At 33.4% G+C, this 57,927-nt stretch overlaps 1 protein-coding gene across 1 annotated transcript; it reads right to left on the bottom strand.

Moving 5' to 3' along the window:
- Positions 1 to 14,010: 14,010 nt before the first annotated feature.
- On the bottom strand, positions 14,011 to 40,472 carry LOC142333238 (G-protein coupled receptor Mth2-like). The gene is made up of 4 exons (XM_075380225.1): positions 40,397 to 40,472; positions 24,110 to 24,276; positions 22,605 to 22,770; positions 14,011 to 17,681 (listed from the first exon to the last, which is right to left on the bottom strand). Exons 2-4 carry the CDS (start codon positions 24,246 to 24,248, stop codon positions 17,351 to 17,353), a joined length of 636 nt encoding a protein of 211 aa, XP_075236340.1. The 5' UTR covers positions 24,249 to 24,276; positions 40,397 to 40,472; the 3' UTR covers positions 14,011 to 17,350.
- Positions 40,473 to 57,927: the final 17,455 nt, after the last annotated feature.

Here is a 57,927-nt window from a genome sequence, read left to right as displayed (position 1 = left end):
GACAAAATTTTTAAGTTTAAAAATCACTCAGTTTTAAGATTACCATACACCTTTCATCCAAAACTGAATCCGATTAAAATACAGGTAATGATATAAATTATTACTATTTTATTAATTGAGGTAGAAACTTACGGTTAACATTAAAATGAGGAATAGATTACTGTATTCAATATTGTACCAGTATTAAATAAATTACTCCCTCTGGCACTGATGCAGGAAGCTTCTTCTCTCTTGTCTACTACTAACATCGTTTAGTAATACCATTTACATATACATATATAAATGATCTTATTTTTAAATCAATAACTTTTGAATAGTGTATAAAATAATGTAAAAAAACTAACATTAAACTGTAAAAGCCATATAGCAAATAAACAAATTTTATGCTACCTTTGTTGAGCTAATTTGCATTCATACAGGTATAAAAAGAAACCAGCAAACATCTATGATTGATTTGAACATCAGTCATTATATAAGATTCTTCTTGTGTGTAATACTACTACTGAGATCTAGTTAAATGTTAACATATAGTTTATTTGCTGAAGCTATTCCTTGCACATGACCATCTCCATTTTTTCTATTCCCAGCCTAACTTTTTAAGATATGATAGCTGCCAATTCCTTTTAGATTATCTATATTTTTTACTCTTTTCCTCCTCTCATGATATGAAACAGCCAGTTAATTTTCCTGCTCTGAATTCTTCTGACCAAGCTTCTATTCTCTACCTCTTTTCACTTTTTTTAATCTTATTTGGTACCTTCTAAACCCCCCATGCCTTCCGTTTCTTAATACATGGATGTTTCATACCCATATGGAAGTACATTCCAATGTAACAAATTTTCAAGATGCTTCTTTAACTGCATCTTTTGAATAATTCTTTGTTTTATAACTCCTTTGCCGTAGTTATTATTTCATTTTCACTTTCCAATCTTCTGTTTAAAGTCATACCTAGGAATCTGTTGTTTTACTAGTCAATTCTCACTTCTTTTATATAGGTATTCATAGCCTAATTAATTGTTTCCTGTTCACTTTACTTTAGTTTTCGTAACATTCATTTTAATTTAATATCCCACCATTTCTTTTAATTTTTAATATCCTGTGGTTCCATTTTTAAAAGAAAAACTATGTCATTTTATAAGTTTAGTCTCTTTCCTCCTAGAGTGATTTCTTTTCTCTATTACACCTTCAACAAGGTCAGCGATGTGCAGCAGCTTTCTTTCATTACTTCTCTTTCTAAGTCAAACAAATCATTTCAAGTCTCCTGTATTTTCATGCCATTTTATGATTCAGGTACAAGTCTTTTTTAAATATCTATGTTTTCAATTCAATTTATCTCTGAAACATAGTTGAATGTTTTCAACCATAATATTTTCATCCATAAAAAAAAGGAAAAGTTCAGTTTGATATCCTCAATATATATTTATGTAGTTGAATCAGTTCAGTGGTGTAATCAAAACAGAGATTGTAAAAAAGATTGTTAAAAATTTTTAATAAAAGTTACTCTTTTTTAAATCAAGAACCACCACTGACCCACCAAAGCATATCTATTTATCAAAACTGATCATGTTTCAATAATCTACTGGTCTAGAGTTTCTCAAAATATGTATGAAAAAAATTTTCTCATAATGAATACGATTTATTTAAAATCTCTTGTCCAACTTCATAAACTAAATGGTGCAAATCACTATTCTTGATTTTCTCTAAAAAAAAAACCTGTGGTAGCGATAGACTTAAAAAGTTACTTTTATTACCTAACAAAAGTTTTGAGTTAAAGTAATTTTAAAAAAATAATTAGAATCGGAAGTGAAAGGGGAAACACATAACCAGTAATTTAATTATGTCACTGAGAATTATTATTGTGTTTTAATATACACTTGGTTAGTAAGAAAGGTCTCCCAAGAAATGCCTGAATGGGTTTTACTCCATAAAAAAAGAAAAATTCATTGAATTAAGATGAGAACACTTAAATGATGAAACTGATACATATGAGCAAGTAGGTTTACTAGAATGCAAACAATGAAAAACAAAAAAAAAAAAAAAACAAAAGTAACAGCAAATGAAATGGAATGTAATTTGCTAGTTAAAAGATGGTTTATAAAATAGATGCTAAATTATACATAGATCAGGATTGAATTGTGGAAGATGAAAATCTGGGATTTGCCACAAAACAAGGAAGGTGCTGTCCAGTTTTACAGAAAGCACAAACGTTTGTTTCCTGAATGTTTTTGTTGTAATAATTGCTTAATGACATTCAATTACACTGATGACATTTTGAAGTGTTACAAACATTTGTATCAGTTAAAAGGAGGAATGCATGTCAGAAATTTGGTAATAAATTCAACTATATATTTTACCACACTAGTTTAATTCATTTACATATTGGCTCATGAATCTTTTTCATGTGATCTTAATATACAAATATTCTATTTCAAGAAAATGAAGAGGAAAAAAAATAAGTAGACAAATCAGTACAATAGCTGAAATTAAGGGCTTATTTTCAAACAAAAATCCTCTGATCGCATTTAACCCAACGATGGGTATTCAATTGCATTTCTCATCAAACTGGATTTCTCTCAAAATTGAATTTCTTGTTCATTTATACACACCCTTGCAGTATTGAGGTAAAGCAGCAAATTTTCTCAAATAAAATAATAGTGATTGAAGCATACAGGTACTTCAATAGACAACCTTTTAACACAGGACAAGACAAGATGCCAAAATAATCAAATGTTCAAATACAGATAAAAGTACTTATTGTTATAAGCTAATAATGCAGCTATAAAAATTTTTCTCCCTAACTGTGAGGTTTACATGGGACAAAATACAAACTGCTTGAAATAATTCCCAACATAAGCAATTATAAAGTAAACTTTAATACTCCAATTCTTTAAATTGTGTCATATTTTAGAAGTCATCACCAAATCTAAAAAAAATTACCACCAATTATATAATACTGTTAATTTGGAGCTCATTTCAAATAGTGGAACTATAAAACTGTAAAAAAATATTTTAATTATAAAGCAGTTATTTTAAAAAGCCAGTTTTATGATTTTGGAAAGTTTATCTTAGTTTTATGTTTTTTAAAATTTTATTTTATTCTAAATTTAGATAGTTCTTTAAATCTGTTGCCTGCTAAAAATAAGCCTCTCACTAGAAATGGGGAGGCAGGCAGCTGTATCTTGATAAAAATAAGAATAGGAATTCACAGCAATGACGTAAAAAGACTGCTGCTAGCCTGACTTTGGAACACAAGTACATCTATAATTTTTTTTACACATTTTCTTAACTAATTTTTTTCATTTTACAAATGAAAATATTTAAACATGTGAATTCATCTTTCCCTCTCTTTCTCTCATACTCATAAATATAAATATTATAATAATAAAATACAATAATAAGATAATATAATCTTCAAATCGTCAATATAGACAATAAACTTTTCAGGTAGAAGATCTTACTGTAAATTTACAAGGACCTACCAAAAAAAATTTCACAAAACAGAAAAGTAAAATTGAAATAAGTTATGTGAATTACTAGGTTTGAACAAAAAAAAAAGAACGAAGAACACAGAGCTGAAACTGAGAACTCCCTTCATTTTATTACAATCCTTTTTTTACAGTCTTATTAGATGTAATACACTAAATAGCAGAATAACACCATAATTTTCTTCATATTGGATTTACTATAAACATATTATTTCAAAATAATTCAATTTTTATGGTAAACAAAAAACTGAATTAACAAAAATTGTTTGTGACTTTTAAAAAAAAAACTTCCAAGTTAGTCCTAAATTTTAGGGTACAAGCTTTTGACCTGAATGGGCAACATATGCAAACAAATATCATAAGTGTTAATATTTTGAACAAAATATCAAAGAAATTTTTTATTTTTTTATTAAAAATATATTTATAAAAATAGATGTAAATATATATATATATATATATATATAAAAGTTAAAGGTTTCATTTCATTACATCCCAACATTCTCAAATTAATGTTTTTGTTGTTTTATTGGCTTGTATTTAATAATAAATACTACGTATTTGCTGCATATTTAAAACTGCTTAGTTTCTATATGTTTCTTTTCAGTACACACTTAAAGATGATAACACTTCATTTCACTTATGCCAAGAGTCATTTAGTATTAAAAGATATTTTTATATATGATTGGTTATTTCTATTTCATTATGCATATGGAATGGGTGTGGTTTTATTTATTTGTTGTTATTTGTTTTTCTTGACAGTTCAATGCATTTTAACTGAGCAAGGCAGAACTTGTAACAACTTCATTGGTGTATATATGAATTCTCTAAAAATGAAAATATGATTTGCTGCTATTTCAAATGATTGCCATTACATCACATGAGAGTCTCTCCACAGTGGCCATAATATACTAATATTCTCAGATTGTAAACTCAGCTGAGATGTGTAAAGTGGCAGTATGGATGACAAAAACCTTCATTAGTCTTCTAGAATGCTATTCATTTACTGCCGGTTGGTGGAATTAATGTCCACTGTTTATTTTTTATCTTTTTTAACAAAATCTGGGAATTGATCACAAAATTACAGTGAACTATCATAATTACTAGAGAGTGGTGTGTGTGTTTATATTATTGAAGTAGTGTTGTCATTCGTAGTCTCATCTGATGGTGGAAATCGAAAGTCCCAATTTACTTTTCAAAATTATATGGTTGGACATCTACCACGTGACAGTGAGTGGGTGTTTGGTGTGTACATAGGGAGACAAAGGAAATTTTTTGTGGCAGTGGAAAAAATGATTGTTTGAAATTTTAATGCCAATAATTAATAAACATACTGTACTTATTATAGTACAGTAACTTATTATAGTACTTAATACTGTACTTATTATAGAATTACAGTCGATATGTAAGTCATTACCTGCTAAATTAATAAAAAAAAGTAAAGGACCAAAAATGAAAAAAAAAAATTATGTCAACAGCTATAACCTAATCATTAAATAAGGAAATTCCTCCCTGTAACAGAGTAATGGCATGCAAACAATGAGATTAGAAACTACATGCATGAGACTGTGACCGAACTGTAAAATTTCATTGTTCCTTGGACTTTGTGTTCTCACCTGGCAAATGTAAGGTCTGTGGTCAACTGTAAAACAATATTTCAGGAACCACCTATCATCAAAGTTTACCACTGTTGACAATGATTTATGCAAGTTGATGTGGTGTAAAACACGAATGAAAGAAGTGAATTCATTTGTCACAATATTAAATGACATTGCAACCTCAGTAGCAAAAGTTGTAAGCAATTGATAAAAAGATGCTACTTGTACAATGACTTATAAACGTGTAGAAATTAAGTAAGATAAGCCATTAATAGTGCATGACAGTCACTGACTGATTTGGCAGGACTAGGGGTAAAGCAGAATAGACCTAAATTAAATATCAATGATCCTAAATAGTAAAGTATAAAATCACACTTAATTTTATTTAATTATGTTAAATAATTATTTAATTAAATTAATAATTTTATCAAAAGCAAAAAAAAAAAAAAAACAAATTGTTAGGGATGTAGGATGTAGAGGGTACACTGAAATGGAACGACTAGCACTAGATAGGGAATCTTGGAGAGCTGCATCAAACCAGTCAAATGACTGAAGACCAAAAAAAAAAAATCAAAAGCAATTTTTTATGAAAAATGTACGAGGTTTTACTGCAAGTAATTTTTCTGTTCATATTAATATTTTTATAATTTTTTTTATTTTTACATTTTTATAAAATTGTTATTTACTCCGCAAAATATATACATATTTTAGTTTTTTGCAGTTCTACCATCCCCCATAGCTGCCCAACTCATACTTTTTATTTTTACAATATACATTTAAAATTAGGCTATTTTTTGTGATAAACTGTTTCAGTAAATTACATTGCAACCCACCGGGTTGGTCTAGTGGTGAATGCGTCTTCCCAGCTGATTTGGAAGACGAGAGTTCCAGCGTTCAATTACTAGTAAAAAGTCAGTTATTTTTACACGGATTTGAATACTAGATCGTGGATACTGGCGTTCTTTGGTGGTTGCGTATCATGTGTTTGTTGTATTTTATATAACATATAACATGTATTTTGAATAAAGTGGTAGGACTCTAATGAATCCTGTTTTATTATATCCTATTTAATGATATTAATATAAAATAATATTATATTAATATTAATATTTATACTATAAATAATATTACTTAAAATAAGTAAGAAAATGTAGCTCTCTGCATTTTCATGTAACAAAGATGCAGGCACCTTCCTTGATAAAATATTCAGGAGATAAACTAGTCCCCTGTTTGGATCTCTGGATGGGGACTACTAAGGAAGGGGTCACCAGAAAATTAAAAAATAGCATTCTATGAGTCAGAGCATGGAATATTAGAAGATCAGGAAAACATTTTTGAAAATATATGTTTGGAGTAGCTTTATATGGAAGTGAAACTTGGATGATCGAAGTACCTGAGGAGAAGATTAAAAGCTTCTGAAATATATTGCTATAGAAGAATGTTAAAAATCAGATGGGTAGATAAAGTGACAAATGAAGAGTTGAAAGGGCAAATTGATGAAGAAAGAAGCATTTGGAAAAATATAGTTAAAAGAAGAAACAGACTTTATAGGCCACATATTAAGGCATCCTGGAATAGTCGTTTTAATATTGGAGGAACAGAAGGAAAAAATTGTGCAGGCAGGTAACGTTTGGAATATGTAAAACAAATTTTTAGGGATGTAGGATGTAGGGGGTACACTGAACTGAAACGGCTGGCACCATAGGGACAGCTGCATCAAACCAGTCAAATGACTGAAGACAAAAAAAATTAATTTAAGTTAATTTATTCAATTTTAAACAAAACTCGTAAAGAATTTGATTCTGAGAAAAATTATATGAATAAAGTCCACTTAAGACTAAATACAACTGTAAGAAATTCAAAATTTAATAAAAACAAAACAGATCAAACAAAATGTGACAGATTTTAATTAGTTGTTAAACGAAACAAAATTTTCAATATTAAAAAATTAAAAATTAAAGGATTAAATATTTTAGAAAAATAAAATATAAAATTAGAAAAAGCTAATTAAAAATTAATTTATCAGTTTCTTCAATTGGTTTGTTAATTAAATACACTATTAAGATTTATTTTATAATGGCTACCAAAATAAATTAATGACTCTACTTTATAGTAATTTATTTTGTCTTTATAGTAAGTAAAATATCGTCTGTGTTTTGCTATGCTTATACATATATTTGTTTTGCATATATTTAACTTAATAAAGAAAGTGAATTAGAGAACTATTTCAGTCCTTCATTTTCTTTATAACCTAGTATTGGATGCTTATTATTCTTTAAATTACGTAATTTTTTTAGTGATGTATGACTCACTTTAATGATCCTAATTTTATACTTAAAAAAGATTAATTAAAAGTGGAAAAAAGAATGCAAGGTGATAAGAATGGAAAAAATTCAGAATGGGGATTGTCATGAAAAAGATAGATATCACCAAGCATGTTATTGGTTTGGTAGAAAGCAGAAAATTTAAGCAGTCTGGACATATGAGATATTTAAGTGAGGAGAGACTTCCAGTTAAATTTGTGAAATTTGATTCTTTCCATTGAATAGAACAAGAAGATATCCTAGATTAATGTAGAGAAATAAAGTTGAGAATTTCATGAGCAGGATCTCATGGATAGGAGCGTTTAGTAATTGTACCATTAGAAATGGCTGTCAAGCTGTACCAGCTTGTAAAGATAGAATTTAAGCGGACATATGACTAAACATATTACTTAATGCTTAGTATCACTTGCATTTTGGTGGCTTATCATGCTGATTTGCTATTATATATTTGGCTTGGTGAAAAAAGCAATAAAGAACAATTTCATTCTTAATTTTCTCTTGTAGATATGGTATAGGATGCTTAATATGCTTGAAAATGGTTATGTCATTTTTTAACAGTAGGTCACCTACAACTATTACGGCTGGCAGGAATGGTGAGTGTGTTATTTAATAGATGATAAAAAGGAACTATTTCAGCATTTTCCTGGAAGGACCAAGGGAAAATATGAAAAAAACCTTGATCAGAACAGCATTACAAAGTACAGAATTAATAAATTAAAAAAGAGAAAAAATTTTGCAATATGAATTAATGTATGATTAAAAAGTATATGAAATAATAATAGTTTTATATCTTTTTACAGATAGTAAATAAATTTAGCTCAATATAAAATAAACAATTTCAAAATTAATTAATGAGAATTTTAATTCCTGTTTAACAAAAATTAAATGAGTATGCATTTAATTGAGATTTATCAAATTATTCACAAAACAGAGTAAGATTTCTTTTCTAAAAGGAAATATTGTAATACTTTTCAGTATGTGTGTGATATGTGCATATATGTTTCACATATTCTCCTAAACCACAGAACTGATTTCAATCAAACTTGAGATAATTATTACTAACTGTCCAAAAATTCTGTGGATGTTAGACATTCCTACTTCAACTGCTGTGAGAGGAATGATGAGTGAGAATCTTAAAATAAAACATATTTATATTTATTATATATTAAATATATATATGTTAAATATATATATATATATATATATTTAACATATTTATATTTTGAAAATATCTTTGCTTGGTTATTTTTATACATACTTTCTAAAATGTTTCCATACTTCTATATCTTCATGACAGGCTAGATTTGATTATAATGGAGGATTAACTGATTAATTAATTAAAAAAAAAAATAAATAAATAAATTGTACATATTTGTTTAGCTGCATTAGCTATTGTATTGCATATAGTTGAACGTTTAAAATACATGTTCTTTCTTCATTCTCTTTTTCAATCAAACCATACTATTGTAGGATAATAAACAGGCTGGATTTGAAAGGTTAAATTCAACATGAAGAAATGCAAAGGAGATCTATGTTTGTTGTGAAAAGCTAGTCGCAATTTTTGTTAAAAAAGGAATGATGGACCTATGAAGAAATTATGATCCCGAGCAACAATGGATATATAACTAATAATGTTTTAAAAGTGTAATGAAAATGAGCAATCATGATATTGTTTTTTTTTTTGTCAGTGTAAGTAGAAGGCTTAAGTGCATAAGGAAGGAAGTAATTATGCCTAAACTGCAATTTATGATAATACAAGAAATGATAATTTAACTTGAGCAGGTTTTATATTTTACGGAAGGATGTGTAACTACAATGTTAACTACTAATGACAATAATGTAATTACCAAACAGAGAAATGAAACCTACATTTAAAACTTATATAATAACCTTTGATAACTGGAAATCATGATAATGAGAGGGAAGTGTTATTACCACAATTTGTCTGACGCTGATAAAATAAAAAAAAAGTAATGTAAAAGGATATTATTAATGTTTAAAATTTTATAACACTGTGCAACTTTGTGGTTTATGATTAATAAAAATATTTTATTTTCAATAACTCTGTCCTTGAAAGAAGTTCCAGTAATCATAAATACAAAACTACAACAACAAAAAACTAGCCTAATATATAAAAACTAAAATTAAATTAAATTGTAATATATTTCTTCTTATACTTTACTAATTTTTTTTTGTTCATGATGTATATTTAATTTTTTTTAGCACCATCAGCGTAATGGTTATCTGAAACGAATTATAAGCCAATCTGAAAAACAACATAGCTATTCTCAGAAGAAAAAAACAAGTAATCCATCACAAGCATATAAAAGAAAGTGAGGGGGTTAAATAATTTTCCATTTCTTTCTTTATACTTTCTGATTGGTTACCTATCCAGTATATTTTTAGGTGTTTGTATTATAAACCCATCAAATGTGAATGTTAAGTGATGCTACTGAATTAAATCTATAATATCTATCACAAAAACTGGAATAAAAAACAGTTTTGTTTCTGCTTATTATTATTTTTTCATTGCTAAAAGATATGTAGACAGTTCTTCACCTCATGTATTAATCACTTACTTCTCAGCTATCTCTTTGAGCTACCAATGCATACCATACGTTCAGGATTAGCCTGGACAGTTCTGGCTTTTTAGTGCTGTCTAGGATAATGTCTGGGGTTGCAAATATGAATTTTATGACTGGGGAGGATTTTTTTTAATTTTAGACCTATATGTTCGATATCGTGTTTTTATAACATTATCTTACAGCTGTGCATCTCTCAGCCGACCTTGGAGCAAGTGCTGACATCGATTTTGACAGAAGCGTGGCATTGTTTAGCAATGGGCAAAAGAAAATGTGTTTAATGTTAACCTGCAACAGGAATACAAATTTTTGAAATTGTATTATGACAGTAACAATGAAAGTGTTTATTGCACACTATGTATTGGAGAATTTTCTGTTGTACATAAAGGAAAGGGTGATATTGAAGACCAAGTGAAAACAGCTAAACATAGGAGTGCTATTAATGCTACTGCTTCAGCAAACATAAGAGACTTTTTTAAAGCCAGAGATGGGAATAACAATAACAGTGATCTGGAGTGTGCTGCTAAAGAAGCTACATTTTCATACCACATTGCTAGACACGAATTTAGTTTCAAAACATCAGACTGCACATCTAAACTGGTTAAAAGTTATATGACCCAACATTTTCATCTGCTAGAACCAAAACCGAGGCAGTTATTGTTAACATTATTTCGCCATTTATATTTGATAATTTGTTGCGTTCTTTGGAAAACATTAATTATATAATAGTAACGATGGCTAGCTCAAACAGAAGTGAAATAAAACTTGTTCCCCTTGTAAAATATTTCAATCTGAAGGAGGGAATTCAAGTTAAACTTTAAAATTTCAATGAAGCATCATGTGAGTGCTCAAATTTTGACTCTGTATCTTTACAACAGGTGAACTGTTGTAACTGCCCAAATTTTGACTCAGTACATTTTGCAATGTGTGAAAAAATACAAACTTGAAGAAAAGTTGGTTTATTATAAAGTTATAACACTAACAGTAATTTTGATGGTGTGAAAACAAAGGGGAATGAAAATGTGTTCAGAAAAGTTCAAAGTGATTTAGATAGACCTATTTTAGGAATTGGTTGTTTAGCCCACATTGTACACAATTCAGTACAAACAGCATGTAATTTTCTACACCTGGACATATAAGTTACTGTTATAAAAATTTATACATATTTTCACATATGTACAGTAAGAGTAACAAAACAGTAAGAGTAATGAAAGAAATCTGTGGAAACAGATTAAAAAATGTATTATCTCATAGCAGCACAAGAAAAACCCACAAATTTATAAATCTTCTGCCAAAGAATTTGTGCACTCTAAAAGAAAATGATGTCCAGGAATAAGCATAGACAATTTTTATAATTCTAGTATCCAATAGTTGGGGAGAACCACTTTTGATAAAGTTAGTAAGTTTCAATGGATAAATTTAAGAAGTGAAATTGCCTGGTCTGATTTAGAAGATAGTGCACAAGTTGTTAATGAAATTATAAAAGATTCCATAAATATTGATGACCTATTTGATGAACGTTCATTGTTGAACCAGGTAATTCAAAACCAAAGAGTAGGTTATAGTATCTGAAAAAGTACCAGATACTATTGAAGAGAAGTGAAAAGCAATTTTTAAGGTGTTTCAAAAGACTGGTATTTCATGTTGCAATATTTCTAAAATGGTTGAGTTTGTGATGTTTTTGCCTGGGACATCTGCTCTAGTTGAGAGAGTTCTTTCAGTTATGGGGAACATTTGGTCTGCAGGAAGGACTAGATTTTTAGTGTATACTGTTAAACATCTGCTAAATGATAATTAATTCACAACTTTCTTGTTATAAATTTTATTATGTAATTAAAACAAACAAACAAACCATTTATGAAAAAAAGATCATGTTTAGTGAAAAATAAAATTGAATAAATAAAGTTTAATATTTCAGTAAACTGTTAAGATTTTTAAGTAATTTCAAAAATATGTCCTGGGTTGGATCCAAAAAAATATGATAAGCCTACCGATGCACTCCAGGTCTTTTGTAATGAATCCATCATATCATCACTGATTTGGTTAATCTAATTAAATTACCAATTCAATTCAAATCTACTACTAAATTATTTATAAAATTTAATTATTTCTAATAAATACTTGAACCATTTTTAGTGCATTTGTAGAGATCTCCATTCAATCAGAACATATTTTTATAAAATTTAAATAAAATCATAATTTAAATCTCTAAAATTATAATGTTTTAGTTAAATTAAAAAAAAATTCAAAGAACAAGACTTTTTTTGTGGAAGTATTAAATAAGACCAAAAATAAAATTATGAAGTGGAAATAATTAACTTTTTTTATAAATGTTTTGCTAATAGGGTGCAATTTGCTAACCCACCTGGTTGGTGAACTCATATCGCAAATCAGCTGTTTTCGAAGTCAAGAGTTCTAAGGTTCAAATCCTAGTAAAGGCAGTTATCTAGATTTGAATACTAGATTGTGGATACTGGTGTTCTTTGTTGGTTGGGTTTCAATTAACCACACATCTCAGGGATAGTCGACCTGAAGCTGTACAAGACTCACTTCATTTACATTCATACATATCATCCTCGTTCATCCTCTGAAGTAATATCTTACAGTGGTTCTGGAGGCTAAACAGAAAAAGAAAGGGTGCAATCTTCTAATCTATTTTCTAAATACTTAGCTTATTTTATAGTTTGGCTAACTGAGGACTACATAGCAACATTTTGCATTCATTTCTCTTCCTTCTGGGCGTCTTATTTTCTGATTTTTTTGTAATTGTTCTTCATACTTTTGCTCTTTTTTGACTTCTCTTGGTCTGACCAAGAGTTTATTTTTTCTTCTTTTCTTGGAAACCCTTAAATCTTCTTGTACTATTTCTTCAGATATTTTCATTTCTTTTATTTATTTTCAAACTCCTAAGATCCAGTGATTTCTGTTCTTTTTGTTGTAAATGTGGTTGAATATTTGTTTTGTGACTGTTATCAGTCATTCTTATCAGGTAGTAGAAGAATTTAGCTATTCTTTTTCTGATAGAATGTGACGTTTTCTCAGTTTTATTGCATAATAAAGAAGATCTTTATTACTTTTGAATTTGTATTTGTTTTCAGCTATTTTATTGGTTCTAGGATTTTTCTCAAGGTTTTCCTTTCTCTTTTTTTCTATTAAATTTATTTCACCTGATTTCAAATTGAAGAAGATTCTGATGCGTGCAGGCCTTCTGGTTTAATTACCAAATTGTAATGTCTGATTTTGGTCTTAATTGAGATATATTTTGTTAGTCAGTAAGCCAATTGCATATTTCTTGTTTGATTGGCTTCTTAATCTAAACCATTAATTTAGATTATTTCTCCCAGATATTAAGATTTATTGATTCTGATAATTTTGCCATATTTTGTATGAGTATTTAGGGACTTGTGGGAGGAATTCTTGATGTTGATATGAACTTCGTCTTTTTGAAGGAAATTTTAAATTCTATTTTTTCTGGAACTTCTTTCTTATTCTGCTACGGTTTTGAGATTCTCTGAGAAAACTGAAGTATTTTCACCAAAGGATATGTAGTTAATTTCAATATCAGACCCTAATTTTATTTGATGGTGTAGTCCAATTTCTTTCATGTTTGATATTTCTCCTTTTGTAAGGACATGTCCCAACCATAACCTTATTTTTCCATTCTTTTATAGTATTATTTATTACAGATTAATTAAATTATCTAGCATCCTATTTTTCTAACTAGACGAAAAAATTTAATTATTTTCAAAAGATATCAATTTATCAAGATGAAATGATTATCTTGGCAAAGTTGTTATACAACTTTGTACAATAATTGTGTATAAATGTAGAGATGAAAATGAAAAAAAGCAGAATAAGACTTATGGTAGAAAAATCTTGAAGTTCTTATGTCTTATTAAAGACAAGATATTTCTATCATGAGTCTTATTCTTTTCAGATAAATACAATTTGAAAAAGATTAATTCCACAGGATATATTTTCACAATATTTTTTAATAAAAATAAAAAAATACAAAATTATTATATTACCTTATATCAATTAAAGTATATAATTTTAATTTCACAATATTTAATAATTGTTATCTTTATAAGTTGAGATTGTTTTTATTAAGAAATTATTGTTTTATTAAGTAAATGCATGCAACAAACAATACAGTCAAAAGCTATGATTTATGCAGTTAAATTAGAAAAATCAGTGGGTATCATTATACCCAATAATTTCTTAATAATATATACACAGCCTTCTTGAGCATACACATAAGTCTATCTTCAATAAGTACTTCTCTGTTAAAAAAAGCTTAAGTTACTAACTTCTTTATATAAATATTATTTTGATGGTTTGTTTGTTAATAATATTAATTTACAAACAATATATCTTGTTCGTGTGTGTGTGTGTGTGTGTGTGTGTGTGTGTGTGTGTGTGTGTGTGTGCGTGCGCGCGCGCGCGCGCGCGCGTGTGTGTGTGTGTGTGTGTGTGTGTGTGTGTTTATATATTTTATCTGTTTTTTATTTGTTAAAGTATTATAATTTTTTTTTACATTTATTCATATAATCTGTATTTTTTATTGTTATATTACCTGATTTTTGTTCTGCAAAAAGGCATGTTGGTTAATTTATAAGAATAGATATTTTTTTTCTGCAGTATCTTAATTTTGTTTCTTCCTTCTTCTGTTATTTTTTTATAGCATACACATTGATATTGTCATATACTACGATATATGACAAAAAATAAATAAAAATCATATATATATATATATATACAATAACAACAAAATAACTACCAAATACAGTAATAGAAAACCTGAAAAAGTAATTAAAGTCTGAAAAACTAAAACTAAACCAAAGTCAACATTTACAGGATCCTGCATCATCAGTTGGTACAAATATTTTACTGTTTTTTAGGTTTTCTGTTACTGCGTTTGGTGGTTATTTTGTTATTATTTGAGGTTAATTGGTACAGTGGTCCATATGTTGATGAATTATTTGAATTTTCACAAAGTTATATATACAGTAGTGTATATATGTCCCAATTAATTGGGACATAAATTTTTTTATTAAATTTTTATTTATTGGGTATTAAATGTTTATTTTATGGGTTGTTTTAAACTAATTTTAAATACCTCAGGCTGTATGGAAGATTGACCTTGACTTAGTAACTAGTTCAATTACTTCAACTACAACTGCTTTGTTTCAGTTCAATTGGTAAATTTTGTACAAGGTGTATGTGTTCATTAATCATTTAGTTAATGTTTGTGTTTAAACGAATGGATATTACTTTCTATTAAAAGTCAAAAATTGTTGCCTTAGTGAGCATATGTCTATAACTGTGAGAGGCATCGCTGCAGTTAGTACTGAAAAATCTGTCTCCAGAATAATTTTTTTGTCAAAAAAAAAAGACATTTATTTTTCTCGAATGAAAAAGAAAGTGTGGATTAAAATGTAAAATAACTCCTAGGATGGATATGCAGATTAGTAAAATTCATCCTTATTAGTCAAGTAAAGGATCCTTTTTGAGATTTGTCGGCTACTAGTATCAGTATTGATTCATCAATAATATGATGTAAGTATACTGAAACAGTACAAAAAGACAGAAAAACTGTTACTAACACATGAAATGAAGAAAAAATGTTTGGCTTTGCTGAAATTATAAATCTTGGAGTTGTGATGACTGAATAAAAGTAATATTCAGTGATGAATCACACTTTTTAGTCCAAGAGTTAAGAACAATTGTAGTTAAATGAATTAGTAGTAATGAACCAATGAGAGTTGAAGGTATTAAGCAGACTGTTATGTGCACTCCAAAAAGGTATTTTAAGATTTTTTTCAAAGCTATTGGTCCTGGAAACTTAGTGCTAGTGGAAAGAATGATGAATTCATTAAAGAAGATAGAAATTATGAAAAAGAAAATTGTATTTTTCATGCAAATATTTGCTGACTGCTGCAATACCTTTCTAATCATGTCTTTTTCCAAAAGTAATAAAAAAATTTATAAAGGAAATTTTATAAATAACCTTGATTGGTGTGGTAGTTCTCTAGATTTAAACTCAATCGAAAATTTATGGAGTGTATTGATGACAGACCTAGTTAAGAGCCCTGAAGGAAGGAATGAAAAAGTGTAGAATGGGAAAACTAAAGTAATATACGTAAACAACAAAGAAGATTTAACGGTAAGGACAAGTGAAGGAAGAATAGGAAATCTAAAAAAAATTGTAGATATTTGGGGGCTATGATGACAGAGAACTGAAAGAATGCAACAGAAATAAAAGGAAGGATAGCGATGGCAAAGGAAGCCTTTATTGAGAAGAGGAAATAAATATAATTCTAGACTAAAATTTAAGGAAGTGGTTAGCCAAATGCTGCATACGGAGTACCTTTTAGGGAAGTGAAGTATGGATGATGAAGAAGAGGGAGAAGGATTTTATTAAGGCTTTTGAGATGTGGATATGGAAAAGGTTGGAGAAAGTAAAATATACGGATAAAATAAGGAATGAAGAATTAATGAACAGGATTAAAGAAAAAAGAGAACTTACATGATAAGTACACAAAAGAAAAGGAAACTGGCAAAACGTGTGTTTAGAGGAAGTGGAATCTTGGTAATTACATTGGAAGGGTCAGTAGAAGAAGAAGAAGGATGATGATGATAGATGAGGTGAAAATTGAAAACTTACAAGGGGATGAAGGAGAAGACTTGGACAGAAATAGATTGAGATAATGGTGATAAAAGGGATAATGGAGAACATCAGATGATGAGAATGATGATATTGATGATATGGATGATATGCCTTGGTAAGTTTGATTGCTCAACCAAAATGCAGTTAATTGAAAACATTATGAAAATGTTGTATTATGATGAAGAAATGAAAAATATGTATTGTAATTCAGTGGATATTTATACTAGAATTAATAGCGCAAGTGTAATTACAATTATTTCAATAAAAATGTGTATTTAAAAAACCTTTTGTTGTCCAATTAATTTGCACAATACTATATTTATATATACTTAAATGAACAAAAATCCTCAGTTTAGAAGTTTAGATTTTTATCTATAAGGTTTAATGTAAAAAGTAAATAATTGTGGTACCTATTGACTGTGTGTGAGAAAATTCTATGTTTTCTAACTTTTGCTTGCGGATTAAAATAAATATAACTAAGTTTAAAATTATTTCCATTGTGATTGTTGCCATTCTGTACTTAATGTGATTTATTTTATTATAAAACTCATATTATTTCATAAATTTATTATTGTTATTTTAGTTTTTAGTATTCTGTATTAGTGTAGCTGTACAGCTACACTATTTTTTTTATTAGTACAGCTGATTTTCTTCAGCATTGTTACAGTTATAAATTACAAATGTAACCAGATATTCACATTTTATTTTCATTTTGATCACTATTAGATGCTCCTGAACAGTGGGTACTGGAAGTCGATGCGGTTGGCTTTAACAGTAAAACATCATTTGAATGATCTCTTTGATCAATATTTTTGAAAATTATTAACGATGGACACATTTTATTATTAACAGCATGTAGTATGCGACGCTTACAAATAAATATTACAAATGTCATTACACCTTCGATTATATGTAGTACATTAACGATCATATCTCTCATACGTACATCTTTGTAAACCGTTAACAATAATTCTGGTATTCGAATTACGCCCATAATCAAGAAAAATTTGAAATATAAAAACATCCTGAAATAACACAAAAATGATTTTTTATTCAAATTAGTAAAACTATTTATGAAAGAAAATCACATATAATTATTATTAAAAATTTAGTTATCTATCGAGGGATGTCGTAGTTCACCCTCTAGAAAGTATGACGACTTGGCAGAGAGGTGGCAATGCTACCTCTTTAAAATAAGATTTTTGACACCTTCCATACCTCCAAATTCATTTTATTAAATAAATATGAATGATGTGTTAAAGAATCCTGAATAAAAATGTAATCTTACGGGCAAAACAATTTTTCAATTAGTATTATTTTTTTTTTACTGGAGTGCATCAAAATCCCATAGTAACTACTCTAAAAATATTCAGACTTCAGAAGCTGTTCGGCCAAGATCCAGCTGATCCTGATCAGTCAAGAATGAAATGACCAATTTTCATCAAATTTTAACATTCATATCTAAATTTCAGTGAAACTGATGTAGTAATTTTATGGAGATCTTTGAGTATCAAAATTTTATACCTAGTCTTATACATCTCTTCAAGTATTTTTCATGATTTATTTAATACTAGCTGATCCGGCAATGCTTCGCCATTGCTATATATATATATATATATATATATATATATATATATTAAATGAACACAAATGAAAGTTTGATAAAACATTAAAAAACTGAACAATATGGAACTTCACAAAATTTAGCCTTTCCCTTTTTCCCTTCTTGCCACATTCCCTTTTTCCTTTTTTCCATCTTCCCTTCTTCTCTTTTCCCTCTCTTTCTACTAATCTATTTAACAAAAATATTTCTTTTCATGTAATTAATATATATTCCTGAATATGAGCCAGATTGGACCATAAATGCATTTTTTCCAAATATCTCAACCCCAGCGCCACCTAGCGACTCCATTTTTACCGCAAAAATATTTCTTTCACGTAACAAATATATATTCTGAATATTAACCAAATCGGACCATAAATGCAACTTTTCCAAATATCTCAATCCCAGCGCCATTTAGCGAGTCAATTTTTTGCAGAGGTATTTTTTTTTTTCATGTAACACATATTCTGAATATGAGCCAAATCAGACTATAAATAATTTTTTTCGAAATATCTCGACCACCTAGCGGGAACAAACTAATTCAGAAACCTTCACGGGTGTGAGCACAACTCACAAAGTTTCATCGCAATCGGATGAATGGTATAGGAACGCCTAGTAGATCTCAACGAAGTAGATGCGATGAACAAAATATATGACAAATTAGTTTTAAATAGTATTCTTAAACGTGTTTCATATCTTACTGAGTTCATCCTGTAGAATTCATTGTAGGTTAAAACAATACATCTCGTATTAAAATGGGATCCCTGTTGAAAAATGGAATCGACCAAGTAATCCAGATCATTACTCGATTTATTTTCAATCGAAAACACACTGGACTTTGACCGTACTTAACTGGTCTGCTGAATCACATTTTAATATGAGACATATTGTTTTTTTATCCTACAATAAATTCTACAGGATGAATTCAGTAAGACACGAAACACTATTAGTTATACTACTTTAAAAATAAGTTGTGATATATTTTGTTCATCACATTTCTTTTGTTGATTATCATATATATATGATTTGCAAAGAAAAAAACATTAGCTCAACATAAATATGTTTAGGCATAGAAGATGTGATCTTGTATTAAAATATAAAAGAAACTACATGTAGTAGGAAAAATATAGAATGAAAGTAAACTTGATAGAATGTGTTTTGATTTCATAGTTTTGCAGAGAGTTGAAATGGAATTGTCCATTGAGTTTCATGTAGTCATACTTGCTCCTAAATAATCGTTTTTGTAAAAAAAATGAGTGATCACTAATTTTGAAAATAAATTCGAAGAGAAATTTCTGTTTTGAGATAAAATAAAGAGTCAATTCATGTTGACTCTTTTTTTGTAGCTTACAAAATTTATTGTATATGTTTATCTGTGGATTTCAGATTTACATCACAGCATTAAACTGATCTGCCTCAAAACTATGAGACAATTTTAAGTTTTACAGATATCCTTAAAATTCCTACATAAATTAACAATTTGATTTATATTGAATACAATGCAAAGATAATGTAGATGTCTAACTAACTGTTTATTTAACATGTATCTAATCTTAGGAAAAAAATAATATATTTTAAATGACCTTAAAGACAGTTATAGAAATCTGCCAAGGACACTGTTTCATTAAATGAATAAATCTTTTATTCTGATCAGGAATATAGATCTAACCCACCGAATTGGTCTAGTGGTGAACGCGTCTTCCTAAACCAGCTGATTTGGAAGTCGAGAGTTCCAGCGTTCAAGTCCTAGTAAAGTCAGTTATTTTTGCACGGATTTGAATACTAGATCGTGGATACCGGTGTTCTTTGGTGGTTGGGTTTCAATTAACCACACATCTCAGGAACGGTCGAACTGAGACTGTACAAGACTACACTTCATTTACACTCATACATATCATTCTTTGAAGTATTATCTGAACGGTAATTACCGGAGGCTAAAGAGGAAAAAGAAAAAGTAATATATCTCATCAGGGATGGGTAAATATGCTGCTACTCTATGGTCAAAAAAAGGAACTGCTCTAAAATTTGTTTTGATGGTTCATGGCATACAACAGTATTAAAAAATTCATAACTGAATGTAAAAAAGAAACAAAAAATGTGATTCAAGTTCATATTAATTATTTAAAATATAAATAAATTAAATAATATTAAGATTCAAAAGGCATTGATGAAAATTATATGAGCATGTATTTACGTACTTGTTAAATGCAAAGAAGAAAATTGAAAATTAAAAAAAAATTATCGGTTAGTATTATTCAAAAATTCATCAACAGAGTATTATCGGTTTTATAAAACAGAACATTTTAATAATATTTTTAATTAATTGGTCGGAAAAGTTTTTAAAACGATTTGGTGATTAAATCATATGAAAGCTCCTTTTTTTTGTAACCTGAATGTGATGAATCGCATAAAAACAATTCTGTTGTCTGGTTTGATAGCATGTGTCTATACTACAAGCAGGAGGTCTTTCATTTTGAAGTCCAGCCGATTCACCGATGTGCAGCCGATGTCGGATCAGTAAACCGGTTGAAGTTTGAAGCATTGTCATGGCTGTTAATGTTACTGTTTACTGGTTACTGAGGTAGCCAAATGGAAGATTACTTCGACAATCAAATTAAATAGTCCCTTGCAACACTATAAATATTCCATATGAATCTTATTTTTCTCAAGTACCGGTTTAATAATGCATTTTTATTAAAAAGTACACTAAGAATACTATCAAAATTAGTGTGAAAAAGTATAGCTATGGAAATATACATATAAACATGAGAAGTTTTGGGTTGCCTGAAAGTATTTTCCATTTTTTTTGTCAAAGTGTGATGGTTGAAAAGTGAAAATTTTTTAGACAGGCCATTTGTAAAACTTTATTTTTCTAGTGTTTCATCATCAAATATTTTTTTAAGAAATAGCAAATGACAATTTTAAAACTAACTAAAAAAAAAATATTAAACTGCTACCATTTTGGGTAGGGTAATTATAACCCTTAATTTTTTATATAAATTATTTTGTTTTTTAATGTTATTTAAAACAATGTGTCACAATCAAACCCATTCCATTTAACATTTTTACGTTTCCCCCTTGGAATGGAGGTTTGAAGTATGAGGCCTCAAACCCCTATGGAGTTTGGGGGGTTGAGTAATGGTCTCATACCTAAAAAAGATGACAACATACATAAGTTGTAGAAAAGTCCTAGAACTCTGGGTTGTTTCTGATGCACGGCTTACACACAAAATAATTAAAAATATTTATTTTATTTAAATATAATATTTTTTCGTTTATTCAGTTCAATGATTCTAACTAAAGTGCGCGCGCATAACGTATTTAATTCGCGCGGGTGTAGCAATACTACCGGCGACGTTCGGCACTATCCATACTAATGTAATTTCACAACTTACATAAAACAAATTCGCTTGTACGGCCGGCACACTAGTATTGCCGCGAGGCTTAACGCAGCAGGTACCGAGTCAACCGGGCGATCAAGTTCGAGAGCCAGCCAGACCAGTTACTTTATTATACTTAAAAATATTATTAATTTATTTAATTTTACTGTTCACCTGTAACGTCACAACAGCATTTTTTGTGGTGAAGGTGCGATTTTGGAAATACTGTTATTTTTTAATCGTTAATAAATGTGCCAAAGAAAAATATAACCTTAAGGCGAAATCTCGAGATATTGATTGTGATCTTGCTCTACAGCCTCACCCCTTTGACATTTTTAAGTTGAAAATTTATTTAGAAGTAATCTGACTAAATTTGATCAAAATCAGTCCAGTAGTTCTGGAGATATGGTGATTTAAAGGCCAACACTGAACACACACACACACACACACACACACACACACACACACACACACACACACACACACACACACACACACACACACACGCACGCACGCACACACACACACACACACACACACACACACACACACACACACACACACACACACACACACGCACGCACGCACGCACGCACGCACGCACGCACGCACGCACGTACATTAACATCCGGAAAATTTCCATCCGGTTTACTGGATTCCTTAGGTGTCAAAACATCTGGTGAAAACTTCATATGCCCGAATTGGACCGATTACAATACTTTCATTTCTAGAGCTATAGCTCTACTAAAGTGCTATCTAGAGCGGAAAGAAAAATTAGATCATTTGCTAAATTCATTTTTCTGTTTAACTTTTAAAAAGTTATTTAAGGATTCTCATATTTTTTTGTTATGTACGCGCGCGCGCGCGCGTGTGTGAGTAAGGTGCTTCCTCCATTGTACTTAAAATCTATAAATAAAGTTACAAAATGCACTTAAAAAAAAGGTAATAATATTATAATAACTTACTTGTTTCTTTCTTTTTGTTTTCCACGATTGTTTTTATCTAATAAAAGTGTTCTTCTCTGTTTATATAATTTATGAATTTGCCAGATTATGATTAAAAACCAAGTTGTATTAAATCCGACCAAAATCAGTACAGAACCAAAACATAACGTCATCAAGCGAAGTATAACTAAAACAAGAAAGAATAAAAAAAAAAATGTAGTTCAAATAAAATAATAATAATAATAATAATAATAATAATAATAATAATGCAATGGAGGTTACATACTATTTACTCTTACTCCTATGCGCTACATTCCGATGTGACCTCTGATCCAAACATAACCCCGCCATCTATCTTGGTCCTTTCCTTGTCTTCTCCAATTGAGGTTAAGCGACCTCAAGTCACGCTCTATATCATCCATCCATCTATTCCGTGGTCTTCCATTTCTTCTTCTATTGTACATCGTTTCCCTCTATATTCTCCTTGCCATCCTCTTATCCACCCGTTTAATCCTTCCCGATTTAAAGAACCTTACAATATCTTCATTTTCCAGTAAGTCATTAATTTCAACACTATTTCTCGCTTTTCTCTCTCCAATCTCAAATATCCGTCCAGTAATTTTTCTTTCAAAAATTCTCAGCTTAAATCACATTCTATCTGTCAAATAATAATTTTAACTCTTCATTTATAGTTTCAAGCTTTCTAAAGTATCGATATTTATATTTTACTAATATAGTAAAAAAAAAATTTCCCTGCAGGTTGAATCGCTTAGTGAATATTCTGAATGAAAAGTTGTGTTTACAAAAAATTATATATTTCCCAGAATATCGAGTGATATATATATATATATATATATATATATATATATATATATATATATATATATAGTATTCCAAAGTTAATCGTTTGATATTGCCATATTTCTTGTTATAATTTTTTATTTTCCGATAAAACATGTCAATAAATATCTAATATTTCAATTAGGTGTTAAAAATTCACCTTTAGCTATCATAATACCTCTCTACTGATTTCCATGGCAGAGTGGTAGTTCTCTGTTTGTTTTTCATTTGGAAGGTTCTGAGTTTGAATCATTTTTTTTTCTAACCTCCGGGACCACCGTTAGGTATTGCTTCAGAGGATGAGATGAATGATTTGTAGCGTGCGTGAAAATCAAACGGGTTTGAATCCTGGTCAGCTTTTAATATTTTTTATATGCTGTAAATAGTTTCATTATTACTCGTATATCAGGGTAATAGATAGAATAATCATTTTCGAATAAAATTTTAATGTTCTGAACGATATTTTCGCTTATGTTTTTTTATATAGAACGCCCAAAATAAAAAAGTATCTTTTTTATATACGTAAGCAGAATTAATTTAAATTAAATTTTATTTTTAACTTATTCTTATATATTTTCGCTCAAAATTATCAGTGCAATCTTCTTGTCAAAATAAACGATTGAATTAATTATTAATATATAAGCGTTAATGCTAAAAGAAAATAAATATTAAATTGGTAATTTTACCTATTTCTAAATCCAGTCTGGACGTATAAGACACGTAAAATCTCATAATGCGACAAGGTAAGCAGACAATAAATGGTAGACCCCATCCGTACACTGAATACTTTTTAAATTTTTTCTTTTCATCATTTTTGGTTATCATTTTATTCGAAGTAGTCGGAAGCGTATCGCTAAAAAAATAATATTTTGAATATTAGAAAATTAAAAACGTTTGGGAATAATAAAATAAAAGAAGGACCTACAAAATGATGGATTGTTTAATGAAAGTACGATAAGAAACACGACTGGTTATCGGTACAGAAGGAATATGCAACGGTTAAAGAACGAATGATAATTATCTAGAGATACAACTGTCATTAATCAAAACCTGCCTTAATTTTAGGTAGATTTCTTAAGAAAGCTTTGTATCGGGTACTATGATTCTACTTCCGGAAAATTTCGACATATCTTCGCGTTTCACATCGCCCAGACCCCAAAACCACCGTCAGTTCAAAAGTTTATATATACATTTATATATATTTCACTTTCTTGTGCAGACGATAACTACCGTAATTTTGCGCCAATCACTTTCAAATTGATACATAAAATATTTCGACCAAGATCTCGGTGAGTTTGTTAATGGGGAAAAATCTGACCGTAGAAGTGGAAATGGGAGGGCTTTAAAAAAAAAAAAAAATTGCTATAATTTTCTTATTAAATAATACATCGAATTCATTTAAAGTTCCTACTATTCTTTGGATAAGGGCCTAAAACTTATCTAAGTAAAGTTTTTTGATATGAACAACCACTGGCCTAGCGGGGGGAAAAAATGGGGTTTCGAAGAAAAAAAAAAATCATACCCCCCTTAATAGCACAGTATCGAATCGGTTTAAAGTGGTTGTTATTCCTGTAAATATTCCCTAAGAGTTTTTTCTGAAACAATTTTTGATATGACCAACCCTTACGGCAAGGGATGACCAAAATATTGCTGGAATTGCAGGACGATGGGGTTGTCGTTTGATAAACATGTGAAATTTTTTCACATGCAACCGTTGTAGTACTGAGTAAATTTGAAGTTTTTCTTAACTTTAAGGTGGACATTTTTTTTATCCCCTACTTAGCACCGGTGAAATCTACCTCCGCCTTCCGGGGTTCCGAAAAGGATTTTTTTCTGCAGCTGTTAAAAAACATAAATACAAACTTAAACCAAGGACAAAAAAGTAGAATTGACTTAAAATGTTTAAGATAAATCCTACAAATCATTGTAGTAAAAATTATTTAAAATTGTAAAATTTTCAAACAACAAATTGAATAAATTTAGATGTTCATATTTTTAAAAATCTGACGGTTGTAGGACTTTCCCGTAACGCGGCTTTTTTTCTGATGAACGGCTTACACACAGAACTTAATTAAAAATATTTATCATTTTATTTAAATATAATATTTTTTCGTTTATTTAATTCAATGATTCTAACTAAAGCCGCGTGCACCCCGTACTTCATTCTCGCGGATGTGCAGTACAAGCGGTTAATTTTAATACTCTTTTACACTTTAAATATTATTAATTTATTTAATTCTACCTTTCACCAGTGACGTCACTACATAGCAGATGACGCAACAGCTGTACGTCAGAGCTACATCAGCGTTCATTGTGGTGAGTGAAGGTACTATTGACGCAGTATACCCAATTAATCGCTAGTTTATTTAGAGATTTTTTTGGAGTAGGGGTGGGTATATTGCAAATGTTTTTTTGCAAATATTATTATTTTTCAATTGTTAACAAATGTGCCTAAGCAAAAATATGACCTTAATTAGGCTAAATCTCGAGATACTGAGGGTGACCTTACTCTATAGCCTCACCCCCTTGACCTTTTTAAGTTGAAAATTTAACGGCATCAATAGCACATATATAGAAGTAATCTGACCAGGTTTGGTCAAAATCGGTCCGGTAGTTATGGAGATATAAGAAGTGCGGCACCGAACAAACACATGTACATAAGAACATCCGGAAAATTTCCATCTGGTTTTTGGGTTTTTTGGGTTCCTTAGGTGTCAAAACGTAAAGATCCGGTGAAAACGGCATATGCCCAAATTGGACCGATTACAATACTTTCCCTTTTGAAGCTGTAGCTCTGTTATTGAGCTAGACGGGAAAAGTAAAAATTTATGGTAAAATTTACTCGTATTTTTACATATTTATTTTATTGACGTATTTTTTTAGCGACTGGTATCATTACTCTCCTCATGACTTCAATTGATGTTACTGCTGATAGGTTGTTTTTTCTTAGAAAATAACATAACTGAAAAAAATATGAGAAAGTAGCTCATAAACTGAAAAAAAAAACTCTGAATACAATGAGACCTTATACAGAGTGAGTTTTTAGTCCTGTTACCCGATTGTTAATGTCTGGTAATTTTTTTCTAAGAAAGGGAAATTTTGTTTTGCGACATGAAGTTGGTAGCGCTACTCAACCGGTGTAGAAACGGCAGTGTGAGTTGATTCACCTTGAGCTGTGTAAACTTTTGTGCCGTTTCCGGTCGTGTTACGAACAGAATGTCTTTTACCATACAACGAGCTTTCATTCTTGAACAATATTTTGCTACGAAATCGTACGCGAGTGTAAAATAATCATTTCAAATTAAATTTGTCGGTGTTCCTCCGCCAGAAAAAATGTCAATTTCTAGGCTAGCAAACCGATTTTGATAGACAGATAGTGTTTGCGACAGAAAACGTAGCGGTCGACCGACTCGCTTGACAGATGACGTTTTAGAGAATGTGAAAACAAGATTGCTCAATTCTCCACGGAAAAAGTTTACGAAAACTTTCCACGCAAGTCGGTTTGTCATATTCGAGTGTTCAGAAAGCCGCAAAAAATGTTAATTGTATCCGTATCGCGTACGATTAGTCAAAGAGTTTCGGCCTCCAGATTTAAACAAGCGATTGCAATATTGCCGTCGGTTTAGGTCTCTCGTAAACGATAACGGAATCGAATTTTTAAACACAGTGTTCTTTAGTGATGAAGCTTGGATCCATCTCGACGGTTATGTGAACAGTCAAAACTGTCGAATTTGGGCGGTTGAAAATCCTAACGATTTACAAGACAAATCTTTGCATCCTGAAAAAATTGGTGTGTGATGTGCGATATCTCGTCATCGTATAGTCGGACCCGTATTCTTAACAGACAGTAAATGGTGAAGTATACAGGAATATTGTCCGCCAATTTGTGTCCCTCCTGGAACCTCAAGAACGGTATTGCTGGTTTCAGCAAGACGGCGCTACATGCCACACGTCTCTAGAAACCGTGGATTTTCTGCAAGAGATTTTTGATGATCGAATAATAAGCAAGGGCTTATAGTCTCCAAGGTCCCCATACCTCACATCTTCTGACTATTTTTGTGGGGCTATATTAAGTCCGAGGCCTTCAAAAACAATCCTCACACCGTTGATGAACTTAAAGTCAATATTTCCAATCCAACTCTTAAAAAGGTTTCTGCTAATATGTTGACAAAAGTCCGTGCGTGTATAACCGCAAGGTGTGGGCATTTTAAGCATATTCTTTAACAATTATGTAAGTAATAGCTTTCTATTAAATCTCTTTTGTAAGTAACAAACACATTTTTTTATTCCACCTAAATTTCCCTTTCTTAAATTACATTTAAAATTGGGTAATAGGACTAAAAAATCACTCTGTAGAACAATGGCACAATTTTTTTTTATTTTTATAAATTTGCTTTTCTTAAAAAAAATCAAAAAACAGAAAACGATTAGTAATGAAAAGTAAAAAATAATTTTGTTTCAAGAAAACTGCTTTAAAAAAAAATTGTATTTATGAATAACTAAAAAGAAAAAAGCGTGGGACGCGCTCTCATATACAACGACTTTATAGCGTCCGAATTTATAGAACGAATATTTTTTTGATGAAAAGCATGTTTTTAAAATTTTTTCTACTTTCTTTTTTTTAGTTGCAATTAAATAAAATTGTTACTAAATTTTACATCACATACTCGTACGATGTCTGTAAATAAAGTAATGAGACTAGTTTTTTTGCAGTCAAAGTGGCAACACTGTAAAGTTACTAGTAAACATATACGGTATATATTAGGTATTAATATTTTTAGTCTATTATTGCCACGTAAGATGTAAACAAACTTTTCGTGAAACGAGTTTTTGTTGAGCGTTACAAAAATGAGTGATACTAATTATGAGCAACGTTGTGCAATTAAGTTTCTTATTAAACTCGGTGAGAATGCTACTGAAACTTTTTCAAAATTGAAAAGGGGGTACGGAGATGACGATCTGTCACGAACCCTAGGTTTTTAGGTGGTTTAAAGCATTTTCAGATGGCCAGGAATCAGTTGCGGACGATCCACGCTTTGGAAGGCAGTTAACATAAAAAAATGACGACAATATTGAATGAATCAGAGACTTGGTACGGTACGACCGTCGATTAACTGTCAGAATGATTGCAGAACAATTGGAATTTGAACCGTACCACAATTCATTAAATTTCGACCAACGAATTGGACATGAAAAAAGTTTATGCAAAATTGGTTCCAAAAAATCTCACTGTTGAATAGAAAAAAAAGGCTGGAAGTGTACCGTGATCTTCTAGAGCGAATTGAAACCGATCTTGATTTTCTAAAAAAATGTTATTACTGGTGATAAATTTCGGATATTTGAGTACGACCCAGAAACAAAACGCCAGAGCAAGTATTGGGACACTTCAAATTCACCACGTCCCAAAAAAGCAAAAATGAGGAAATCAAAAATCAAAACCGTGCTAATTTGTTTCTTCGATAGTAATGGCATTGTCCATAAGGAGTTTTTTCCTACAGGATAGACTGCAAATCAATATGTTTACCAAGAAATTCTGGACTGCAGAAAAGAGTTGCCCGCGTGAGCCAGCCATCAAAGACAACTGAATGCTGCATCATGACAATTCACCTTGTCACACTGCACTCTCAATTAATGAGTTCTTGGCGAAAAAAAACATTCATGTAGTTCCTCAACCACCTTATTCTCCTGACTTAAGTCCCTGCGACGTTTTCCTGTTCCCAACGTTAAAAAAACACCTCAAAGAACACCATTTTGGAACAATAGAAAACATTAAAAAAAAGTAACCGACCATCTGAAGGATATTCCGGTTTCTGAGTTCCAACACTGCTGTGAAGAGTGGGAAAACCGTTTGAAGCGTTGTGTTGCTTCCCAAAGGAACTATTTTGAAGGTGATAGTCCATGTATAATTAGATTGTAAATAAAAAGCTTTTCTGAACCAGTCTCATTACTTTCTTTACAGACCTCGTATATATTCTGACTTCAAAAATGTCCTAGGTGAAAAGAATTGCTTGTCTTTCCTTTGAAACCATACTGCCCGTATAAACCATCAACATTTGATGACCTTGGTAAATGGTATTATGCGTGACAGCATTCGTAGTTCTGATTCGAAAGCATTTGAATCGCGTTTGGTATTTATCCCGATTGAAGATAATTCCAATAAGCCTTAGGTGGTACTACGTTTCTCGGCTTGATAATATAAGTTTTACAGCGATGACAAAACACAGCAATTGATTTTTTTGTTGTAATTCGTTTGGTAAATATGATGATTTTGTTTCTGCAAATCAAAATGATGAAATCTGTTTTGTACAAATTTCACAGATGCTATCAAAATACGTGTTGAATACGATGCATTCTCGAATACCGTAAGATCAGCATTCCATTCATGACGTCGTTGACGCCTATTATCTAAATTAATCTCATTTTTTTTGTGTATGAATTATTTTGTTATTTATTTTTTGAAGAAAAGCATGTTTAAACAAATTGAAAAAGTTTTTTTTTTAATTTTCTTTATAAGTTGTCTTTCCAGCTCTCACATCCTGAAATTTTTTCTCTCATATTAGTTTTTCCTTCTCTTTTTTACCTGTTTAGCTTCTGGGAATTACCATTCAGGTATTACTTCAGAGGATGATATGTATGAGTGTAAATGAAATATAGTCTCTTACAGTCTCAGTTCGACCGTTCCTGAGATGTGTAGTTAATTGAAATCCAACCACCACACAACACCGGTATCCACGATCTAATATTCAAATCAGTATAAAAGTAACTGTCTTGAACGTACTAGGTCAAACGTTCAAGTACTAGGTCTTGAACGCTGGAATTCTTGACTTCTAAATCAGCTGATTTGGGAAGATTTCGTTCACTATTAGATAAACAGGGTGGGTTAAATTAGTTTTTTCTTAATATCTTTTACTTATAGCTTCTACTGTTTAACGGGTGGTTCGTGTCTTCTTTCCGTCTACCTCTACTAAAATCTTCGCTATATTATTTTGATCTTCTTCCTTAAATATTTTACGTTATATTGTCTATTTCCCCTTTCCTTCTTCTAATCTCTTTATTTGTTATATGCACTAATTCACACATTTTAGCACCGTACACCTTTTTTGATGGAATTTCCAGTTTTTCTTTCAATTTCATTCTGAATTTCCTATCTCACAAATTTAAATTCAATATCTAGGTACTTCCTCCGTTTGTGTCATCTTGTTCCGTATTTCTAATCGGCTACAATTTTCCTTACTTTGAATATTTCATTTACTCATCATATTAATCGCATATTTCAATCATTTTGTCTTCTATTTGTAGATTTAAATCCGACATTCCTACCTAAAGTCGGGTGATCTCTCTGACCATTTTATTTGACTCCTTCATTCAATCAGTCTTCTAGCAAAAATGTATTTAAAATTTCACGTGCCCATAGACCGAAATGAGGTGGGGAAAATTCTTGTTGAAACCAAATGTTTTGGAAGTTGGGGCCAACAACGTTTTGAAAGTTTTGGATCGATACGGTTGAGAAGTAAAGCCTCATATTTCACCGCGTTAAAATTCCCATCAATAAATATAGGCCCTATCAATCGACCACCGACAATACCTGCTCGTACGATTACTTTGACTGGATACTGTGTATGCGCCTCACGATACCAGTGCGGACTAATATCAGTTCAGTATCGACAATTATGCCGATTTCTACTGCTATTTAAAAAAATATCGTCTCATCAATAAAAATTATATTTTTTAATATATTAGAAATTGCACAAATATTGTTTATTATAATTTTGCAGAATTCAAATCTTTGATCGCAGTCGAATTCATTAAATTCTTGCACCAGACAAATTTCGAAGGGTTTAAAATTTTCTCTTTTTAAAGTTTGAATCGCTGAACTTTGGCAAATTTTATATTATTGTGCTGCTGTTCAAGTCTAGGAATGAGGATTCTCATTAAATTCTTGCACGATCTCTAACGATTTGCTATTATTTATTGCAGATTTAACCCTCCTTAATTTTCTCCTTTTTATTAATGCTTCCTGTTTCTTCAAATCGTTTGATGGTTTTTGGTACTGTACCTTTTCAAATAGGGTTAAGATTATCGCACTGAACGATTCACAAACTTCATTATGCTACCTAACTCTATCTTCAAAGTCTCTCATTAAAAGCGTGACCTTTTCCTGTTCATTAAGTGACATGTTAGCTATGTTAATAGGCGGTACAGAAAAATTTAATTCGATAAAAATCAATTCCTCCTCTATGAATCATGAGACCTTGCCGTTGGTGAGGGGGCTTGAGTGCTCAGGGATACAGAGTAGCTGGACCGAAGGTGCAACCATATCGGAGAGGTATCTGTTGAGAGCCAGACTAAGGAATGATTCCTGAAAGAGGGCAGCAGCTCTTTCAGTAGTTGTTAGGGGCGTGAGTCACAATGACTTAAACGGCCGTATCAACATCACTCAGTCCTCTGAGTACTGCGCAGCTGAAAGCAATGGAAAACTACAGCTGCTTTTTTTCCAAGAAAATGTGGCTCTCTGCATTTTCACATAGCAACAATGGAGGCGCCTTCCTTGGTAAAATATTCCGGAGGTAAAATAGTCCCCCGTTCGGATCTCCGGGTGGGGACTACTAAGGAAGGGGTCACCAGAAAATTAAAAAATAACATTCTACGAGTCGGAGCGTGGAATGTTAGAAGCTTAAAAAAGGTTGGTAGGCTAGAAAATTTAAAAAGGGAAATGGATAGGGTGAATGTGGATATAGTAGGAATTAGTGAGGTTCGGTGGGAAGAGGAAGGCGACTTTTGGTCAGGTGATTTTAGAGTAATTAACTCAGCGTCAAATAATGGGCAGGCAGGAGTAGGTTTCGTGATGAACAAGAAGATAGGGAGGAGAGTGGAGTATTTCAAAACGCATAGCGATAGAATCATTGTAATAAGGATAAAATCAAAACCTAAACCGACAACGATTGTTAACGTTTATATGCCTACAAGCGCCCATGATGATGATGAGGTAGAGTGTGTATACGAAGAGATTGATGAAGCAATTAAACACGTAAAGGGAGATGAAAATTTAATAATAGTTGGAGATTGGAATGCAAGCATTGGAAAAGGCAAGGAAGGAAATATACTGGGTGAATACGGGCTGGGCAAAAGGAATGAAAGAGGGGACCGACTTATAGAGTTTTGCACGAAGTATAATTTAGTAATTGCCAACACCCAATTTAAAAATCATAATAGAAGAATATACACTTGGAAAAAGCCAGGCGATACTGGAAGGTATCAGATAGATTATATCATGGTTAAGCAAAGATTTAGAAATCAACTCGTTGACTGCAAAACTTACCCTGGAGCAGACATTGATAGCGACCATAATTTGGTGATAATGAAATGTAGATTGGGGTTTAAAAACCTGAAGAAAAGTTGTCAGATGAATCGGTGGAATTTAGAGAAGCTTGAGGAAGAGGAGGTAAAGAAGATTTTTGAGGAGGACATCGCAAGAGGTCTGAGTAAAAAAGATATGGTAGAAAATGTAGAAGAAGAATGGGAGAATGTTAAAAAGGAAATTCTTAAATCAGCTGAAGCAAACTTAGGCGGAATAAAGAGAACTGGTAGAAAACCTTGGGTTTAAGACGATATATTGCAGCTGATGGATGAACGTAGAAAATATAAGAATGCTAATGATGAAGAAAGTAAAAGGAACTATCGGCAATTAAGAAATGCTATAAATAGGAAATGCAAACTGGCGAAAGAAGAGTGGATTAAAGAAAAGTGTTCAGAAGTGGAAAGAGAAATGAACATTGGTAAAATTGACGGAGCATACAGGAAAGTTAAGGAAAATTTTGGGGTACATAAATTAAAATCTAATAATGTGTTAAACAAAGATGGTACACCAATATATAATACGAAAGGTAAAGTCGATAGATGGGTGGAATATATTGAAGAGTTATACGGAGGAAATGAATTAGAAAATGGTGTTATAGAGGAAGAAGAGGAAGTTGAGGAGGATGAAATGGGAGAAACAATACTGAGATCTGAATTTAAGAGAGCATTAAAAGATTTAAATGGCAGAAAGGCTCCTGGAATAGATGAAATACCTGTAGAATTACTGCGCAGTGCAGGTGAGGAAGCGATTGATAGATTATACAAACTGGTGTGTAATATTTATGAAAAAGGGGAATTTCCGTCAGACTTCAAAAAAAGTGTTATAGTTATGATACCAAAGAAAGCAGGGGCAGATAAATGTGAAGAATACAGAACAATTAGTTTAACTAGTCATGCATCAAAAATCTTAACTAGAATTTTATACAGAAGAATTGAGAGGAGAGTGGAAGAAGTGTTAGGAGAAGACCAATTTGGTTTCAGGAAAAGTATAGGGACAAGGGAAGCAATTTTAGGCCTCAGATTAATAGTAGAAGGAAGATTAAAGAAAAACAAACCAACATACTTGGCGTTTATAGACCTAGAAAAGGCTTTCGATAACGTAGATTGGAATAAAATGTTCAGCATTTAAAAAAAATTAGGGTTCAAATACAGAGATAGAAGAACAATTGCCAACATGTACAGGAACCAAACAGCAACAATAACAATTGAAGAACATAAGAAAGAAGCCCTAATAAGAAAGGGAGTCCGACAAGGATGTTCCCTATCTCCGTTACTTTTTAATCTTTACATGGAACTAGCAGTTAATGATGTTAAAGAATAATTTAGATTCGGAGTAACAGTACAAGGTGAAAAGATAAAGATGCTACGATTTGCTGATGATATAGTAATTCTAGCCGAGAGTAAAAAGGATTTAGAAGAAACAATGAACGGCATAGATGAAGTCCTACGCAAGAACTATCGCATGAAAATAAACAAGAACAAAACAAAAGTAATGAAATGTAGTAGAAATAACAAAGATGGACCACTGAATGTGAAAATAGGAGGAGAAAAGATTATGGAGGTAGAAGAATTTTGTTATTTGGGAAGTAAAATTACTAAAGATGGACGAAGTAGGAGCGATATAAAATGCCGAATAGCACAAGCTAAACGAGCCTTCAGTAAGAAATATAATTTGTTTACATCAAAAATTAATTTAAATGTCAGGAAAAGATTTTTGAAAGTGTATGTTTGGAGTGTCGCTTTATATGGAAGTGAAACTTGGACAATCGGAGTATCTGAGAAGAAAAGATTAGAAGCTTTTGAAATGTGGTGCTATAGGAGAATGTTAAAAATCAGATGGGTGGATAAAGTGACAAATGAAGAGGTATTGCGGCAAATAGATGAAGAAAGAAATATTTGGAAGAATATAGTTAAAAGAAGAGACAGACTTATAGGCCACATACTAAGGCATCCTGGAATAGTCGCTTTAATATTGGAAGGACAGGTAGAAGGGAAAAATTGTGTAGGCAGGCCACGTTTGGAGTATGTAAAACAAATTGTTGGGGATGTAGGATGTAGAGGGTATACTGAAATGAAACGACTAGCACTAGATAGGGAATCTTGGAGAGCTGCATCAAACCAGTCAAATGACTGAAGACAAAAAAAAAAAAAAAAAAAATCAATTACAAAAAAGATGTAAATAACAAAAATAGCTTAAAAATGCGGTAAAGGTAGTTAAAATCAATTAGCCAACCGATCACAATAAATTCCAATAAGGAATTAACGATGTAGTAACGAAATACTAAATGGAATATTACGCAATAATCAAGTAAGCTTTATTTTCGTAACACCGGTAAGAGACAAACAATGATCAGACGGTCAGCATGATTAGGTGACACTATTTTTATTTATTTACTCGTTAAATTATAACAAAAACAATTTTTTGTGTTAAAAAAGAATTTATTTTAATTTTTTTAAATTTAAATTTAACTTTGAAAATAAATTTTAATTTAATTCCTTTTTATTTAATTTTATTATTTGAACTTATAAATTTAATAATTTTCAAAACCTAAATTTTGGGTTATAACCCCTACGCCACCCCCTCCAAGAAGGGGTTGAAATTTTATTTCTCGTCGAAAGGTAAAGCAGTCGACCGATACCTAATCCTTAGTATTCTATCTGGAACGGTTTTAAAGTTGTCGAGGGGTTTTCACACTTTTTACGCATTCTGTATCTATATTAACAAAACGTATAATTGTAAGATTAAAATTCTCGGAGATTAGCCCTCGTAAGAAGATACTTGTATCTTAGTGACTACGCTAGAATATATGAGTAATTTGAGTATAAGGATAGGCAAGTAAGTAGTCAAAATGCGGGTCGACTAATGAGGTTACAACGCAGACCTAATCTCCGGATAATCGCTGGATACAGGACCATAAGCACAGAGGCGGCATCGGCGATGGCGGGGGTTCCTCCGGTGGATTCGCTAGCTAGGTTGAGGATCCTCATGGTGAACGGTAGAGACAGGAGGTCAGCAGTAGATGAGCTGTACACGGAGTGAAACGGAAGGTGTCAAACGACATCCAAGGGTAGATGGACATACGAGCTCATCGAAGATGTCAGAAGTTGGGCGTAGAGGAGCCATGGAGACAAGAACTTGGAGTTTACCCGATTCCTGTCTGGTCACGGGTGTTTTCGTGATCGTTTGGCATCACCAACCGATGTCATAAATGCGGGGAACAGGATACCGCGGAAAATGTGGTGTTCTCCTGCCCAAGATAGCGAGATTTCAGAGTGGGACCGTTGGAGCAAGGAATAGTGGGTGCGAACAATATAATAAAAGTAATGCTTAGCAGCAAGGACAAGCGGGATAAAGTAATGGCGGTGAAAGGCGCATGAGGAGAGAATTCGACAGAATATGGATCGACGGATGAACCGAGACACGGAGTCCGAAGACTAAATAGGCGGCGGGGGGTCCCCGGAGTCATCGTCCGTCAATCGCCCCTAGCGGACGCCACCGGGTAGTTTCGAATCGGATAGAAGAGAGCCCCGGTGATCACGCGAGGGCTGAGTACATGCCATACGGATTAGTTTCGGCCCCTGCGTGACTAGAGGGGGAGGTTTTTTAGCGGGTGAGAGCCCAGCACTGCCAACACAACGAGCCTGGCAGAGCTTTTTCCTTCGCCTACGGAAAACAAAAAAAAAAAGAAGTAAATAGATAAATAAAATAGATTATTATTATTTATTTATAACTACCGATAAAATTATATATCCTATTATATAAGATTTACTGATAATAAAGTATAAATATGTATTCATATCTATTTATATTTACTGGAAAGTATGTAGCGTAAATGTATTTATTTATTCATTCCTTATAGATTATATCATTTAGAGCAATGCAGTATTTAAAATTTAAATACGGATAACAAAAACGATTGTGTTTTATTTTAACTATTAAAAAGAAAAATTAATATTTGAATTTTATACATATATTACTTTTTTGTAAATGTAGAATGCACATTCCAATAATTCAAACGTAATATATATTCATGATTCTTTTTATCTTTGGCACAATATAAAAATATCACAGGAAATGTAAATTAAAACAGAATAATTTTTAATTTTATCTGTAAATAAATTTTATTAGTTCTAAACTAATAAAATTATTTCTATTTTTTTTATTTTTAATACTTTTATTTATAGTCTTATCAACAGTTAAAGTCATTACCGACTTATCAGTGTAACGTAACTGTACCGGTAAATGTGCAGTCTTGAATAAACTCAGGTCGACTACTCCTGAGATTTGTGGTTAATTGAAACCGAACCACCAAAGAACACCGGTATCCACGATCTAATATTCAAATCCGAATAAAATTAACTACCTTTATTAGGAGTTGAACCTGAGAACTTCGAAATCAACTAATTTACGACGACGATTTTACCACTAGACCAATCAGGTGGTTTTTTTTCTTTTTAACCACCAACGGGACAGGAATCTATTCCATACTAAGAAATATTTTTAATGCTTTTAAAGGATTAAGGAATTGAATATATATATAAATGAATTTTTGTTGGTCCCGTTGCGTTCCTATACCGTTCATCCTATTGGGATGAAACTTTGGTGAGTTGTGAGCTCGTCCGCGAAGGTTTCTGAATTAGTTTGGATCCGCTAGTTGGCGCTGGGGTCGAGATATTTCGAGAAATTGTATTTACGGTCCGATTTGGCTCATATTCAGAATATGTGTTACACGGAAAGAAATGCCTCTGCAAAAAAAGGATCCGCTAGGTGGCGCTGGGGTTGAGATATTTCGAGAAATTGTATTTATGAACCGATTTAGCTCGTATTCAGAATATATATTAGTTACGTGAAAAGAAGAATTTTTACCAGAACTATATCCGCTAGATGGCGCCGGTATCGATTCCCTGCCTTCCAAGAGGAGGAAACCGCTTACCATGTGTTTTTAAGTGCACAAGATACGATCGTGACAGAAAAGCTCTATTAAATGTATTACAAAGAGGATGTTCACATCAGAAAAAGCGCAAGGTATATTACTGCACTCGGAGATGAACCGGAGGGCTGTTGCTGACTACACCAGGACAGTCCTGCGGGACATAAATACCTATATTATATTCTCCGATTAGTTGTATTTGTACATGGGTATCAGGCATTACGGTGCAATCTGCTGTGTACTGATGCTGTTCACTGCATCGTTCATTTGATGTTTGTATTGTATTTTCAACTTATGATCTGTACTTGGAATATGATGTGACGTATGACTGTGTGTGTGGGCGATCTCTCCCTCCCTGATTGAATGCGTTATTACCTATGCCAAGGAGGGAGGATAGCCAGGGGTTGAGGTTTAGTCGGTAGTGCGCAGATGAACATACATACGCTCTTCCTAAAACCTAGCGGGACTTGTTAGCGATCCCGACGCTGCTTCGGCGTCTGTAAAATGGATTCCCACCTCAAAAAAAAAAAAAAAAAATATGGCGCCGCCGGTATCGAGATACGTACGAAACAAACAAACAAGTACACAAACAGACTTTCTTCTTCTTCTATATATATATATATATATAAAAGGCAATGTTGGTTATGTGTGCCCGCTATAGACTAAAAAATTACTGCACCGATTTACGCGCCGGGTTTTTGCAAAATGATCCCAATTGTCTGGAAAAGATTTAAAGCTATTGAAATCCTCGATCATACCAGTAGAAAGTTAATTAGGGGTATTTTGAACCGACTGCTATGTTTAGAGAGTGGTTTGAATTAAATCCGATAGGTAGTGCTGTTGTTTTGCTAATTGGATTTATTTACAATCTGACTTCTATAAAGTGAAAGGTTAAATTTTGTGTAGTTCCGTAATATTCAATTTTTTTTATGTTTTATCAAACTTTCAATTGCGTTCATTTAATATATATAAATACTCAAACCTAGAATAGCAAAGCATTGTCGGGTCTGTTAGTTTGTAATAAAATTAGTTGATATTTATAGTAAATAACAGCCGTTTAAGAGTTGATTTTCGAAGTCGAAAGTTTTCAGGTTTAAATCCAAATAAAGATAAATTACTTTTATTTGGATTTTAATATTAAACAGTAGATAGCAGTGTACTTTGAGGGTTGGGATTCAATTAACGACAGATCTTAGGAATGGTCGGCCCGAGTTTGTATAAGATTATACCTCATTTACATGATATACACATCATCTTAATGTTATTGGGCCACAGGAGGATTCCTTATTGATCACTAGTTGAACAGATTGCAAATTACGAATAGATATTGGTAATAGAAAATAAAATATTATTGTTTTATCGAGTAAAATATAAATTATTTTTATTTCTTTATTTTTTTTTTTTAGATGGAAGAAATATTCATCCAAAAAGAGGGGATGTCTAATAAAAAAAATTTCGAAATTTCTGCTTTATATTGACTCTCCCAATCCTTATATATATATATATATATATATATATATATATATATATATATATATATATTTATAAAGCAACTAAGGTAAAAAAGATACTAGTCAGAGTTGTTTTCTCTGAAAGTAATGATATTTATTATACTTCCTGTTCCAATGGTAGACGGAATGAAGGTTCTTTTAGTAAAGCAAAATATTTGTTATTATATGGACTTAGCATGGTGATTTGGTACAGTATATTCGTTTCAATAAGTAAGGCCGTAGGAAACACTTCACTTTTCACTTTCCTTACTTAATAAACTTGATATGGAATGCTTATTATTCTTAAGGATGTGCTTGTCAGTTTCAAAAGTGATTTGTATTTCATATCAGATCACTTTTTTTAATTTCAGGGTCCACAGTTAAGTATTGCTTCAAAGGATGAGATGAGTGGTTTGTAGCGTGTGTGAAAATGCCATGCCTGACCGGGATTCGAACCCGGAACCTCCGGGTGAAAGACCGAGACGCTACCACTCCCGCCACGGAGGCCGACATATCAGATAACCTACAACACTTTTGGTTACAATATTTAACATGAATATATAATAACTTATCTTTTGTTGTTTATATTGTAACCGGTTAAAACACTGATTAAACCTCTCTTATATTACATAGACTACTAAAAAAAGTGATTAACTCGCCCGGATTAGTCTTGTGTTTAAAATCGTCATCCCAAAATCAGCTGATTTTTGAAAATCAAGAGTTCTTAAGATTCGAATACTTGAAAAGGCAGTTGATTTTATACGGTTTTTAATGCTAGACTGAGGATACCGGGGTTTTTTGGTGGTTGGGTTTCAATTAATCACACGTCTCAGGAGTGATCGACCTGAGTTTGTTCCAAAGTACATGTTTACCGGTATATTTACACTTACACTCACAGGCCTGGCAAGTCGGTTGTGGTAATTGCATTTGCCTATACACACATTCTCATACCTGAAAATAGCTGGAAAACTGTAAAATAAAAAACTAAAAAAAAAATATTTTTTTCCAAATAATCAATCGGCGGTTAAATTTTCATTCTTTTATTTTCTGAATAAATAATGATTAATACATTTTCTAAAGAAAATCATATACATTACATTTTAAATAAGACATTTTTAATCGGTAATTTTTATCAATAAAGAGGTCTTTAGTTCTTTAAGAATAAAAAAATTATTATTTAAAAAATTTATCTTACCTGAAAGTTTGCCATAAGACAAAACATAATACGTTTATCCAAAAAAAATTTGATAGATAACCGTAGAAAAAACAGGTTTCTGAAAAAAAATAATATAAATAATTATTACGAACTAATTTACCGGTTATAATTCATATTACGTATATAATATTTAAAAAAAATTATCATTTTATTTTCCCAGCGAATATTAAAGTGAAAAATTTGATGATTTGGGAAAGTTGTGCTGAAATCGGGCGTCGAGTTTTTTTGCAAATCTTTACGTTGTAGGGTCCAGTTAGTAAATCTAGACCAAAAAACCTCTACTGTATGCGCGTACATATGTACGAGGCATGTTTTTAAAGTAATTACAGTTTTGAAATTCGGCCGCTGCTACGCTGCGGTCGTCAATAGTCGGTAATATTCGACTGTGTTTACGTTTGTTTGTGAGTATTGAAAATGCATCCGCTGATCGAGAATACCGCCGACTGTGAAATACGTGGTGCGATTCGTTTTCTTAGCGCTAAAGGCGTGAAAGCGGCTGAAATTCATCGTCAGATCAGTAAAGCGCATGGAGAAAACATTATGAGCGATGGAACGGTACGAAAATGGGTTAGAGCTTTTAAAAATGACCGCCAGAGTGTTCACGATGAGGAGCGGACCGGACGACCTTCTGTCATTACTGAAGATTCGGTGCAGAAATTTGACAAAAAATTAGAGAGAAGAGATGCTTTACGATTTCTTCGGTATCTGAAGAGTTTCTTCAAGTTTCAAGAAGTGTTGTTTATGAAATTGCGATCGAACGCTTGAATTATCGATGATGATGGTGTCAAAGCGACCGCGTTCTAGTGGTTATTAAGTCAGGCGGCAGATTTCTATGACGACGTTGTTCAAAAGCCGGTTGCACGATATGACAACTGACTTAATATCTGTGGCAATTATGTAGAAAAGTAATTTAAAGTACAGGCTTTCACGTAAACCCACCGGGTTGGTCTAGCGGTTAACGCGTCTTCCCAAATCAGCCGATTTGGAAGTCAACAGTTCCAGTGTTCAAGTCCTAGTAAAGTCAGTTATTTTTACACGGATTTGAATATTAGATCGTGCATACCGGTGTACTTCGGTGGTTGGGTTTCAACTAACCACACATTTCTGGAACGGTCGAACTTGAGAATGTACAAGACTGCACTTCATTTACACTCATACACATCATCCTCGGAAGTATTATTTGAACGGTAATTACCGGAGGCTAAATAGGAAAAAGAGAGGCTTTCACGTAAAATAAAATTGTTAAGAATAGGGTACTTGTTTTTTTTTAATTTGAAAACGGTACTTACTTTAAAAACTTGCCTCGTGTATATATATATATATATATATTTAATTGCTTTTATATATATATATTTAATTGCTTTTGGCTTTATGTCTCAGGGTAGACCCAACTGATTATCTTAAAATTTGGCTCAAATATTTCTATATATGGGACACATTGATCGACTTAATGGTTTTTTTTTTTCAAATTTCGTTAAGGGGTGAGGGAATATCGCAAAAAATAATCGATTTTGATATACTTCAGAGGCTTTCTAAAGGAAATTTTTAACCAACAATGCATATATAAATAATCTAAAAACATATTTTTTCAAAGAATCAACTCCCACCTTTTAAAACTAAAAATGCTTTTTTGTTCTTTCGCTTTATTTAAATATTCTGTTTAAATACTTTTAAAACATTATTGAAAGTTTATATTTCATATATAGAACTAGTGAATGTCTATAATTTAAAAAAAAATTATTGGCTCCGTACCTAAAATGAAGAAAAGCATTTTGAAAATCTTCTTTAATTTATTTTAGCCTTTATTAAAGTGGTGTTAGATTTAGAGAAAACTTTATTTAAGCAAATTTTTTAAGGTTAATTTTTAGAAAAACTTTTCTTAAAGTTATCTTACCTCTAAAAATACTTATAACTCTGTTTTATTATTAAAAAAAAATTTGTATTTTTTTAATTTTTTTATTTATTGATCATAAATTTAGATAAGCAAGAAAGTTCCAACCTCTAAACTTCATGATACTTATAAATTTTTAAAAGTCGGCTCTAAGCGTGTAAAGTATTAAAAGTATCACAGAGTTCCTTAGAACTTCGTCGGTAAGAGGCGATGAAGTCAACGAACTTACAGTTCTAAATATGACTTAACAGCGAAATGAAAATGAGGAAAAAAGTAACATAAGCGTGGAAACATTATATTTCAGAATAATTTTAAAAAATACCTCGAATTTTATTAGACAACGATTTTTATTTCATCTGATAAACCGCGAGACTCGAATATGTCTCTTTTTCCTTAAAAAGGTGGGTTTACGAATCGTGCCGCTAGCTAGCAGTACTTGATAATACTAGGTCGCGTAAAAAACTTGATAATGTACTTGAAATAATAAAATTTAAAAGAAAATATACTACAGCTTGTTTTAATAGTAAATGCTCTTATGTAAACGAAAGTACTGAACATGAAACAATTTTAATTCCCATCACTTCATTAAAAAAAATAAAAGTATTAGTTTACAAGAGATAACGCTAGTTTTATTAAAAAAGGAAAAATAAGGTATGAAGTTAATATGACTATTAACAAAAAAAATTGGCTGTGAAATTCAATTTTTTTGTTGGAAGGCAAGAAATTTTAATAATAAAGCCGTAAGATAATAAACAGTAATTCATAAAAAAAAAAATAAAAAATAAAAGTAAGAGAATAATCTAACAAAACGCAGTGATATCCAAAAAAATTACAATGAAATTGTATACCGTACGATTAGATATCATTTCTTTGCTCAAAAAACAAAAATTCCTGAAGCATAAATAAAACTGTTTTTAACAAAATGATACTGATATCAAAAAAGGTAAGTCACTACTACATTTCTATTATCAAAATCTCTTATAATTTAGAATTTTCTTTAAAAAAAAATACATGTTAAATATATGTAATGGACAATAGATAATACAATAATAAATAATAAACAACGGTTAAGCGTTCCATATAATAAGCAAAAAATAGAAAAATTTGTTACAAAACTCTACGGGCCCAATTTCATTTATATGTAATATACCTTACAGCAAGTGTAGTGATAATATAAGTTTTAATTTTAGTCTGCTTTTTTCTCCTTCATGGAAGGAAAAGTAAGGCCTGCCCCACCCCGTTCTCCCACCCTGGAACAGTCCGTCGGTGGAGAGGAAAGCGGGTCTGGCGCTAGGAAGCGCCAGAAACGCCGGGACTCCGCGCCTCCTATGGAGACGGAGCCCGTAGCGGGCTGCAGCAAGGCTGCAGCAGCCGCCAACCCGCAGGCTGATGATGGGGCCCCATTACAGCCTGCTACCGTCAGGCGGGAGAAAATCCCGCCAATAATGCTGGACTGCCCGAAGGAGTGGCCAGCATTAGCGCGCGACATTAAGTCGCGGATCGGGGGGCGCCTGGTGGCTAAAAGCACCGGGCTCTCTATAAGGCTGCAGCTGGGCAGCGAGGCGGATTACCGGGCGGTGCAGAGTTTTCTGCACTCGAAGGGAATCGCCTTTCACTCCTTTCAGCTCCCGAAGGACAGGGAGCTGAAGGTGGTTATACGGGGGATCCCCTATGGGGCTGCCCCGGAGGAAGTAAGGGAGGAACTGACCTCCCTTGGCTATGAGGTGGTTTCGGTTAAGAAGCTCCTCACAAGGGACGGTCGGGAAACCCCGACCTGCCTAGTGGCCCTTAAGAGGACCCCTTCGGCCCGGACCATTTATGACCTTGGCAGTATTTTTTACTGCAAGGTCGCAGTGACTGCGTTTGTGTCACGAGGGGGGCCACCCCAGTGCCACAGATGCCAGAAATTTGGACACTCGTCCAATTACTGCCAGAGGGCCCAGCAATGTGTCAAGTGTGGTGGGGACCACGACACTGCCACATGCGTAAAGCCGCGTGAGGAACCAGCCTCATGCGTTAACTGCAAGGGGCCTCATCCGGCTAATTACCGGGGTTGCCCCTATTATAAGGAGCAAGTCAATAAGGTCAAGGGCATTAAAAAGCCCGCGACTGTTGACGGCCGCAGCTGGGCCCGTGTTGCCGGTGGGGGAAAATCAGCCCCCAAACCGGAGGTGCCGGCACCTGTGGCCAAGGCGGTAGTGAAAAAAGGGGAGGTACCCTCCCCAACACCCGCCAAGCCAAAACCGGCGGCGACCACCAAGAAGGTGGTGAAACAAAAGGCGGCGACAAAGCCGGCCCCGGCGAAGAAGGCCAAGCCTTCCTCGACGACAAAGGCAAAGCCTGCTCCGGCTGGGAAGGCCAAGCAGGCTGTTAAAAACACCGCGGCCCCTGTGGCCCCGCGCCCCACCAAAAGGGCGGCCGCGCCAAAAGGCACCTCCAGCGGCAATCCGAAACCGGCTACCCCGTTGGAGACCACTGGCATGGACTTCCTGTCGCAGATGACAGTGAAGGATATCCTGCCAGATATCATGATGGTTTTGCCACGCCTGCTCCAGGCAAAATCTCTCAAGGACTGTATTCAGTCCTTAATAGAGTGCCTCATGGCTGTACTGTCCAGGTATGGTTAGGCCCACCCTCAGACTCTTGCAGTGGAACGCCAACTCAGTAGTAGGCCGGACGGAGGAACTATGCCGTCTGGCCGAGGATCTACTGATAGACGTGATACTGTTGTCTGAGACGTGCTTGAACCCAAGCAAGCAACTGACCCTTCGGAACTATTTTACATATAGGACGGATAGGCCAGTTCGACCCGGATCTCGCACCTCTGGTGGAACTGCGGTTTTAGTCCACAGACGCCACATGCATACGCGCGTTGTTCTTCATACAAACGTGATGGAGCAAACGTGTGTGCATGTGGAGCATCTGGGCACGGTGTATCGGCTGGTTTCGGCTTATAGCAAGCCGAACGACGCGGTAACCGGCGCAGATCTGGATGCCGTGCTGGAAAATTGGGATGGGCCCATGATACTCATGGGCGACCTCAATGCCAAACACGTGTCATGGAACAGCATTCTGACAAATCCGAATGGCAGATTGCTGTACGAAAGGGCGAGAGCCCGCCGCTTGGTCGTCGTAGGCCCTGAGGTGCCCACGTTCGTGCATCGCTCAGGCAGATCTAGGCCTGACGTGCTGGATATCGCAGTCATGAAGGGGGGTACCCTCCCATTCATGATTGAAACGATAGAAGACCTCAGCTCGGACCATTCCCCTGTCCTGTTGGAACTAGGTCAGGCAGGGGGTGGCCGAGATCCCCCGCCTATACCCCGAAGGTCAGTCAACTGGAAAAGGTTCTACGAGACCCTCCAGCGGGAGTACAGGCCGGTAAATCCTGAGCTCCTGAACACCCCGGAGGAAATCGACGACACTGTCGGGCGCGTCACGTCGTCAATGACCGAGGCCCTGGCAGGCAGCACATCGGCCAAAACTCGAGCAGTTGTTCGAAACGACCTCCCTCCTCATATCTCCGAAGCCATAACGGAGAAACGACGACTGAGGAGGAGATATCGAATCACCCTGTCCCCCGCTGATAAGCGGGCCTTTTATAATCAAACGGACAGGGTAAAACAACTGCTGACAAGCCATCGAGAGGATTCGTGGAACGAATACCTCGCCTCGGTCTCTGACGACATCTCCTCGGTGTTCAGGTTGAACAGGAGACTGCGAGAAGGGAAGAAGCCTCGCCATCCGGTTGTGGGGCAGCGAGGTTTTCTTGCATACTCGGAGGCGGAGAGGGCCGAGGTATTCGCCGATACCTTGGAGGAGCAGTTCACTCCAAACCCCCCTCCCTCCCCGAACGACGAGCACACAACCGAGGTGGAATCCTTTCTTGTAGATTATTTCTCACAGGTGGAGGACGCCCCTCTAGAGATTGACCAAGTCACTGAAGCGGAAGTTTCCGCAGCCATTAAGGCCACAAGCCCCGACAAGGCCCCGGGTGTCGACGGGATCAGCGCCCGTGCATTCCGGAACATACCGGCCTCCGTGATTACAGCAATTTCGGTGATATTCACGTCCATTTTGTACGTTGGATATTTCCCGAATTGTTGGAAAACGGCCAAAGTCGTATGTTTACCCAAACCGGGGAAAAGTTTACTTTTCCCACGGAATTATAGGCCAATCTCCTTGTTACCGGTATTGTCTAAGTTGTTCGAGAGGATTTTTCTCAAAAAACTGAGGCGATACATGGAGGGAGAAGTGCGGCCCGAGCAATTTGGGTTCAGGGAGGGTCACTCAACCACCCTCCAACTGGTAAAAATAATAGACGACCTTGTCGGAGGCCTGAACAGGAAACGGGTGACTGCAGCCGTTTTTCTGGATGTGGCCAAGGCCTTTGACAAAGTTTGGCATAGCGGGCTGCTTTATAAGCTAGCGCGATCGGCGATCCCCTACCGCTATGTCAGACTGATGCGGTCATATCTGCTAGACCGACATTTTGTCGTGCGCGTAGGGGAAACGATTTCCTCCACCAGAGAAATAGCCGCTGGGGTTCCCCAAGGAGCAGTACTTTCCTCGTTCTTGTACACTTTGTACGTGAACGATATGCCGCTGTCGGAAGGGGTCAAAACGGCCCTTTACGCAGACGACACGGCATATTTCTACGAATCCGCAAATGTGGATTACGCGGTCCGGAGGCTCCAAAGGCAGCTGGACTTAGTGGAACCGTGGCTCGACATGTGGAGAATCAGGGTCAACGGTGAAAAATCGGTGGCCGTGATGTTCACATGCAAGACACGAAAACCGACCAGAGAGCTGGAAATCTCAGGGGAGAAAATCCCTTTTGAGAAAACAGTTAAGTACCTGGGGGTGGTGTTGGACAGGCGGCTTACCTTCGGCGAACATGTAAATTATGCGACCCGGAGGGCTAAGGCCGCCAGAGCCTCGCTATACCCAGTGCTGAACAGTGCCAGCCCGTACCCACTGGCAACTAAGCTCCTCATTTTTCGGCTGTACGTACTGCCGATTCTAACATATGCTTACCCGGCATGGGGGGGCAGTGTTGAGCTCCTCGCTTCAAAAGAAGATCGAGGCCGTCCAAAACATCGCGTTGCGGACTATCTTTGGAGCTGCGTGGTTCGTCAGGAACGCCACTCTCCGATCTGATGCGAGATTTCAATCCGTGTCCGAGGTGGGGGTGGCGCAGGCGCGCAGACTGTTCGGGAGAGCGGCTGTGTCCGAACACAGTCATCTTCGGGACATCTGCCGAGAGGACCCAACTCCGACAGTTGTAAGGAAGCGGCCTCACGCCGTACTGGACGAACCACCGTGATGGTGCGGTGCGGTAGCCGAAAATCGACAAACCAGGCTTAGGGGCCTCCATATCGCATGAGCCATAAACGGAATAGTGCGTCAGACGCGTTTCCGGGGTCGCGAGTGAAAAGTTTTCGCGAGTTATATAGTTTGAAGACGTCAAACACGGTAAGTCGCGCATAAAACAAAAACGCGGTCTAAATTTTAAAAAAAACTTACAGTAAGACAAAATATCCCAGCAATTGCGACTCCTCCGGAAAAGGGGACGCATTGCTCCCTCCTTATAGCTAGTGCCCCGTTGTGGCGTATTCCTGCTAGCCTATTAAAGAGTTAGCACCGAAAGGACTTCAGTGGACGGTCTGAAGGGGAATTACGTCGGGAGGACAGGCTTTATAAGCCTAGCCTTCCGCGGTCGGCCCATGAAATGGGTTCGATAACGCTGGTTCAACAACGGATTGGAATGCAATTACATCCGTCTTGAATTCACTAAAATAATAATAGACAAAATTGAAAAATTAGATCCGAGATTAAAAATAACCTTTTAAAAAAAAACAAGCCCGATTAGAATGATCCAGCAGCAAGGGACTCTGTCCAGGTTCTGCGATAAAGTAGGGAGTAATAGACTCCTGCCAACTTTGCATTCCATTCCATTCCATGTAATATACATCACATTTACAGAAATAATCAATTCCTATGATTAATATATGAAAAGAGTTTTTAAAGATGTATTTTTTTAAAGAAAATTCTAAATTAATAACAGATTTTGATAATAGAAATGTAGTAGTGTCTTACCTTTTTTGATATCACTATCGTTTCGTTAAAAACAGTTTTATTTATGCTACAGGAATTTTTGTTTTTTGAGCGGAAGAAATGATATCTGCGAGACTCTTACTGTACGGTTTACAATTTCATTGTAATTTTTTTGAATTTTATTTTATGATTTTAATGACATATTCTAATAGGATAAACATTTTTTTTTTGAAAAAGTAAATTTTGAAAAGTAATAAAAACTTATATGTTTGCACATTCTATTTTTGTTATAACCAAAATTTTTGATTTCAAATTTAAAATTATTTAAGAAAATCAACAAATTTGGTTACAAGAAAGTTTTATCATGTTAGAACATTTTTGTTATCGCTTCATAAAAATAATACGAAATTATTTTATTACAAAAATAAATATTTAATGTATAAATTAGAATGATAAAACATTGTAAGATATTTTAAAGAGTAAATTGTTTTTTATAATGTAAACATCCACTAAGAAAAGATTCTATGAAAATTACGTCTATTAAGGAGTGAAACTGGTGAGCTAATATTTTATTGAAAATTCTATGCGTATATCAGAAACTATTAGTCTTGAAAACCGGTATTTAGACCTCTTCTGAAAATGAAATTATAAATGTAACATTTTTTCTTTTAATGTCTTTTATTTATAACTTTTTCTTTTATTTATAATCGCAACAACAATTAAAGTCATTAGCGACTTAATAGTGAAATGTAACAGTATCGCAAAACGTGTAATCTTGAACAAACTAAGGTGACCGTTTGTCAGACGTGTGGTTAATTGAAACCCAACCACCAAAGAACACCGGTATTCACGATCTAGTATTCAAATCCGTATAAAAGCAATTATCTTTATTAGAATTTGAACCGGAGAACTCTCGACTTGGATGAATTTACAAGTAGACCGACTCGGTGGATTTTTTCTTTTTCTGTTTAGTCTCCGGAACCAACGTCAGGATTACTTTAGAGGATGAATAAGGATGTTATGTACGAGTGTAAAAGAAGTGTCAACCATTTCTGAGATGTATGGTTAATTGAAACTCAACCGCCACAGAACATCGGTATCCACGATCTAGTATTCAAATCCGTATAAAAGCCTTTACCAGGATTTAAACCTTAGAACTCTCAACTTTGAAATCAGCTAATTTGCCAAGACCCGTTCACCACTTGACTAACCCGGTAGATTTGTATAATTTTATTTTCAGAATTTTTTTAAAAAATCTAGTTTTGGGGATGGAAAACTTTTGCATGAAAATATATGAAGCCAAAGATATTACCGTGAAAACAGATATTTGATTTTTCTTTTAAAAATTTATTTGTGAGAACCAAGAGGGAGAATAAAAATTTTATTTGAAAATTCTAAAATTTAATGATTATATTGTAGAAGACTACTGCGGTCCGCTTTCTCCATCAGTTTATTGTACAAATTCAACGGGAAATATTTTTACTATGTCACTCACCTACGATTTAGACAATTTTAAGTAATTTCCCCCAATATGTCCGTTAAAACATTATTTTTTAACTTACGGTAGAATTTTAACAAAAAAGCTGGCATATTATTGCATGGCTTTTTCGGCTTACACATTTTCTTTATTGATAAACCTTCTCGGCTTTGTTGAAAATTCTTCATAATTCAATCGTTAAATCTTATTTTTAATTTCCCTTTTTTAAAATTATTTTCCCTTTTTTTATTTTTCTCTTTTTTTAAAAGCTAAAACAAGAATGTAAAGATTTTTGTAATTTTTTTTAAGTTCCAGTTTTACAATTTTAGAAAATTAAAATTTCAACTTTGAAATTTTATTTTATTTTATTATTTTTGAAAAATCCAATTTGGGGGTGGTAAACCTTTTCATGAAACTACGAGTATATGAAGCCAAAGATATTACAATAACCGTGACATTTAATTTTTGTTTAAAAATAAAAAGATACATTAAGTTTCAACAAATTATTTGTGGAAGCCAAAGGGGGAAAACCAAAATAGCTCTATATATGAAGTATAAAATATCAAAGACTAAAAAATATTCAACGAAAGGGATAATATATATTTTTTGTTGATTTTTTTTTTGGAATAATTTATACGTGCAATATAGTTAATATATTTAGGAAAGTAAATTTTTTTCTAAAGTGCCTCCGAAGAAAATCGAAATCCTTTTTTTCACGATACCCATTACGAATTTGAAAAAAAAAGAATTAATATGATCAACCCTCCATATACAGAAATATCTGAGTCAAATTTGAAAAAAATCGGTTCGATCAAGCCTGAGATATAAAGCGAAAATATATAAAGCTATATATACATAGATATACTTTTTTTATTTAAATAGCTAGTTGAATCTTTAAACGTAAAGATTTTAAAAAAAATACTGGAATACCCCATTTTTGACACTATCATCATACTTTTCCCTTTAATATAGTTTTTCTGCCAAAATTTCTCGGGAAAATAAAAGTTTTCTTTTGAAAACTAGTACAAATTCAAAAACCAGTCGAGTGAAACCGCGGTAAAAAAAATAAAAATTAAATTTATATAATAATAAAACAATCTTACCTGTAATATTAAAAAATATGCCTTTTTGTTGTGAATTCATGTTCATAAAAATAAACTGAAATATAAAATAACATATTGCACTTGTTACTTGGCACATTAAACATTTTCCGAATAAATTATTTAAATTTGGTATAAAAAAATATATTAAAAATGTTATTATAAAAAGCGGTAGTGTTACTAATAAAGTTAATAAATTCCATTTAGAAAAAATCGGTACTATATCTAAAAATGATAGTACACCGTTATCATCAGTGGAATTTGTTTTATTTAAATTATCACCGTGTAAAAAAGCCATAACAGTTTGTGATTTTTGTAAAAACCTAAAATAAAAATAATTAATATTTATTAGAAAATTAATTGTATTATATTTTTAATAAAATACTTCCGTTATTTAATGTAGATTATTATAGTTTATTATATCTGATTGTTTGACTGATGATTTATTATTTTGTTGTAAATTATAAACCGGTTTGTTCGTATAATAATATTTTAATAATTTTATTGTATTTATTTATATCTTTATCATTTAGAAAACAAATATCACGCCTATTCTTGACGGATCTATTATTAAAACATTCTTGTAAACAAACTTTTATTAAATATACATTATAATTCTTTTAATTATAATTATTATAATCTGAATTAAGTAATTTTTGATAAAATACTTTTATTTAAATAATACAAGTCTGTAAAACTCAATATTTCACATAAATAAAATTTCCTTCACAGAAAATTACAATTTTAATAAAATAATTAAATAAAATTATAAATTAAGAGAAAATATAATCTAAATTTAAACAATAACACTTATATACTGTAAAAACAAAAGTTCAAATTTATACAGATGTAAACAAAAGCAACGTAACGTGTTAATTGATTTAAACTTACAAAAAATTATTGAAATGATTTTAATAAATAATTTATAAAAATAATAGTAATAGAGATAAAATATTGGGCAATAGTAAATCGATTAAAATAAACGATAATATTTTTATCGGTTTCCGGCATTTCTTTACATTGCGGTCTATTTTTTCTATGAATTATCGATTCCTACCAATAATATTTATTATATTCATTCATTCGTAGATAAGTAATTTTTATTTACAAAAAAAAAAGAAAGAATAACCTATTACTAAATTTATCTATAATCAATTATAAGGTACAAAAAAAAATGCTGTTTTAAAAACTTTTTAATATATCTTTTAACTTTGACTCATAGTAATGAATCATAAATAAAAAGAAAGAGTAACCGAAACAATGTTTTCTTTGACTCATAGTTATGAATCATAAATAAAAAGAAAAAGTATCTGTTACAGTGTTTCCCCTTTTAATTAAACAACATATTGTCACGTGATCGCGGCTCGATCAGAACATTAAGAGATTGACTGTTGAAAATATTTATGTAATTTCAATTTATTAGTTTAAGAACATGAAATAAGACAAACCAATAATAACAATGACAATAAGTATAATAAATGACTGATAATAATAATAATATTATTAATAAATATCAATAATAAATAAATAATAATCACAGTAATACCAACAAAAAAATTAAATGTCATGATTGCGGGGAACAGGGCACCGCAGAACATGTTGTGTTTTTCTGCCCAAAAAATGGGCAAGAGAACAAATGGGTAAATGGCGAGATTTGAGAGTCGAACTGATGGAGCAAGGAATAGTGGACGCGAGCAATATAATAAGAGTAATGCTTAGCGGCAAGAACAAATGGGATAAAGTATTGACAGTGGTCTCCACCATGATACGCGAAAAGGCGCATGAGGAGAAAATTCGACAGAATATGGATCAACGGATGAACCGAGTTACGGAGTTTGAAGACGAATGATCGTGGGGCCAGCCTCTGAGGGTGGGCGGAATTTTTCACTCTTGGAGTCACCGTCCGTCAATCGCCCCCAGAGCTCGCCATAGGATAGAAGAGAGCCCGGGCGATCACGCGGGATGATTAAAACCCATCGGGGCTAGGATCGGGGGAGGTGGTGTGGCGAACGCAAGCGTCACAAGATGGGTGTCTTCCTCTACGGGGTTGGGATGATCACGCAAAGGCTGAGTACAAGCCATAGGGATTAGGTCCGGTCTCTACGTGACTGGTGGGGAGGTTTATTGTGGGGGAGGTTGATTGCGGGTGAGATCTACGCAGTGCCATCAGAGCGACCCTGGTGGCGGCTGACAGAGCTTTTTCCTCTCCCTACGGAAAAAACCCACAAAATTAATAATAATAAAAAACAGTGATTACATACAAAACGGAATTTAAAGTAATCGTCAGGATTTATTTACAGGTAGTTAAATATTGAAAACCAGAATTCAATTTCACTGACAAAAGACATTACTATGACCGTTAATCTTAACACTTTTAACCGCTATTCTTCTATTAAGAACAGCAGTACAACAGATGAGACAAATAAAAAATTCTTTCACTACAAATGCCTTTGCTGTTCACAAATAAAACCACCCTAACAATTTATGAATGAGATTTAGTACATTATCTCTTTCACTTATAGTCTAACAGTAACTCATCGAACCTTCTCTTGTTTTCATGTACTGTCCACAATGGAATTACTGGTGACGTCACCTTAATCGCGTCGAACGTGTACGCACTAGAAATTCGCTCCTTCACTGACTTGCATAATAACTCCTCGTTTAGACTCATTCGCAGACTCCCCTTGCAGTCTGACAGTCAACTGGTCTTCCCTGGAGTATTTATACTCCTATCCTCTTTACGTGCAAGATCAGTCCTGACTCAAAGCTTGCGAATGATCATCCGCCCTCACACTTTTCCCATCACATTCCTACCCTGGTCCGGTAACTCTTCTCACGGAACAAAATCGGTTTAGGTGTGTCAGCGGGCAGTATTACAAAGAACGATTGTTAAACGGACCTGAAAGCTTTACTAAAAGGGTTTCTTTTAGTCCCTTTCTAGATTCCTCCAATTTTTATACGTATTTCTACTACTTTCTTTTTAATCGGCAGGAATCCGTTACTCAGGTTTATTATACCTGTCATGTTACAATATGCAGTTTTCTTCACACGGCAAATATTCAATTTTATATAGTTTTGACCTGAAAAACTAAATAATGTAAAACTTGTTCCATAATTATGGTATCTCCCATAATTTTTGAGAAAATTGTTGACGAAACACAAAAAATTAGTCGCTAAAACACAATATTTTTTAGCTTTGATTCGTACAATAAGTTCATTAAATTGCCAGTTTATAAATAAAATTTAATTATCAGAATATGTATGCAGGGCGTTTCATAATGTTCTTCGGAGTTTCGAAAATTCATTAACGAAAAACTATTTCACTCATAAGAATAAAACAAGTACTGTACGAAAGAGTAATTCAAATAGTTTTTTCCAGATATACCAGGCAGTTAGTAAACCATTTGCTCGCTAGGCGTCGACAGCAGAGAAAATGGCTGCCACGGGAAGCGAGAAGTCGTTTTGTGTCTTAGAATTTCACTTGTCAAAGTCAGTAATTTCTGTGCAACGTGCGTTTCGGTTGAAATTTCATAAGGAGTCACCAAGTGACAATTCAATTCGCGCACGGTATAAACAATTCAGTGAAACCGTTTGCTTGTACAAGCGAAAATCAACCGGTCGTCCATCAATCTCAGAAGTCAATGTCGAACGTGTGCGTGCAAGTTTCATTCGCAGCCCGTCAAAATCGACTGCGGCTGCAGGCAGAGAATTAGGAATTCCGAAAACAACAGCGTGGAGAGTCCTCCGTAAACGTTTATTATGCAAACCGTACAGTCTTCAATTAATCCGGCGTCTTTCTGATGGAGATAAAATACGTAGACTCGATTTTTGTTTACAGTTACAGGAAAAGATGTTGTTTCATGAAGGTTTTGTAAACAAGATAATTTTCAGCGATGAAGTTACTTTCCATATTAGCGGCAAAGTAAACCGTCATAACGTGCGAGTTTGAGAAACTAAAAACCCACACGCTTATATGGAACGCATTCGGAATTCTTCGAAAGTAAACGTTTTTTGTGCGATCTCTCGTGAGGCAGTGTACGGGCCGTTCTTTTTTATGGAAACGACAGTAACCGGCACGATATACCTGGATATATTACAATTACGGCTTACCCCTCAGCTACTCAACGACTTCATTTTTCAGCAAGACGGTTGTCCTGCCCGTTTTCATAACGAGGTTCGACAGTACCTTAATACAACATTACCTCGGCGCTGGATAGGACGTGCGTCTGAAGAAGACCAACACATTATGTGGCCACCAAGATCACCAGACCTCACGCCATATGATTTCTTTCTCTGGGGTTACGTGAAAGATACGGTGTTTATCCAACCGATGCCGCGCGGTATCGCTGAGCCAAAGGATCGCATAATCGATGCGATCAACTCTATCGAAAATGAGATGTTAGAACGAGTTTGGCAAGAGCTAGACTTTCGTGTTGATGTGTACGTGTCACCAGAGGAGCACATATTAAAGATTTATAGATTTTAACAAAAACGTTTTGAGTCCCTGTATCACCCCGTACGACTTTCATTTAGGTAAGTGAAATACTTTTTTTGTACTAAACTTTTGTAACTCCTAAGAACATTATGAAACGCCCTGTATAAATAACATTCAATGATCACGAAGAAAAATTAAAACTTTGTATTTTAATAAAAATAAGACTGATACAAAAATGAAAGAAAATACTGTATTAAGATTAACTTTTTGTTTTTAATTAATTTATTTTTAATAACATGTTGACAATATTTATTATTTACGCTTGGATTATCGTACATAGTGGCGCACGAAATGATCCATTATTTATTTTGGCAATAATTGTTTAGGATAATAATTATTAATGTGCTTTATGTTGGCAGAAGTGACAGCAGTTCATGAATATTAGTTTCTTCTCTTTCCGAGTGTTCTGTTTGTATATCGTTCCAAGATGGCCGACAAAGGAAGACTGACTGTTGAACAAGGCATAAAGACGAAAAGTGTGATGTTTACATAAAGACGGTTTCGTGCACATTTTCAAACTCGGTGATCGCCCTCGTTTAAAAAAATACGTAGACTTTACGAAAAATTTAATGGTGATAATTCAGTATTTGAGAGTAAACGAGAATGTTTGATCTCCACTGATATTCGTTCTCTATAGAATGTCAGAGCAGCGTTGCTGAAGAGCCCAGGCAAATCGACAAGAAAAACAGCTGCACAAATTGGAATTTCTAGGCGATCTGTGCAGCGAATTTTAAAAACCGATTTGCATTTGTATCTGTACAAAATAACAGTGCTGCCTAAATTAACGGTCGACAACAAACATCAAAGAAACCCCATCGATCACTCATCCGTGAAATTTCAAAAGTCAAGCTTACTCCCCTACTCGTTACTGAAATGGACTCGTCCAACATCTGAACATCGCGGCGACGCAGTAGAACACTACCGATAGTAACAACAATGCGATCATAACGTTCAGTGTATCGCTAGATGAACGTGTTTTCATTGTCGAGTCGTACTTCAGTACGAAATCAGCGGTTGCAGTGCAAGATTTGTTTCGCCATAAGTACCCGGATAAACCGGCCCTAACAAAACATCAGTATTAAGGTTAGTCGCAAAATTTAGAGAGACCGGTTCTGTCAATAACAAGGAACACAAAAGATCTGCGTCAGTGTTGAATACAGATATAGTCGCTGAATCAAAGACCGATTACTCGTCTCTCCAAATAAATCGATCAGACGTTTGTCTGCTGAAACTAATTTGTCTAAATCAACCGTTCATCGGGCGACCAAATAATTACAATTACGACCTTATCGCGTTCAAACGGTTCATCGACTTCTTGAGCCCGACAAAGAAAGACGGCTACAATATTGTCAACGGTTCCGTCGATTTCTGCGCGAGGGAATTAACGTTATGGATTCGTTACTTTTCACAGATGAAGCACGGTTTCATTTGGATGGCTACGTAAACAGCCAAAACAGTAGAATTTGGAGCGCTGAAAATCCCCACGTTTATCACGAATAACAATTACATCCGCAGAAGTCGGGAGTGTGGTGCGCGATATCGCGGAAGAAAATAATCGGTCCTATTTTTTTCGAGTACACCGTTAATGCAGAACGATATTAGGATATTTTATTTCAGTTCATCGCACTCTTGGAAGAGGAAGACAGACACTGCCGGCTCCAACATGACGGTGCGACATCGCACTACACAGGTTCAACTTCTGATTTCGTCGAGGAATTCTTCGGTAATCGTGTTATCGGTCGAGGCTTGTGGCCACCAAGATCTCCAGATTTGACTGCGGCGGATTTTTTTCTACGGGGTTACCTCAATGAAAAAGCCTACAGCGACAAACCACGAACGATTGAAAGTCAATATTGAACAAGCTGTATTAAAAGTCCAGCCAGAAACTTTGAAAAAAGTTGCAAGAAACGCTGTAAAAAGAATCGAAGCTTGTATTCAAGAAGATGGCGGCCACTTCCAACATTTACTCTAAATGTAAGGTAATGGATGGTAATAATAAAAATTACATTTACATTTTTATTATTTCAATACCTACCAATATAAGGTTGGGTTGCGTTTTATATGGGACACCCTGTAAATAACACAATATTTAAAAAAAAAGAAAAACTTATGATGACGTATTTGAAATAAATTTATCAGTTAAAGCCAGTTACATTTATGTTAACTGCCAAATTTTTTATATTAAGGGTGAAATATATTATTATTATTTTATATATATACGAAACGACTATGAAATTTATATTTAATAATATATTAAATATTAAACAAAAAACAGCTAGATTAATATTAAAAAATTAATTATTTTTCAAAATTTTGAATGGGCCATACCGATTGTTTTTTTAATATAAAAAAATAAACAACATTACTTATAGAAAATTCTTTAAAAATACTCAAAGTTTGATTAAAAAATATAATTAAAAGTGATATTTTTAATTTCATTGTTAAATACAATTTATTTAATAATAAAAGTAACAGAAACCGACAGTAGAT

This window comes from Lycorma delicatula, chromosome 12 (genome assembly GCF_047948215.1).
Source record: "Lycorma delicatula isolate Av1 chromosome 12, ASM4794821v1, whole genome shotgun sequence".
NCBI lineage: Eukaryota > Metazoa > Arthropoda > Insecta > Hemiptera > Fulgoridae > Lycorma > Lycorma delicatula.
Note: the sequence above shows the minus strand (reverse complement) of the source record. Positions and strands in the feature narration are given on the sequence as shown.

What these genes read in the sequence shown, in the direction of transcription:
- LOC142333238 (XM_075380225.1), bottom strand. Translation starts at nt 24,248, where the DNA reads ATGATAACCAAAAATGATGAAAAGAAAAAATTTAAAAAGTATTCAGTG. An exon ending in CAGACTGGATTTAGAAATAG is followed by an intron (nt 22,771 to 24,109) that starts GTAAAATTACCA and finishes TTCTTGTTTTAG; the next exon opens with TTATACTTCGCTTGATGACG. An exon ending in AAACAAAAAGAAAGAAACAA is followed by an intron (nt 17,682 to 22,604) that starts GTAAGTTATTAT and finishes GTGTTATTTCAG; the next exon opens with GATGTTTTTATATTTCAAAT.